We start from the raw sequence: 71397 nt of genomic DNA, 5'->3' as shown, positions 1-71397 counted from the left end.
TATACGGTCTTTACTAAGTTGAGGTATTTTCTTGTGTTCCTAGTTTATTGAGAAATTCTTATGATGAAAAGGTGCTTTATTTTGCCAAATGCTTTTTCTACATCTGTGGAGAAGATCATGTGATTTATACCCTTTATTCTTTTAATGTGGTATGTCATATTAATTGATTTTTGTGTGTTGAGTCATTCTTGCATCTCAAGGATAAACCCATATCTCAGATTGTGATGTATGATCTTTTTAATGTGCTATCAGATTTGGTTTGCTAGAATTTTAAGAATGTTTGCACCTATATTCACTAAGGATATTAGCCTATAGTATTCTTTCCTTGTGGTGTCTTTGTCTGGCTTTGGTTTCAGGGTAATGCTGGTCTCATAAAATGAGTTTGGAAGTGTTCCCTTCTCTTCAATATTTTGGAAGACTTTGAGAAGGATTGATATTAATTCTTCTTTAAATGTTTGTTGGGATTCACCAGTGAAACCATTTGGTCCTGGGCTTTTCTTTGTTGGGAGGATTTTAATTACTGATTCAATAACCATATTACTTATAGACCTGTTTAGACTTTCTCTGTCTTCCTGATTTAGTCTTGTGGGTTGTATGTTTCTAGGATTTATTCATTTTTCTAGGCTATCCAGTTTGTTGGTGTATAATTGTTGATAGTAGTTTCTCATGATCTTTTTTATTTCTGCAGCATTGGTTTTAATGTTTCTTCTTTACTTTCTTGTTTTGTTTATTTGTGTATTTTCTCATTTTTTCTTTGTTAGTCCAGCCAAGTGTTTGTCTATCTTATTAATGTTTTCAAAGAACTAACTCCTAGTTGTCTTTATTTTTTTCCTGTTGATTTCCCTATTTTCTATTGCATTTATTTCCATCCTAATCTTTGTTATGACCTTCTTTCAGCTAACTTTCGGCTTAGTTTTTCTTCTTTTTCTAGCTCCTTGCAGTGTAAAGTTAGGTTGTTTATTTAAGATCTTTTTCTTTTTTAATGAAGGCATTTGTTGCTATGGACTTCCATTTTAGTGCTGTTTTCACTTCACCCTCTAAATTTTGGTATGTTGTGTTTTCATTTTCATTTGTCTTGAGGTATTTTCTAATTTCCTCTTTGATTTTTTCTTTGACCTAATGATTGTTCAAAAATCTACTGTTTAATCTCTCCATATTTGTGAATTTTCTAGCTGTCCTCCTGTTATTGATTTCTAGTTTCATTTCGTTGTGGTCAGAATAGATACTTGGTATGGTTTCAATCTTCTTAAATTTCTTAAGACTTGTTTTATGACTTAATGTGTGATCTAGCCTACAGAAAGATCCGTGTGTGCTTGAGAAGAATGTGTATTCTGCTGTTAGGTAGAATGTTGTGTATATGTGGATTAGGTTTATTTAGTCTATATTCTTTTATCTGGATATTCTATCCTTTATTGAAAGTAGGGTATTGAGGTCTACTACTATAATTGCATTTCTGTTATTTCTCCCTTCAGTTCTCTCAATGTTTGCTTTATATATTTAGGTGCTCTGATGTTGTGTGCATATACATTTATAATTGTTATATCTTCCTGTGAATTGACCCCTTTATCATTATGTAATGACCTTTTTTGCCTCTTTTGACAGCTTTTGACTAAAGGTCTATTTTGTTTGCTATAAGTGTAGACAGTACTGTTATCTTTGGTTACTATGTGCATAGAATATCATTTTTCATCTCTTGATTTTCAGTCTTTGTAGGTACTTAAATCTAAAATGAGTTTCTCGTAGATGGTATGTAGTTGAGTCTTTTTTTTTTTAATCCACCCAGCCTTTCTATTGCTTTTGATTGGAGAATGCTATGATCTAACATGCCTTCCCTCTAAATTCATATGTTGAAATCCTAACTCCCAAAGGTGATGATATTAGTAGGTGGGGACTTTTGAAGGTGCTTTATTTACAAGGATAGAGCCTTCATAAATGGGGTTAGTGCCTTATTAAAGATGCCCCAGTGAGACCCCTCGCCCCTTCTGTCATGTGAGGACACTGCAAGACAATGCCAGCTATGAACAAGAAAGAGGGCCTTCATGAAAGCATGATTATACTGGTGACTTGATCTGGACTTCTAAGCCTCCAGAACTGTGAGAAATAAATTTCTGTTGTCCATAAGCTACCCAGGCTGAGATATTTCATGATAGCAGCCAGAATGGAGAAAGACAGGTAGCTTAATCCATTTACATTTAAAGTAATAATTGATATGGAAGAATTTATGATAGTCATTTTTATTTTTAATTATTTTCTGTTAGGTTTGTAGTTCTTTTGTCTGTCTTTTCCTCTCTTGCTGTCTTCTTTTGTGTTTTGCTAATTTTTTCTTGTATTGGTATGTTTTTATTCCTTTCTCTATTTTTTTGTGTTACTTTTATAGGTTTTTATAATTACTTTGAGACTTATATAAAATATCTCATAGTTATAAGTCTATTTTGAGCTGATAACAACTTAAGTTCAATCACATATAAAAACTCTACACTTTAACTTCTCTCCCTCTACACACTTTATTTTATTGTTGTCACAATTTGCAGGTAATCACATTGTATATCTTTTAACACATTTCTAGTTACAGTTATGTTTAATACTTTTTTTAACTTTTTTGTTAGAACTAAAAGTTATTCACTTACCACTATTACAGTAATATAATACTCTATATTTGTCCATATATTTACCTTTATCAATGAATTTCATACTTTCTTATACCATCATATTGTTATTTAGCATCCTTTCAACTTGAAGAACTCCCTTTACTGTTTCTTGTAAGGAAGGTCTAGTGGTGATGGATTCCTTCAGCTTTTCTTTTGTCTGGAAAAGTCTTTTTCTCGCCTTCATTTTTAAAGGATAATTTTGCCAGATATAGTATTCTTAGTTGGCAGGGTTTTTTTTCAGCACTTTGAATGTATCATCCCACTCCCTTCTGTTTGCAAGGTTTCTGCTTAAAAATCCACTCATAGTCTTATGGGGTTTCCTTTGTATATGACAACTCACTTTTCTCTTCTGCTTTTAAAAATCTCTCCTTGTCTTTGACTTTTGACAATCTGATTATAATGTATCTCAGTGTAGATTTCTTTGAGTTCATCTTATTTGGGATTCTATTGGGCTTCTTGAATCTTGATGGCCATTTCCCTCCTCAGATTTGGGAAATTTTCAACCATTATTTCTTTGGATAATCTTTCTGGTCTTTTCTCTCTCCCTTCTCCTTCTGGGATTCCCATAATGTGTATATTGATCTTCTTGATAGTGTCTTATAAATCCTTTAAGTTTTCTTCACTCTTTTGCATTTTTTTGATCCTCTGGCTGAATTATTTCCAATGACCTGTCTTCAAGTTTACTGATTCTTTCTTCTACTTGATCTAGTCTGTTGTTTAACCTCTCTAGTAAATTTTTCAGTTATAATTATTGAGTTCTTCAGCTTCGTGATTTCTTTTTTTTTTTTTTAGGAAGATTAGCCCTGAGCTAACTACTGCCAATCCTCCTCTTTTTGCCAAGGAAGACTGGCCCTGAGCTAACATCCGTGCCCATCTTCCTCTACATTTTATGTGTGGGACGCCTACCACAGCATGGCTTGTCAAGTGGTGCCATGTCCACAGCCGGGATCTGAACCGGCAAACCCCAGGCTGCCAAAGTGGAACGTGAGCACTTCACCACTGCACCACTGTGCCAGCCCCAGCTTCTTGATTTCTGTTTGGTACTTTTTTATATTTTCTATCTCTGTTGAAATTTTCACTTTGTTCACACATTGTTCTCTTGACCATAGTGAGCATCTTTATGACAGTTAGTTTGAATTATATCTCACTTAAATATTATAACTCTATTTAATTAGGGTCAGTTTCTGGAGATTTATCTTGTTCCTTTGTTTAGAACATCTCTGCCTGACTCTTCATTTCCTTGACTCTTTGTATTGGTGTCTGTACATTAGACAAAGCAGGCACCTCTCCAAGTCTTCAGGGACTGACCTCGTACAGGAGTATACTCCCAGCTATCAGCCCAAGTAGAATCTCTGGGGGCCTCTGCCCACTCTTTCCTTCCCCAGGGAGAAGCAGGCAGCTGTGTTTTTTTGTCCACTTACTCTGTGCTGAGCCAGGGAGCAGGAGGAGGTGCAGGGGGACTATGGTGTCTAACAGTTCAAACCATCATCTCCACTATTCTTCAATGTCTAGACTGTGCTAGACCCATCAGAGTTCCAAGACTGGCAAGATAGATGCCAGAGAAGTTGGGGTATTGGATGCATGGATCAACTCTTTCCCTCTCCTGAAGAAACCTGAGAGCTGGGATTTTTCAACTGCTTATTCTGTGCTAAGTTGGGGAAAGAATCTATGGCATCTACCAGCCCAAGTCACCATCTTTGTTCTACCCCAGACAGCTAGATTTTACTGGACCCATCAGAACTCCAAGACTGGCATGACAGATGTTAGTTCTTTGAGCAGCCCTGGAAAAGTTGAAAGAGTAGACACATGGATCAATTCTTTGTCTCCCAGTAGGTAGCTGAGAGCTGGGATTTTTCAACCTATTCACTCTGTGCAGAGCAGGGAGGAGCATCTCTGGCACCTACCAGCCCAGGCTGCCATCTCTTTTACCCTCATGTGGCTATACTGTGCTAGACCCATCAGAGTTCCAAGACTGGCAAGACAGAATCAGCTTCTAGATAGCTTCCTCAGAAAATTTGGGGTATTGGACATGCAAACTAATCCCTCCTGGGAGCTAAGGGGTCTCTTCCAGATCATATGGCTGTACTGGGGGCAGAGACTCCTTAACAGCTTCAGTCAGTCTTGTTTTGTGTTTTCCTGAGGTTCAGGAGATTTTCAACTGGTTTCTGGATTTCTCAGAAAAGGAATTTGTCTGTGAATTGTTGCTGAATTGGTGTGTGTGGGGGGAGAAGGAGGGTCCAGGGCTTCCTATTCCACCATCTTGCTTACATCACCTTCTCCCCCATGCATCTTACTCTGAATACATTCTAGTTCATTGGTATTTGTCCTGTAGGACTCAATGTGAGATACAACATACTGTCTAATGGTCTCAGAAAGCAACAAATTGTGACTGCTCATGACCCAAACCTTGTTGCATCTATGGGGAGTCTAAGCCTATATTTGTTTTCCTCATGTTTGCTTCTCATGGCTTGTTAAAACCTTCAGGTATTTTTAACATAAATTGATGACAAGTCACATCTTCCCCAATCCTGTCCTTGTAAGCATATTTTATAATCTCAATGAAAAGTATATTTTATCACTTTTTAAATGTCATCTTGTTGAATTCAATAGTTGAGGTAATTTTCTCATTTATTTTATTAGCTCTTTCTTGGAGATTTGAGTCACCCGAAAATTTTATGAGAATGCTTCATCTAAGTGTTTGAATAAAATATTTTAACCAATGAGGATTAGCAACAGATTCATCAGGAGGAAAGAGGGCAAAAGGGGCAGAGTGAGGGAAGGTCTGAGAAGGCAAAACTAGGGAGGAGTGCTTGGCATTAAAATCCACTTCAGAGCTAACTGTATCACCCACTGTGGCACATGCATTCCCATTAGTCTAGCCTGCTGTATTAGAGATGCTAAAGCAGATTCAGGAAGCCAATAAGCTCATTACATGTGCTATCTATGGTCCGTCACTAGGCCCTACTTGCTTTATTCCCTTATTATTCAAAATGCCCAGATAAGTTATCAGGTGCTACATAATGATTAGCTAATATATAAGCCAATATAAATCCAAGTAACAGGGCCAAGAGGACAGACAGCCAAGAAAGGTCTTTAAAAGTTTACAGTGAATCAGAGGAAGTCTCCTGGATGAAGTGCTGTTTAGAGGATTTCCCAGGTCAGGCCTTACAAACTCCTCCTGACCCCAGAGCTTTGAGTCCGTGTTAGGCAGGTACTAACACGTGCTTTGGCATAGGAAGACCTGAGACCAGGTCAGTCTGAGACAGAGCTATGACAAAGAAGGAAAATATTGTCTTAAGCATCCACACTTTTCCTTTCCAGTCTCTCTTTTTCTATCTACTCCCTCCCCACTACTGGCCAAAACAAAGTTTGCCTTTGTCCTTTCAAGGAAATGTCTGCATTTCAAAAATAAAATTTGGAGAGGACTATGTTGACACAAAAACATTAGTCTCAAATAGTAACCTTAAAGGCAGCAAGACAAGCTCCTGAACAAGACATCTGGGGGTATGGTTCCCAGAGTACTTCTCAAATCATATTATAAAGTAGCAGTCTAGTCTACCGACAAGAGGCTCTTCTTTGCCAGCCAAACAACTGGACAGATTCTCAAGCTGTGAGAGATTTTCCCCAAGTGTAAGAGAAAAAGAGGCCCACATCAACCTGGTCTCTGAGGAATACTATAGATGAGGGGGAACCTGAAGTTTCTCTGGACTCCTGGGAATTACTAGTTTCTGGAACCCCTGCATTTTCCCAGTATCTATAAGAAGAAGCATTGGTTTGAAGGAGAAGCACATAGACCTAACCTCTAGAACGTCAGTTGTGGATGTAGACCTGGAATAGACATTGTGGTTGCACTCACGGGTGTGTGCATGAGAGGAGAAGCAATCTCAGTACAGATAATCTTCCTCTGACCCAGCTCAGTGCAAACCCAGCTCAAGATCTGCTCCACACAAGTTCTGCCCTTACTTCTGCCCTAGCAGCCCTGGATGTATGGTATTAATTTCCCATTTTTATAAATGGATTTATTTTAAATGCTTTCACATACATACATTATTTCCACTAGTACTAACAGTATCTATGGGTTGTAGGCAAAGCAGGTATTATTATCCATAATTAAAAGGTGTGAAAACCAAGAGTTAGCTAGGTTGAAGTCACAAGTAAGATAAATGTAAAACCAGCACTGAAACTCAATTTTTAATACCGGAATATCCCTCTGTCCACTACAGGTAAGAAGCTTGGGAGTCTTGTTGCAAAGGCAAAGCTAGGGATGGACAATGTTTGCGAACTGACCAGACTTTCAACTGCATAGAAGAGAGAAGACCCAACCCTAATGCTAGAAAATGTGTTGAGAATAAAAAACTCCTGTGCAGTCATCTTTCAGTTACTGATAAGACTTCCTTGGGAATCACCAAATCACATGTTTGAAATCAGCCTAAAAAGCATTTTTCAGTGATAGTCTTCTGTCTTTGAGCAAACTAGATACCTTGGACAAAATCAAATAATTCAATTTTAGTTTTGCAAAGAGGAAAAATAAACCTGTGCTTCAAAAATATTTACAGTGTTCTTTTCTCCCCTTTGCACTCAGTGACCTGGAAGATGAAAAGAAGGCTCTGAGCCAAACCAAAATATGCCTATGGTTTTCACAACCTGAACTGAGTCTCTAAATGTTGCAGTTAGAAAGCTTCAAAGTCACGATTCAGGTCTGTGCCTGCCTGGTGCACACATACCTTACAGTTTTAAACAATGACGTGATTTATTTCCTTCACATTAAAAACAAACAGATAAACTTGCAAAGGCTAAATAAGATCTTGACTGGATAAACTAGGTATTTAGATATTCAACCTCTAGAATTAGCCTTAAATATACCACCAAGCTTTTCCAGTAACTATATTTATATGCCCCTAGGTTTCCAAGATCTTTTTTGAGAGACCATCTCATAGTATAGTTAGTTTATCTACCAAAGAAGATTTCCTGGCTCTATTAATCCTGGTACACATAAATCTGGGCTTTCAAAGAGACTTGACAAAATGCCTTCTTTCTGGCTTCAACTACCAAATGAAACACCAATAAGTCAAGAGATGGGTGGATGCACTAAAATGAAAGCTTCTGACATTCTCATTTGGTGGTGACACTGCTTTGTTTCCACAATTCATCATTGGCTAATGGTTTACTAGGCATGTGACTCTTTGGTAAGGATGGGTTGAAAAGCTTACTCCTCCTATGAGGGCATGAAACGACATCACCTTCACCCAAACCATACCTCTCTAAGCTTAATTGGGGCTTACTTTTAGTATCCCTCTCCGTGTCTTCTTGTGTCCCAGTCACTAGAACCAAAGAGGGCCCAAACTGGAAGAGTAGACGCCTTCCTGTGTTTGATCTCTCTTCATGCTCTAATCTTACGTAAGCTACCCCTCCCCTTCAGAAAGCTCAGGTGTATGTGTCCCTTAAATCGGAACGGCTATCTTTATCCTGGCTCCTTTTATGGCTCTATTTTACTGCCAAGAGATGGGCTCTGGAGATCAGGGGCACCAAGTCAAGAGGAGAATAAACATGAAAGGGAAAGGGATTTAAAACTAAGCTATATGTGGGGCTGGCCCCGTGGCCGAGTGGTTAAGTTCGCGCGCTCCGCTGCAGGCGGCCCAGTGTTTCATTGGTTCGAATCCTGGGCGCGGACATGGCACTGCTCATCAGACCACGCTGAGGCAGCATCCCACATGCCACAACTAGAAGAACCCACAACGAAGAATACACAGCTATGTACCGGGGGGCTTTGGGGAGAAAAAGGAAAAAATAAAACCTTAAAAAAAAAAAACAAAAAAAAAAACTAAGCTATATGACCAGTGGTCAAAGAAATGAATACTATTTGCTTTGAAGCAGGGAAAATATGTATAACATCTAGGTACAAACATGCAAAGGTGTAACATGTGGGAACTTGTATGTTATCCTAAGGGTAGGACTATAAACAAAGGGTAGAAAAAGACAGGGACAAAATTTTTTTCAATGAATGCAAAATCTATGAGACAAATTCGAATTTGAAAAGGGCGATGGAGTAAGTTTCTCATCACGGGATATGTTTAAGCATGGTAGCGACACTTGATAGCGACAAAAAAAAGGGGATCCCTGGAGTAGATTGTTAGTTAGAACAGATGAACCTTCAAACCTTAATATTCTATGATTGTTATATATGCTCAAAGGGAAGAGATATATGAAGCCAATACTTACATCCATAAAACCAGCTGTTAGCCCCCATTCTGTTTAGAATTTAGGCCCTTTGATGCTTCGTTAATAGCACAAACAGTATACATTTGAGATCAGTATATTTGGAGCTTGGATTTTATTTTTTGGATGAGTGGTTTAATTTTTTAGGTCTCATTGTAACCATAGCCCTAGGTTGTGAATTAAATGTGGTCAAATGCAGGTAACAAGTAAGAGCTTGACAAGGAAGGAAAGAAAGAATTTCTATTACTCTCTAAACATCTCGTGTCTCATAATTGTAAATATCATTAAACTAATACAAACATGTATTACACATTTTATTTTGCTATGGTCCACGTGATATAGTAGAAACGAATCTGGGTTTAAAAACAGTAGACAGTAGATGTGGATCTTTATGCCTAGTCCTAACACATACTAGTTATATGTTACTTAACAAAGCCACTTAGCCTGTGTGACCCACAGTTTCCTCCCCTGCAAGGTAAGGCTAATAATGTCCGTTCTATCTACTTTATGTCGTATTATTAGGATCAAATTGGATAATGAGGATTTTTAAATTGCTGAGTGCATATTTAGTACATGAGGGGGAAAAACATGCATAAAAAGAAGTCTTGACCTAGGTTAGATATTTTTACCTACACTATTACATACTTCTAGATATAGAACTTGTAAAAATATACACTAGTCAACCACTTTTTAGCAGAGTATAAATCACTTCCTTTTTAAAAAAATTTCTAACACTAGTCTTTAAAATAGGAGTTTCCTATATGCTATACAGAAAAATATAAAAATATACTAATCTATGTATCTCTGTGCTTCTAATAATTCAATATGTCTGACCTAAATCTGAGAATGGAAGCCTCTTCATCATGATCAACTCGAGGTGAAATCCTGAAATACATTTGTCTATCTTCAGTGTCTCATTTTGCTTTTGTTTTCCCTTCCATCCACCACCACCAGTTACTTGTAGGTAAAGGGTAACCCTGTGTCGGCCCCTTTAACGCACACCCCAATCAAAAATCTCCCCTTGGGAACTAATCTGCAGTCAGTCACATGTACCTTGATACATGAAAGTCAATGTATCATCCTTTCTATAGGCAATTGCCTTTTCAGCTTTACCCTAGCTGTAGCCTGAGAGCCAGCCCCTATTTAATTTTGGGAAGATCGGGCACAAGTGAGCAGGTAGAGAAGAGTATGTGCTTAATTGCCCACCTCTTCTGCCCCAGCTGGCTCTGGAACCTCACAATTCAAACCACTGAGAGAATTACAGTAAGCTGTTCTGCTAGGCCAGTAAGTGAACAATGCGAACGTTGAACTTTTGGTATAAGTAGATGTTTTCCTGGCCATTAGTCACAAAAATGTCAACCTTTATGTAACTACAGTCAAAATCCAGAGGCACCAGCTTGACCAAAACTTTCCTTCTCAACATTACAGTACAGTTCTGCTTTTGTACGCAGCTTACATAAATGTAGAACTGTGTGCTTATATTAAGTTGGCCGGAAAATTATGTTTTCCTTGACAGCAATTAGGGTTTTACCTGAAGATCTTTCAGCCTAAAACAACATTTAAAGGCATATTTTTAAAATTAAGGGAAAAAATACTATTAATTAAGCAATGAAACTGTATGCCAGGTCCAGAAAATGTATATTATATTTTAGTTAAAATATTCTTATTACTGTCTATAGTTGAATGATAACGTGGTGTCCATCAATTAACAGTTTTATAATTAAATATATTAATTATACAATTGAATATTATTCAAATTAAATATATACTGAAATTAAAAAGCATCTATTTGCAAAATATACAGATATTTCTTCTATAAGAAAACTATAATAATCCTCACAGCATTTATGACTGCTTAAAAAAAGGAAAAGTGAACAATAATAAAAAGTTGAGCAGCTGCAACTTAAAGGAATTATATAATTTAATATTGAAAACAACTGTAAAGGCCCCCATCTGATACTTAAATCTCTTTCCCATCCATCCACCTTCCCAAGATCTTTGCTAAGCAGTCAACTTACTGAATACAACTAAAAATATGGATATATGAAAGGTGAGGTCCATTTGTCAGGAAACTACTGTGCAGGTAGATGATTTTGACTGGTTTGAATTGATGATTAGCCTATAGTGCTAAGAACAATGAGGAGGTCAGTTTAGGTCTAACGAACTTCCTTCTAAACAACAATTATCATAGTAATAAAAACTATAGTAGTGATTGCCATTCATTGAGCACCTTGTATGTTACAGACACTGCCCTAAACACTTTACAAACTTTGTTCATTTTGTCCTAATAATGACAATTTGAAATGAACAACGTTAACTCCATTTTCCAAAAGTATAAGCTGAGACTTAGAGAGGGTAAGTAATATGCTCAGCGTCATCAGACTAGAAAAAGTAGAATCAGGACTGAAGCCCTCTTCTGCCAGTCTCTTAAACTCTGTGCCCTTTGATCATGCAGGGACTTGAGAGAGATAATGCTACTGAGAACTCAAACACCAAGACTATAAGTCTGGCCAAGAGATGTTAAAACTGTGTCTAGAATTCATCCAGACTGGATTAGAGAATCCCAAATTCACAGGGTTAGTGAACTTGACAAATCCTGGTCAAGGTCAGAGAAGTAAGCTGAGTCAGAAAGGAGCCACCAGCTACTATAGTTTCACACAGACAAGAATCAAACGTAGAAAAATCTGCTAGATATAAAAAACAGGATTGTACCACCACTTCAGGAAAGTAAGATTCAGAGCACAAGGAGTCATAAACATAAGTCAGGAGAGTGAGGGCAAAAGGGCCAAACACTTTTCCACTCCCCTCTCCCCACAAAGGATCTGGAGAAGAAGAGAGAACAGAAACTAGGAAGGAGCCAGAAAGCTACTTTAGTTACCTTAAACCCCAGTTCATCAGTAAACTTGGAGTAATGTTAATACCATTACCAAAAAGGGTGCTGTCAATTAGAGATACACAGTACTTAGCACAATATCTGACACATAGAAAGTACTCAATATGTGTCCTTGGTGGTTTTGTTGTTTTAGAGGATCTCCTTCTGTCTTCTAATCTAGTGCAGTTTAGTGCAAATACTCCTTGACAGGGAGTCAGAAGACCTGGTTTGAATCTTTTGTTTGCTGTGTACAAACTGAGCAACATTGGGCAGGGCAAAGGGACTTTAATACCTACTCACAAATTATTGGGAAGATTAAGTAAGAATATATTAGAAAATGCTTAGCATAGTATTCAGCAAGAATAGATTCATGCACACACACACAAAAATGTATTCAACAAAAATTTATTGAGGGCCTATCCAGGTGACAGGCACTATTACAAGCATAGGTGACAGAGCAGTGAACAAAAGCTATGTTTCTGCCCTCCTGAGGCTTAAATTGTGAAAATGCTACCTAAGTATTTGTTTGATCTGAACTGCATATTGAATCAGGCTGGTAATATGATTTCCTAAGGATGACAGCCCTACAAGCCTTGACTTAGAAAACGGATGGGTAGACCAGACTGAAAGTGAAAGTAAAAAGGATAAGAAAATAAGATTGTTCATCACTGTTCAGGACAGAGAGGATTCAGCACAGAGTCATCCTAGCCCTTAGGAACACAAAGTACACAACCTATCAATAGGTGGTGGACCAGCAGAATCATTTTTGTAAGTGAAAAAAAAAACCCTTTAAGAAGAGCATTAACAACATACTGAATTGAAATCCACTGAGGTGAGAAGACAAAGATAGCAAAGCCTTAAAACACTATCTATTTCTTCCAGAGCATATCCATTTAAACAAAGATATCGTTAGATCTTAACACAATTAGCTGCTACATATATAGGGAATTTAGAAATCTCTTGGACATACTTCAAAAGGCTCATGTAAAACAGAAGTCCTTCTCCCCACTCAGCCTCACGGAACTTAAGTTTTAACAATAAAATGATGTCAAAATCTAGAGCAAATTAAGTCTGTTAAAATGAGGAGTATAATTGTTACATTGGTGCGATCCATAGCTGTAACTCCAAAATGCGTAAATGAAAGTAATAGGAACTGGAGGAAAATTAAAGTTTAAGAGCCTAGGAAAGTTTCAGGAAGACTTGAGAAAAAATTAAGTAAACACATGGCATAAGAAGCCAAAGAATATGGAAACCATGAAATACCCAATATGTCAAGTGACTTGGAAGGTGAGAGATGAAAAGGCAGAAGTGATGACAATCAAATCAAATCAATAAATTTTTTAAAGATATGTATAGAAAATTTGAGGAGTACCTCTACCAAATGGTGAGGAAAATTAGAGAATTAAGCAAAACAAATAAGATGATTAGCATGAAGAAATTTAATGAATTTAAATGAAGTAGGTTTCCAGATGAAACCTACTAATGAAGCAGATTTCCAGAAGTTCAAAGAGAAAATGGACTCAACAACAGTTAGAGACTCTTAAAATGGCAGCTGAATTGAGAGGGTTGGAGCATGCTATATCTAGATTTTAGGAAAACAAACTTTCATTATGCCTCTAACCTACTAATCATAGTTGTTTTAAGTCCCTATCTAACAGCTCCAACATCTGGACCACTCTATGCTTGTTTCTGTAGATCGCTTTATCTCTTGACAATGGATTGTTTTTCTTGGTCCTGTGGGTGTGTCATAATTTGTAGTTGAGTGCCAGATGCTGTGTGTAGAAAAACAGTAAAGACTGAGGTCAGTTGTATTCGTGCCCTGAATAGACACACATCTTCTCCTGTCAGGCCATTAGTATTGGGAGTTAAGTCAACCTAGTTGATAGTTGAGCTGGATTTGGGTTTTATTTTGTTCTAGTTGCCTTTAGTACACTACAGACTGCAAACTCCTCCAGTGGTGGGCTGCTCTAAGCTTGTGCCTGGTGTGGGGTCTGAGGTACCTGAGGGATTTCCTCAGTGTTTCTGTTCTACTCTCTGCTTTCAGCAGGTCCTTTATGCCTGCACTTCCAGGGCTAGGCGATCAGCTGTCTGGGCCATCTTGCTCCTCCCCCTGCAGTAGTTGGCTGTTGCTTGCTACTTGCTACTAAGCTCTTTGTGGGGTGAGGGAACGGGTTCTTTATTCTCCTGGTACAACCTCAAATGTATGAAGGACTCTTGGCCTGGCCTCTGGGATTGGGCTATGTTAGCACTCTTCTCCTCTCCTCTAACTTCCCCCATCATCCCTCTACCAGGGCAGCCAAACTCTGCCTTGGAATCTGTGAGGGGTCTTGCATGGCCAGAGTTTCCTGCCCCTTCCCAATGGTAGTAGACCTCTGCTTTGTATCATTGCAAGCTCCTGAGCCAGACAGCTTTCCCTGTCCAGTCCTCTTTCTCCTCTACTTTGACAAAGATGAAGAAACTCCTGTTTCCTATCTCCCTTCAGAGGGTCTGTCACCTTTCGAAATTCAGTTGATCTGGTTGTCATGTGACCTTGGTTCTTTCATGAACTCCAGAAAATTGATGATTTTGTAGATTATCTGGCTTTCTTCTCATTTTTGGGGTCGGGGTGACATTCTCTTAAGGTTTCTACATCCTAAGTGGAAAAATTCAGATAGGGCTGGCAAATTCAAATGTCTGATAAGTCCAGGTATATAGATAGCATATGTTATTAAACTAGTCTAAGAGTCAAAGTTGTAAATTGTGGCTAAAGGGGGAATGCACAACCCACCTAAGGGCATTTCAATAATTTTTTTAAAATATTATGCACGCTAAACTAAAAATATCTTTTGATTTCAACTGACAAGTTGTGATCCCTGTTTAAGATGTCAGCAGAATTAGATGCGTTCAAACCAGGTGGAGCAGCTGGTTGATGCATAACTAAACAGGACTTTTAAAATGCACTGTTTCAACTTAAAAGGAAATTCCTATTGTCATGCCCAGGAATCTTTACTTAGTCCTGTGCTATTTTCAATATTTCAATTAATGTTTTGATGAAGATATAAAAAGAATAGTATTCTAATTTTTGCATGAAACTAAACCAAGAGTGACTGCTATAATAATTCATATCAGAACCAGGATTCATGAAGTCATTGACAGATTAAAATAAAGAGGCTGAGTATGCATAAATGTAAGGTCCTAAAAGTAAGCTTGCTAAATCTACTTCAGATTTACAGGTGCATAGGATTGTTGATGTCTGACTTAATAATAGAAGTTCATGTGGGACTGATGTATGATTTCTAGTAGATGCAGTTTTGGTGAGTCAAAAGAGGACATAATTGCCCAGAAAAGCTGCTTCACCTTAGGTTGCATCAGTGAAGAAGAACAAAAGAAGACTTTAGTCCCGCTGATTAGACACATGTGTGGTGTCCTGTTGCCACAATTCACCAGGGTCATTGACTTACTGGAATTGAGAAGGAGGAAGATGGCCAGGATGATAGAGAGTCTGAGGAACAATTGAGTCGGAATGTTGAGTGTGAAAGGGAGAACTGGAAAGAACAGAGCAGCATCTTCAAATATTAGAAAAGAATCAGTGGGCATTGGGGTGGGATTTAGGCACCACAGATCAGAGATTATTCGAAAAGATAGTGAATGAATTGGGATTAGATGAAACTGATGTAATGTGTTATTTGATATGTTATTACCTTCGGGGTAAAGTAGACTAAAATATTTTCCCCTCTGGTCAGTGAAAAAAAGCACAGAAAAAACTAATGATTAGAGAAAGGTGATTTATGTGTGTATCATTCATTGTAGCTAATTTAAGGAGATTTTTAACGTGTCTCAGAGCAAGGAGAGAGCAAAAGGTCTGTTAGCACAAGGCCAGGGTTATGAATTTTATAGAAGACCAATAGTATGTTTATGACTCAAATATTAATTTTTCAAGTAGAAAACAAGTTTGTCAAAGAAAATTAATCTTTAAATTGGTGAAATGGATTTGACTTCAGATAGTCATAGAACCTAGGAGAAAAATGGCTGTAGTATGGATTGTTCTCTATCCTTACCACCATCCATGAAAAGAGAGCTCATTCTTCCCACCTCTCGAGGAACAGCAATGGACAGTGAACCCAGAATTCACTTCCTTTCTCAGGGAATACCTAGGTGGAGGAGAAAGGCCACTGATTTTTAGCAGAGGACAGAAGCTACACATTTTTCAAGACACAGTCAGGTTTGAGGCTACTGGAAGTTAATTATAGTCCTAGGGAGTGGTTTGTGATCCCAGAGAGGCAGGAGATGGGATAAAAGCCTTTATCTTTTAGGTTAAGAAAGCTTTAAGAGGCAGTCTTTGGAGCCACAGGAAGCATTTACTCACTACGATCATCAGGAGAAAAGTAAAGTGCATCCTCCCTGAATTCCACCCTCTGCCCTGAGCCATAGAGACAGGTCATGTAGGGAATAAAAGGCAGCGACTGAGCCCACAGGGTGCTGATATAAACCTGGTAAAAAGCCCTCCAGTTCATTGTACCTTAATGAACAAAATGGAAATATGTAAAGAAAAGATTATTGGGGGCTGGCTCAGTGGCATAGTGGTTGAGTTTGGGCACTCCGCTTCAGTGGCCAGGGTTCGTGGGTTTGGTTCCCAGGTGCAGATCTATGCGCCACTCATCAAGCCATGCTGTGGCAGCATCCCACATACAAAATAGAGGAAGATAGGCACGTATGTTAGCTCAGTGACAATCTTCCTCAAGCAAAAAGAGGAAGATTGGCAGCAGATGTTAGCCCAGGGTAAATCTTCCTCACCAAGAAAGAAAGAGAAGATTATTAAATGTAAAACCATTATACCAAACAGAAGAATCTTAATTTCACAGCAGTCTGGGAGCTAACATAAGTGTGGAACTGAATTCACAGCTACTAATCCATGGAACACAGAGAGATGCTGTTGTTGGTGGGAAACCTTGGTCTACTCAGCCAGCTCAAAGTACATGAGAAACAACCAGGGCTTCACCCAACACACATGCCAAGATGGGGAAAGTACAAAACACGAAGGAACGCAGTTCAATAGAAAACTCTATATCATGGAGAATACTTGCCCCCAAAATACTATATTATCACACACATACACACACACACACACACACACACACACACACACACACACTTTTTAAGCCCCCAAAATAGAAATGTCAGAAACCTCACTAGACTGAAACCACAGGGCTGCTCATGGCTGTCCTCTCCTTCTTCCTCTCCCATTTCTGCCGTCCTCAGTTTCCCACAGATGAACCCACTCATTCCACTTATGCAAAGCTCAGTCCCACTTGTTTCCAGACGGCTGTGCATGTGGCCTCCTATGGGCACCTCAGAGGGACCCAGGGCCCACAGTGCTAGTGTTGAATGTGGGTCATCTCATTTGCTACCCTCCTCATCCAGGAACTTGCTCTCAGGACTTAACTGGGATCCCGACCTTATCTGGACCCCACCCTAGAAATATAACTAACTTCCCGTATGCTTAATCCCAGTGATGTCTTCAAAACTTTACGGCTTCCATTCCCTAATAAAAATTGATGGTCTTGGGACCATGCTTCAGTTCTAATCCCCATGCTCTAGCCAACTAATCTGACTGGTATTCTTTTTTTTAATATCCCTTTTGAGAAGTGGAGTTTTTTGCCTAAATCTCCTCCTAACAGTTAACCTCCTATTACCTGTGAGCTGACCTTCAAAACTGCATAGATCTAAGTTCCTTGAGAGCTAAGACCATAGCTGGCTGGTTCCTGCTGAATCCCCAGGGTGTCACACAGAGCTCAGAAAATATGTTATAAACAAATGTATGATGGATGGCTACTCCTTTCCTGCTATTCTCAGTCACTCTGTTCCACCCAAGTGTTGGGCTGGTTCCAGCCCCTCTCCGCTCTCTGGAGGAGGTGGAACTGAAATTTCCAACCCTCTAATCATAGTAGGTTTCCCTGGCAACCATCCGTAGGGGCTTCCAAAAGTCATCTCATTAACATAAATGCAGGATTGGTTGAAAGGGGCTTGTTAAGAATAGTAAAAGACACTTATTTCACCTTTATGGCTCTGGAGCTATTTCACGAACTGGGAACAAAAGATGCCCCTATAGCTCTTATCACTTAGGAAATTACAAAGGTTTTAGCAGCTGTGTGCCAGGGACCATGGACAAGACCAAATATATACTTATTATAAGTCACAATATCACAGGAACGCAGAGCAGAAGTTGCTCTGTCAAGATTGCTGAGGATGCCCAGTGGTGCAGTGGTTAAGTCTGCATGTTTCACTTCAGCAGTCTGGGGTTTGCCAGTTCGGATCCTGGGTGTGGACCTACGCACTGCTTATCAAGCCATGTTGCGGCAGGCGTCCCACATATAAAATAGAGGAAGATAGGCACAGATGTTAGCTCAGGGCCGATCTTTCTCAGCAAAAAGAGGAGGATGGGCAGCCACGGATGTTAGCTCAGGGCTGAGCTTCCTCAAAAAAAAATAAAGAGGGCCGGCCCTGCAGCCGAGTGGTTGAGTTCCCACACTCTGCTGCGGCGGCCCAGGGTTTGGATCCTGGGTGCAGACATGGCACCGCTGGTCAAGCCACGTTGAGGCGGCATCCCATATGCCACAACCAGAAGGACCTGCAACTAAGATATACAACTATGTACCAGGGGGGATTTGGGGAGATAAAGCAGAAAAAAAATAAAATAAAATAAATGAATAAATAAATAAATGAAAGAAAAAGAATTTTGAGGAGGATGTTCACAGTGGGTAGAAGATGACGAAAACAAAGCTCTTTCCCAACACCAAGGTCTTGTGCTTTAAAAAAACAAAAGTGGAAATGAGAAAGGTCAGATAACATTTTTCATAATGAGGCAATTAATCTAACAACTATTCTTACAAAATATATTGAAGCAATGGATGCAAGTGCCTCCTAATGAGAAGGGTACAGCGTCACTTCTGTGGCATCTCTTCCGAAACTGCATAACCCGAACCTAATCATCAGGAAATAATACAAGCCCCAACTGAGAGACATTCTATAAAATAATGGGCCTATAATTTCCAAAAATGTCAAGGTCAAAAAGCAAAATAAACACAGTACTGAGGAAATGTTCCAGTTTAAAGAGACTAAAGAGACTTGACAACTAAATGCAAATTGTGATCCTGAAAACAGCTATAAAGGACATTACAGGAACAGTGAGTGAAATCTGTATATGGACTACCAATTAGATAATAAAATTATATAAATGTTAAATTTCTTGATATTGGTTATTGCACTGTGGTTATGTAAAGGAATGTCCTTGTTTTTTAGGAAATAAATTCTGAGGTATTTAAGGGTGAAAGGTGTTAAATTAATTCAACAAGGAGGCCATTAGACTGATGTGGTTCTAACCCCTTTGCAGCCTAAGCAAAGCAAAACCTAAGTCTTTTAAGTCCTGAAGGTGAAGAAACCAAAACCTAAGGACAACCAGTCGCAAACAGCCAACGAAGCTTTCGCAAACGAGGCAAATGCGTAAGCTACAGCCAAGCACATAATGTCCTTGCTTTGGTTCGCTCTTCTCTGTGAAAGTCTTGCCCCTGGCTCCTTTCAAGGGAGAGCTCCTCCACTTCCAGTTTGACACTGTCCAATTCAAATCGACTTCTGCTCAAATAAACTCTTAAAAGTTTTACTATGCCTCAGTTTATCTTTTAGCAAGGGGCATGATGTGTGCAACTTACTCTTAAGTGGTTTGGAAAAAAAGAGAGAGAATAATAGAGCAAATGGGGCAAAATATAAGCAATCGATGAACATGGATGGGGCGTAGGGGAGTTCCTTGGACATATGTGTGTTCCGTGTACAGAAACTTACATCATTTCCATAGGTTTAAAATTTTCTCTAAATAATAAAGTTATAAAAATATGAAACAATTCAGAGAATTTGCTCACTTCTGTAAAGTATTGAGGATAAAAGAGAACTGAAAATTTTAAATGTTAAAACCATTCTGACTACCAAGTTTTGGGGTCTCCATCCAACTGCTCTTCTTCGGTTAACAAGGACTTCCGGCAGTAAAATACCTCCATTAAATTGACCGAGGTCGGAAGGAGTTCAACAAGATCCAAACAGGAAATACTAAGAGCCGTTTCCAAAGCTGGAGGCCAGTAGCAAAGATACGATTCCCCCGAGGCGAGGTCCTCTGGTGACTGCTTCAACCCATGCTCTGAAAGCAGCTTTATAAAATGAGTCTAGGATTTATTCTAGAAAATTGGCAAAACTTTTTCTTAAACACCTGTTTATTTAAAAATTAATAAAAATTAACTTTCCCTTTGTTGAACATCCTATGAGTTGCTGGTGTCCAAATATCTGAGAAGACTGTAAAGAAAGCCCAAAGGTTTTAAGCACCTGCTAAGTATCAGTGGCGTTAGGAGACCTGGGACACTGAGGAACAGAGAAGTAAAACACCTCGCCCAAGGTCAAACACTGAGGAAGTGATAGAACTAGGAATTGAACTGAGGTGTCTTTCTCCAGAGCACATGTCAGGTTCACTAATCGATCTGCTCCCTAAACAGTATAATTCATGGATTCCCTCTGTGCTATAGAGTATCTCGGTTTCATTGTCAACACATCCCTGAAAGAGTGGTGTCATCCTCTCCACTTTTCCATAGGAAGAAAACAATATTGAGAATTAACATAACTTGTTGAAATTCACAAAAGGTGGGAAGTCGTGAAGGAAAATACCAACACAATTCCGTGTAATTTCAAAATCCATATCCCTTTTACCCATCAAGACAATGCAATTAGATTGCATTTTGAAGAAATGGGTATCATCAAGAAAATGATAACTGAGGGAACATCAAGCTCTAACTTAACTAATATTAAGCTATCACTTGGGAACCTTAAAAAATTAGCCCTAAAGGCAAAAGATGGGTTTTTTTTTTTTTTACTGACTGTAAACATTGTCAGAAAACTTTTTCTTTTATTTTAATTCAAAAACGTTCACACACACCAATCCTCTGGCCTTTCCCTACCCCAGTTTATTGCTGGTGTTCTCTCTCTTCTCTCCTTCCCTTCCTTCCTCTCTCTTTCTGTCTTTTCTCTCTGTCTCCATCTCTGTCTCTAACTCTTTGTCTCTGCCTTCCTCCCTTCTTTCCCTTTCTTCCTCTCTCTCCTTCGGCTTTAAATTACAAGGGCGTTGTTTAAAGAGGTTACAAAGTTTCCTGCTGCCCCCTAATGGTCTTATCCTGGAAGCGGCAGTCACATTAGGAAAATTAGTAAAACCCTTACAGACAACAATAATAAAAGACACTTATACTCCTTTAGAGTTTGTGGAGACAGCGGAGCCACAGGGGTGAAAGGAAAGTGCCTGTGATCACTCACAAGTTATTTAACCTCACGGGGCCTCCACAAACGCACCCATAAAGTGAGATTAAAATATCTCCTTCTGGAAGTTGTCGTGTGGCTTGAGATAACATAATAAGGGTCTTAATAAAAGGTAATTATTGTTACCTTCCTACTTTTGGCAACTTTATAGGGTTGAGGACACTGAGGATCGGCACAGCTTGCTCTTTTTTTTTTAAGTTAACTCAGCCAGCAAGCTATAGAACTGGACCCATAATCCAAGTTTTCAGACTCTAATTCTAGTTCTCTTCATGACAACTCAATATCCCAAATTAACGGCTGATAATGAGGAATCTTAAGAATTTTAAAAGTCTTCAAGGGGTATTTTCATATACTACTCATGTTTTCCATTAAGACCAAAAAATACGCATTTCATTGATCAGTGGTCACATCTCTAGAATCATGTCTTAAACTTACGAGAAGAGAAGCATGCAAAGATTTAAGTCCAAAACACGTTCACAAATCACTACGTATAATAGTACGAAGTTGAAAACAAACTAAACATAAGACATTGATTCAATAAACTTTGGTACAAATAATGGTAATTGTTTTCATTTATTGAACAGTTTCTCAGTGCCCAGTGCTATTTTAAGCATATGAATGTATCAAGGCATTAATGAGGAAGGCACTACCATTATCTCCACTTAACACATGAGGAAACTGAAGAACAGAGAGGTTAAGTACCTTACCCAAGGTTAAACATCAAGGAAGTGATAAAGCTAGGAATTAAACTGAGGTGTCTTTCTCAAGAATGCAAGATTCACTAATCAATCTGTTTCTGAGACAGTATAGTCCATGTATTCACCCCAAATTTCATTGCTGATAGCACTTGTGGTAAAATATTGTGCAACCATAAAAAAATGGTTTTTCAATAAGTACTAAATTGTATTGGGACACGTTTACAGGAAAACATTAAGGAGAAAACAGTATGGCACAAGTCCATGGCCTAGTGGTTAAGTTCAGCACATTCCACTTCGGCAGCCCGGGTTCACAGGTTTGGATCCAGGCATGGACCTACACCACTCATCAGCCATGCTGTGACGGTAACCCACATATAAAGTTAGGGAAGATTGGCACAGATGCTAGCTCAGGGCAAATCTTCCTCAGCAAAAAATGAGGAAGATTGGCAAGAAATGTTAGCTTAGGGCTAATCTTCCTCAGCAAAAAAAAAAAAAGTATGAAAAATTGTATACTATATTATTTCAGTCCTGGAATGTGTGTGTGTGTGTGTGTGTAGAAAACCAAAATTTAGAGCCAGTCCTAATGGTCTAGCAGTCACATTCCAGCAGGTTCTGCTTCAGGGGCCCGGGTTTAGTCCCTGGGTGGTAGAACCACACTAGTCATCCATCAGTAGCCATGCTGCGGCGGTGGCTCACACAGAAGAACAAGAAGGACTTACAACTAAAACACAACTATGTATGTGGCTTTGGGGAGGAAACAAAGGAAGAAGACTGGCAACAGATATTAGCTCAGAGCAAATCTTTCCCAGAAAAAAAAAATCTACATCTAATGAGTACTTTTCTCCAGGTGACGGATTATGGGTAATTTTGTTTCCTCCTTTGCACATTTCTAGATTTCTGAACTTTTATAATGAGACACAACTGCAGCGATGATCAGAAAATCTAGATTAAAAAATATTTAGGGTGCTGAAAAAAAAATACCAGAATTTCCAAGAACAGGATTTAGTTTCCCTTCATAGTTAAATAATAAATCAGGAAGTCTAAATGGGAAAGATTTGCAAGAAAAACAATTATTCCAAGAATTGGAAATGGAGGATGTTCAGACTAGAAAGGGAACTGCCTAAGAGAGAATGTTGAAGAGAACCCCTGCACTGGATTAATTTAGCGTGCTGGAACCTACTTTTGATTGATGTCAGCTGTCTAGAAGCTATCTTGAAAAAGTAGTCAATGAATCTAATTCATAATAGACTGAATAATGTGGATAGAGGATCTGAAGCCCTCAGAAGAGAAAACAGTAAAGAGCTATGACCCCGACAGGTATAATTTTTGGATTGGAGAGTTTCAAAGCACCATGGAAAAGCAGCAGAGAGAGCCTTCTCTTTGACAGTAACGCTAAAAGGTGTGCTGCTTCATGACAACCCATGCTGGGCAGGGCCTGTCAGCAGCATCAGATAAGTCAGACATAGGCCCAACTGGAGGGAGCATCTTTCCCGTGACCTGCATGAGGCAATCATATCACTTGCAATGGAAGCCTGCAGTTCAAGATAATGCCACTTGGCCTTAAACACTGTACAGCGCATGCCTTCTTCTGCCTTCCTGACAAAGTGAAGGCTGGGCTGCTGAGCCTGACCTTCAACAGACCTTTGGAGTTCTTCCACATACAGACTAGAGAGGGGATTTTTTTTTTATTGGAAACTAACTCAAGTTCACTTTAGAACCTCTTATTTGGTGTATACGTCTGGCTATTTCACAGAGCTTTCAGTTTTGCAAATAAGTTGGAGTTGATTTCTTCGCTCGGAAAAAGTGCCGGTTGGTGGTGGTCCACAGGAGTCTTAAGATAGACATAAACAAGGGAAGTTTTTGCTGAGACTCACCCAAAGAAAACCCCAAAGGAGAAATCTGAGAACTTCATTTCAGGATGAAGCTGCAAGAGCGAAGAAGTACTTTTAACACAAGCAAAGGCTGTCCATTGACCAACAGATGCAGGAGGATTCTTCTCCCAACTTCTGCGGCCCCTGCCATGGGAATCTGGCTCCTTAGAGGGCAGCTTCTCCTGCTGCTGTTGTCTGGCCTGCAGAGACCCACGGGGAGTTCTGAGGTAGGGTGCAACCGAGGAGGTGTCTCTTTATGGTCAGTGCTTCAATCAAGCATTCTGCTGGTGACAACCTTTAAATGACCTTCAGTCACTTGGGATCTAATTTCATTCAGGCATTTTAACAAATAGTGCTAGTGAAGAGTGTTGAAAACAACTATTAAAACTTGTGGAATTCTTTAAGTCTACAAATTTGGTATTATGGGAGCTAGACTTATGGCATTATTTTCTTGATTTTCCGTAAAACTTAAGTAAAACATTACCTCTGTAGGACAAATAATGCAAAATAATTGAGGTCTATTTGGCTTTAGACAGTACCATATGGATCGACTCTAAAGAAGTATTGTAACCGAAAGTTCTATATAATGAAAAATAACCTAATGTTAAGAGATTGAGTACAGATTTGAGATCTAGTAACATAGTAAAGTTTTAGAGTTTTCTATATTTGACAGACATAATGTTATTGATTTTGTTTTGTTTTCGCTTAAATAGATTCTGTAGACCTATTCATAAACCTGCTGTAAAGAGTTATTGGTTAAAATCATTTAAGCAGTCTTAAAAAATCGTTCCAGTTGGCACATAACTGGATGACTTCTCATCCTAAATAAGATGGTAAAAAATATCAAATGGTATGTTTTTGAGTTCCAGCTGCAACGCCCTTGACGTGGACTGGATAGAATGTTATCTCTTAAAATATCTTTCAATGAATATTGTTTGTTAGAAAAGCATCATTTCTTTGCCAAGAAGGAAATATCTTGGAATTTAGAAAACTGAAAATATGGCTCTACATGATAGACTGACAATACTTAATGAACTTGTATTCAAACGTCTAACTTCAGTTTGACACCCACTAGACATCAATAAGTAATATTCAATTGGCTACCCGTGAGAAAATATTTTTTTTCCAACTCTTGGTTACTAAGAGGAAGGACTTTCCTAGGCATACTCCTGACCACTGTCCAATCCTTTTCCTCACACAGCTCCCCTGGAGGCGGGCAAATTTACTTGGTGGTAACATCAGGAAGAATAAGCTGACTCTTCTTTCTCCTGGGAGTTAGCCTGATGGCAAAGGGCATGAGTTCTGCATTCCTCCATGGCAAAGATCTTACCTGGGGAGGCCACAATCCAATAGTGCCTGCAGCTGAGCAGACAAGGCTGCCTCGTTCTGGGGTTTACTCTTAACAAGCCCACTTACCATCAGACCTAAAGATGTGTGCTCCAACATGGCCTCGTTCAGTAGTAAAAATGATATTTTAGCCTTCATATTTGCTCTTTTTTTTTCTAATTGTTTTCAAAACCTGGGCAGAAGAGAGGGTTGTTATTTACTGGGCACCCTCTTGGAGAACCCAACATTACTCATCACTTAAGTCTTTTCTTAAATAAAGTTCAAAGACTTAATACAGGGTTTAGGTATCCATAAAAGAGATATTCCTTAAAACACCCGTGAGAGAATGTGAAGGGGGTCAGTAGAGGAAACAGAAAGTATAATTAAATTTTAAGGTTATTAATTTTTTTCTTCAAAGTACCAATATGCAAAAATACAGTTTTCAGTGATACAAAAAGGGTCACTTCCTCCCTGGGGAGATGAGTTTTTTGAACATTCAGTGATATTTACCTAATTGAATTCAATCTCTAACACAGGTCACTGACGCAGAAAGGACTACAGCAGTGTAATGACTATGACTGAACCTTACTTCAGCAAATATTGGTTTCGAGGAAAAGACTTGGCCTTATAGAATATAGCAAATCTGCCACCACATTCACCATCTGATCTGAAAAATTAAAATCAAAATTTTTCTTTGCTTACAGGTTGCAATTAAAATCGACTTTGATTTGGCACCAGGTTCCTTTGATGATCAGTACCAAGGCTGCAGCCAAGAGGTCATGGAGGCACTAAATCAAGGAGATTATTTCACAAAAGAACTAAAAGCCAGTAGGAATTATTTCAATGTCTGGCAGAAAGCCCACTTAACCTTGCTGAATCAAGAAAAAGCTCTCCCCAAGAACATGAATATCACACACGCTGTGGCTGTTTTGCTTTATTCATCAAACGACAACATTCGCTCGGACTTTGCTAGAGCCATGGCCAGTGCTGCTATGTCTCCAGAGCAGTATGAACATTCATTCTGTTTCAAATATCTACACTACTACCTGACCACTGCAATCCAGCTGCTGAGGGAAGACATTGTCAGGAAGAATGACTCTCTGTGTTATGAGGTGCATCATGAGGTGAAGAATGTCTCCTGGAAAGCCTACACAGGCGCCATTATTCGATTTGGCCAATTCCTCTCCACCTCCCTTCTAAGAGAAGAGGCACAGAAGTTTGGGAACGAAACTCTGTTTACCATATTTACCTGCCTGGGTGCACCTCTACAAGACTTCTCTCTCAAGAAGGTCCTGGTCCCTCCCTATGAGTTGTTTAAAGTTGTAAATATGAGCTACCACCCAAGAGGAAATTGGTTGCAGTTGCGGTCAACTGGGAACCAGAGCACATATAACTGTCAGCTACTAAAAGGTATTATTATTGATCTAAGCTGAATCCGCTCTTATCAGGATCACAGAGCACTATTCTTTTATAAAAGCTATTTTTCTGACTGGGCTTGGTGGAAAAAGGCCAAAAACAAGAAAATTGGCTTTTAGTAATGGTAGAACTGAAAGAGTAGAGAAAAGTTGCCTTATTTCTCTATTTCCCCTCTCTTCTTTCTCCTCAACTATCTCTAGGAAAATGTGTTTCTGCAACGGCACTAATGTGTGGGGCATTCTAGACAGAGAGCGCAAACCTCTACTGAAAAAGATAGCGCATGAAATCTAGCATTTTTACCTTCTCCCTCAACGTTTTTCTTTTGTCATGGTCATTTCATGAAGAAGGAGTGCTAAAAGTAGAGGAGGAGGCAAGACTTATTTATGCATGTTTATCTATTAACCTTCTTCTATAATCCAGGAACTAGGACAGAGGCCCCGTGTGATATAAAACAAATAAAGCAAAATAACTATCCTGGGAGGATCTTTAGTCTAATGAGAAATGGAAATATGAACAGGTGTTTATACACAAAAGTACTAGGTAATACACCAGATATTTAGGCAATATGGCTGCCCAGTGCAGGAAGCTACTCATTCTCTTTGGGGAAAGTGGGGAAGGCTTTACAACAGAGGATCACATGGGACTTGAAGTAGGAATGGGGGTTTTCAGTGAAAGAAGAGAGGAAAAGTTACGCCAAGCAGAAAACAGTATATGCTGGATCACAGAGATTTCAAACAGCCTGGGATTTTCAGGGGATCTCCATCAGTACGGATGGCTGGAATGTAGGATGTGTAAGACTAGGAAGAGCTAGGAGTTAAAAGAGAGGAGGAGATTGACTGGGCCAGGAGAGTTCTGATGGGGCCAAACTGTAAAATCTCCTATATTCCAAGCTAAGGACTTTTGAACTTCATGCTGTAGGTAAGGAGAAGTCATTAGAAGTTTTTAAGCAATGGAGCATCAATTAGATCAGTACTTTAGTGAGAGCTCTGATGATATTGTGAAAAATGAACTGAAGTGGAAGCAATTAGAGATATCACAATACAAAATAAAAATTGTTAAGCTCTTTTTTTAGAAAAACATGTGGCTGGGGTCAGCCCCGGTGGCCTAGTGGTTAAGTTTGGCATGCTCCACTTCAGCAGGCTGGGTTCAGTTCCTGGGCGGGACATACACCACTCATCAGTGGCCGTGCTATGGCCGTGGCTCACATACAAAAAAAAGGAAGATTGGCAACAGACGTTAGCCATTTCCAGAATAATACTAACAGATGTTAGCTCGAGGTGACTCTTCCTCAGCAAACAAGAGGAAGATTGGCAACAGATGTTAGCTCAAGGCAAATCTTCTTAAGAGGAACAAAAGAGTGTGACTGATTCCATTTCATCCTGATTGTTGGCAGCCACAGTCGTTTCACAGAGCAGTGGTTCTGTAGCAAATACTGTGTCCTGTTTGATTCAGAAGGAAAAAGATGGTCCTTATCCACACGTGCATTCGTCCATACTCACAGTTACCTGCAACTCAGCTGCAGTGTCTACCTTTGAAATACCTCTGACGCTTTCTCTACTCTGTCATTATTGGTGCTGTTCATAATTCAGGCTGTCTGCAATTCTCAAACATTTCAGGGTCGTATTGTTGCAAAGGTCCTCAAACTGGCATCCACACTGAGTTCTAGGGCCTGCTCCCTCTGCCATATCTGCAAACACAGGCCTGGGGAGAGGCGACTATCAACACCTTTATCTCCTCCTTCCTCTCCTCAGCAGCCAGGCAGGCAGCAATGTGAGCAAAACGAGTGTCTGCTCCACAGACCCAAGAGATTAGTGTTTGCGGAGGAGAATGAAAGACCAGAGTAGAATATGAAGAAAACTAAGAATTTGATAACAAGTGAGAACATTCACAGCTAGGTTCCAGGATTCTTTGGAACCAAGACTGACTGGGACACTGTTGCTTCATTCTCCTCATGAAGTTGAGATGGACAATTTTTCTACTAGATTAATGAACCCTGTAAAATCTGTTAGGTGAAAAGTTGTAAAACATTTATGTCAAGGAGTAGGAAAGTGAGGGAGAGGAGTATATGACAGAAACTCTTATCCACATTCTGCCACTCTATACATCTCAAAGAAAAATATCTCAAGACCCTCCCCGCAAAACTAAAGATCTTTGGTTTCCTGTGGCAAAACTACTAAACTGCAGCTTTAACTGGGTTTTGAGTTAAGGCTTAGCTGGGGTAGCCATGCATATTACATTGTGTTGCTCTGTAAGCCGTTTGTGGGCAGGACCATGACTACATAGTATTTAAGAGCTTGGCATGGAATCCAGACAGTTTGACTCCAGATCCACTCTGTCTGGTTTCATATCCAACTCGTACCACTTTTTAGCTGTGTACTCAGTCAAGTTGCTTAAACTCTAAGTTTCTTTATCTATATAGTAAGCATCAGAATAGAGACTCACAGGGCTCTTGTGAAGATAAAATGAAATAAAATAAAATAATAAGTTATTTCTACATTCCCTAGCATTTAACAAATGGTAAATAAGTGTTAATTATTATTAACTTTAGTCCCCTGGCACATAGAGATGCTCAACCTGTATTTACTGAATAAGTGCATGAATAAATGAAGCATTCTCTTTCACATCTCTTGAGTGATCTGGCCTTGGGTCAGGTGACCATATAACTCATTTGACTAAAAGCAGTTCCAATATCTGCTAGAAAGAAAAAATATGCTAGAAGGTTCAACCCCTAGTCAAGAGCAAGGAGCTGCAGCCACAACGTAAATGCCCTGGAATATGGTCACTTTCAATGTGAATTACTATATCTAAATTTTTCCTAGAAATTCACCAATTAGCAGCTTGGTTGGCTTTGGGAAAAGGGATTGTAAATGGCAGAATAAAAATACCACTGCTCTCAGAGGGTGGCATTTTGGTCAGAGACATTGATGATAGGCCAAGAGCTGGAACTGAAGTGTCTTCCCAGCCAGCATAGGTATAAAGCTATCTGGGAGGGTGTAAGAGGGAAAGGAATGAGCTCGAGCTGCAGGGATGTCATTTTTCCTTTGACTCTGGGCTCTGACTGAAGGTTGCAGAGAAAGCTGCTCCATCCTCTGGTTTCACCTTACCTGAGCCTAATCTGCCATTTGCTGATGGTTAGCACAGTCACTTTAGTGAAGGATAAAAAGACTATGTAGACTTGGAATGGACAAAACCAATATCCACCTAACTCTACTGATTAAAAAGAAAAAGTTTGATAGGCTTCAGAATGCTTTCATCTATTAGCTGCAGTGTTTTTTTGCAATGAGTAAGCTATGTCTGAAACTTTAAGCCATGTCTGTTAACTGATAAATAATACTCTATTTATCCCAACATCCTGAAGCAGTATTGGTTTAATCCATACACGAACAATGGGAGGAGGGAAGTGGAGCGTTTTTCTTATCTAGGAGTCTTTCACTAGTTTGGACTAAGATCAATGTACTGTAGGGGAAGAAAAATAGTTTTCTCTCTACCCTTCTAGGTCTTTGCCTGAGATCCTCCTGTAATAAAAGGATTAACAAGAGAAAAAAAAATTTAGTTTCATATGTATGGGAGCCCCGTAAAAATATGAGATTCAAAGGCAGCCAGGCACTTGAGGCTTATACACCATCCTGAGCTAAGGAAAGGGATAAAGGTCTGGGGCTTCAAAAGGGAGGAAGACAATTCACAGGGAGAGGAGAAGAGAAAATGTTTGGTGAGCAAATGTTTTCCCTGCCATACAGAGAAGTCTCTCGGGTGAGAAAGTCATCTCCGGTATAGCTCTCTTCCTGGTGCAGGACCTCTTTCCACACTCTTTTAGGCAGTTAATTGGGAAGAAGAAAGCTTTTCCTGAGTCTCTGGGTCTTGATTGCTTTCTGCTCAAAATAATCTTTATGCCAAAGAGGCATATTTTGGAGTGGCATCTTCTGCTCCCCTTCGGCACTCTCCTCAGACCTGATTTTCTAGATAACTGCTAGTGTCCGCTTTACTTCTCCCAACCAATCTCCTGGACTGTACCACTCACCTCAGCCTAGGAGCTCACGGATGGTGTTCTGGAGTACCGATATCGAATTCCTCATGAAACTGGAGTCATCTCAGGAGACTGTTTCTTATCCTTTCCGTTTTTTCACTAGCAGAAGCTGCAGGCTATTCTGTGTCCCCGAAAGTCCCTATGAGCAGACAACTTATGTTTCCTCTCCTGTTCCCTCTTAATCTGACAGATGTGGTATTTGAAAGATAACATGAAGACCTTTAGAACTGGCCAGCTAGGACACTAATTCTCCCAGTGAAGAGACAGTAGATTAAAGAGCATTCTAGTCCTTCAATTTATTTCAAAATTCGTTCTGTTAACTTGTCACTGAAGTTCTCAAGTTCAAAGATTTCCCAGGAATCTGTTGCCTTCAGACAGTCAAACGGTCAAATTAGCAGCGTAATACATATAAGGAAGTGAATTTGCAAAAGAAAAATTGTTTAAGACTTTCTAAACTAACACCTTTTCCTTCTAGTTCTTCTCTCATCCCTCATATGACCCATACTGGTTACCATAGAAACAGATGTTTTCATGCCCTTGGAAGACTCAAAATACATTATGTTAATTATTTGCCCTTAAATGTCGCCTGTTTCAGCAAAACAATCTGTGCCAAAAATCTGTAGACACACAAATACATGCTCTGTTCTGAATCATTGGAGTCACAAAGAAGAGGGATTTATTTGTTAAAATGTTTCACATAATCAAAATTCTTAAGCATGTTTCTAGAAAAACATAGTCCATTGTTTGTAGTAAGCCTGGTTTTACATGTTAACCTTGCCAGTAACTAGCAGTGAGAACATGGGCAAATGGCTTAATCTCTCTATGCCTCAGTTTCTTCTTTTTATTTTATTTTATTTTATTTTTTTGAGGAAGATTAACCCTGAGCTAACTGCTGCCAATCCTCTTCCTTCTGCTGAGGGAGACTGGCCCTGAGCTAACACCCGTGCCCATCTTCCTCTGCTTTATATGTGGGACGCCTACCACAGCATGGCTTGCCAAGCAGTGCCATGTCCACACCCGGGATCTGAACCAGCGAACCCCGGGCCACGAAGCAGAACGTGCGAACTTAACCGCTGTGCCACCGGGCCGGCCCCTGTGCCTCAGTTTCCTTACATGTAAGATAGGAATAATTTTTTTTTAATAAAACCTACCTTATAAGATTCTGGTGAGAATAAAATGAATTACTGAATGTAAAAGCTCTTAGAACAGTATCTAACACATAAGATAAGTACTCAAACTTTTTATCTACTATTAATATTACCATTATTATTTTTTATTTTATTAACTTCCTGTTTCCTGTTTTCTTTTGCTCTGGGCTTCAATTATCTCAAATTAGTTTTCCCTATTTGTGGGTCACATTCACCTTGAAGTAGAGTGTCTCTCAGACGAATAGATGAAAGAATGAGTAACTGAATGAATCTGGGAGACCACATTGCACAGTGGAGAGTGAACAGACTTTGGAGTCTGTAAGAGCTGGGTATACATTAGTAGCTGCACGGCCTTGTGTAAATGACAATTGCTGAGCCTGTTTCTTCATTTATAAAATGGGGGCAAGACTTGCCTAGAGGGAATATTGTGATAGTACTTGGTGTCCAGTCTCTCAAACACAGTTGGAAAACCCTGGGAAAGTACCTTGCACATGGAAGTTGGATAATGTTTAATGGCACAAGCATGTGCTTCAGTGATATTGATAACAAGAATAGAAATGAAAGAAGAGACAAGAAGTAACGCTTACCATTTTTTGAGGGCCAACTTTTTCTTCGATAACATTCTAAATGATTAACATTCTAAAAGATTTATAGAAAGAAGCTAGAGACAGACTTTGCCTCCAAATACTATGTTGACTAGATATACTGCATGTCATTTTTACCTTTTTCTGCTTTTTTTCAAGAGATTGAATATTTTTTTCTGAACAACCTGATATAACTCACATATTCAGACTTCATGAAATAAAAAGTATAATAATTATGTATTTCTCCCCAGACTATATACCCTAGAGCTGAAGTGATCAAAATTAGGTTATACTACACTATTAAAATGATATTTGTGAAGCAATTTAGTTTACAAAAGGCTTTCACATACATTATCTGTTTAATTCTTACAACCACCCTGTACATTGGGTTGTTGACTCCACTATACTGATGTGAATCTGAGGTTTAGAGAGGCTAAATGGTTTGTGTAAGATCATTCAAATACTTTATAAGTGACAAAAGTAGGATCCTTTCCCAGGTTTTCTGACAAAAAGTCCAGGATAATTCTCTGTAGATTGCTTTCAGGAGATGTATTTGTTCATTCAAAAATATTATGGAGAAGCTACCATAAGTTTCAATCTTCTGCGATGGTGACTACTTACATTACAATTCCCTTTTCACACACATAAATATACAAATATACACACACAAATGCATATATAACAAGACAATAGTTAAAGTTAGGCAGTGTAACTCTGGTGTTTTTTATTCTAACCCATTTTATTCCATTATTAAAGAGGGATGGTTATGACCTATTAAACTGATGTCACAAACCATTAAAGGATCACAACCTCCAATTTGAAAAATACTGTACTAGGGTACAGAGGGAATAAAAAGCATTGAGTGGATAGTCTAGAAGAAAAGAAAAGACAAATACAAAAGTAAAATTAGTATGAGGTATCCTCAAATGAAAGACTTTGTAGATTGTAATTAATTTAATTCACAGATGTTTTTCATTTCTTCTTCTAAGTAAAAATATTGGCTGTGTAAAAAATAATAATATTTAGAGGTAGAAATGATAACAACCATAGGAGTGGTAGAGAAAAAGTAACAAGAGAGGAAAGAAAAGCTACTTTAACCTGAGAAAATAACATTAAAATAAGCTATTTTTAATATCCTGGTAATTAGGGTGGGGGCTTAAGAGGTGGTTTTGAAGGATGAGTACAATTACAACATAATAACGCCTACATGTTTGTCTCTTCTTTGAGCATCATCGCAATAGCCATGAAGCAAAGTGAAGAGCAGTGGTAGTGATCACAGTATTTCCAAAAACCTCGAGATGCTCTCATTTTACAGAGGGGAAAACTGAGGCCCAATGAAAGCAACTAACATGGTCAAAGTCAAACAGCTAGGGGCAGAGCTTCAACACCAAAGCGAATCACCCCCAAAACCCATAATCTTTCTCTGTTATATTGTTTCACCATCAGTTAATACTTTCTAATACTCCATTAGAATCTCATCCCGTTAAGAAGAGAGAAAGAGTGGGGTCGGAGGTCCTTGTGATCTCCAGCCTCTGTGAAGAGAAAACAAAACAAAAAACATTTGAGAATCACTCTAACAGATGACCTGCTAAAGTGGTATTAACGGTTCCTAGGTCTGTGTGAGAATTCAGATAATGCAATTTTAACACAAACTTTGACAAAAGCTCAGAAATATGTATGCACTATTAATTTTCCTTGTCTTCTCTTATTGGTGAAAATTGGGGTTTTGAAAATTACTGTTGGTATATATAGAATTCAAAATAGAAATTCCAAGAAACTCAAAGAATTTTATATATTATGTGAAAAGAATGGAAAAATATTTCTTCATCATTTGGTCATCCTATCAAACAATATGATCAAATATTGAGACAATCACAGAGATGAATGTCTTCCTACCCCAAACATCTTTTCTACCCTAAATAATCAGTGAAATGGGCCGGCCCCATAGCCAAGTGATTAAGTTCCTGCACTCCCCTTAGGCCACCCAGCATTTCACCAGTTCAGATCCTGGGGTTGGACACGGCACCGCTCATCAAGCTATGCTGAGTCGGCGTTCCACATGCCACAACAAGAAGGACCTACAACTAGAATATACAACTATGTACTGGGGGCCTTTGGGGAGAAGGAGAAGAAGAAGAAGAAGAAATCAGTGAAGGCTAGTTGAAAAGGAGATTCCATTCTTTAGTTAGAGCATTTTTAAAAGGTCTCCGTCTTCCCTCTCATTCTATATCCTCATTCCATTGTTCTTAATTAGTAGCTAGTAGTTACACCTGAAAATAATTTTATATTCCAGTTTTGCTTCCATCAGCCACACCTAACTGGCTGCTAACCTTTCCCACACCTCCTTTGAAGCATGTGTATATGTAGGCAGCACACACATACACGCACACACACACACATACCAAGCAGGATTGTGTGAATACTTTTTGCCCATCTTGTAATAAAATAATTCTATAAATGGGCTACTATATATGGAGAGACAATGCAGTGGTTAAAAATATAGTTAAGCCAGACTGCCTGAATTTGAACACTGCCTACACGACATACTAGATGTGCAATGTTTGGTAAGTTTCTTCACATGTCTGTGTCACAGTTTTATCCACTGAACAACGAAGACAATGAGAGCAAATACCTGGTAGTTTTGTTGTGAGGATTAAATGAGTAAATTTAGAGCAAGTGCTTAAAAAGATCCTGGGACAGAATATGTACTTAATTAATGTGAGTTTTCATAATGGTGATGCAGGTGATGATAATTAATAAGGAGATAATGGTGATCGCAATAATGCTGATGATGATAGAGATGGAAAATCAGGAGATTTCTACCATCAACTAGCTGGGCAGCCTGAGGTCAGTCTCTTAACCTCTTGGTGCCTAATTTCTCATCTGCAAAATAAGCAAGCTGAATTTGTTAGACAAATTTAAGAGAAAACTTTCTTTAAAATAGCTAACTTCAAATATCTTTATCAGGAATTATCTAAGTCAAAAAAGTGAATCAAAGGAGAAATGAGGTAGTAAAAAAAATCTCTGCTACCTAAAACATCTCTTTTTTTTATTTGTTTTTACAGATTCCAGCATAAAGTGCATCCCCGCTCCTGTAGTTATTGCTTCTCTCTCCTTTTTGACCAGCATCTTCATCTCTTCCAAATACAGAGCATAAAAGTGGTTTGCTTTCTCTGTACCCTTTTACTTTATCTCAGTCAAGTCACCCTCAGTACCATTGGGAATCCCTCTGCCCAGCTATCAGTTGACCCAGAGCCAGCTCAGTTCATTGTCTATGAGTGGGCCTGTAACGCAGTAATTTCTTCTCCACGAACACGGAGATTCATGCTGGAATAAAAAATGACCCAATCAGAGCCTGTGAGATACAATCATGGTAGTTTTTTGGAATTTGGATGGGAAGTGGGGTAGGTGCCCTTTTTGTGAGTGGAGATTAATGAGAGTAGAGTGAGTACGAGCCCACAGCTGCCAGCAGCTGTCTTGCCACCGGGAGGGGAGACTCTACCTCCTTGACAATGAAGTTAACACAATGAAGGAAGAGTTGAGAAATAAAAAGAAACTGAGTCCTGATGAGAGTAAATGAACCCTAGAACCAACTGTGCCTGAAACTGGATATCCTGGGCTTTTTCATTACATAAATTAATAAATCATATTTTTGCTTAAATAATTTAAATTCAGTTTCTATCTCAAGCAATCGAAGGAGTTATGATGAACATAAGGACTTTCCTTTATTTTTTATTTAGTGGTCCTAAATAGGAACTAATCAAAGAAGCTTGAGTTAGAAAGCAAAGAACAAACTCTTCATCAAATGGAAAAGCTTTGAGCTTCAGGGACATAACCAAGGTATGAATTTTCTTCACAGATTTTTATCAGCATTCAAGACCAAACCAGTGACATCTCAGATGGGAGAAAACATGGAAACTTGAGAAATAAAAGGGAAAGTTAATGAAAGATGTCAGTGAAATCTCATTTACTGCCAGTAACGGGGTGCTGCACACATTGTTAAAATATTACAAAAGTTAAAATTTAAATTCACACGTTAATTTACAGAGGACTTCATGGCAAACTGGATTTTAAGCCTTCATTGTAAATTTAAGTACATTTATTAGGAAAGTATGTGGATGTGTATAGAGATAAAAGAAAAGATACAGGAGAAAAAAAACATCTGATGGCCAAGAAAAGATCAAAGATCTATTGGCTTCCCATTATGTTCAAACAATTAGGCAAAAAGAACTATAATCACCAAACTTCACAACAGGGAACGTTCTCCAACTCTTCTCTGAGGTTGCATACATCATAGGTGGGGCAATGGGGGGTTGTCTTACATGAGCTCAAGGTCCTAGGATTGGGCTAACTGGAGTGAAGCTGAGGGCTAGCTCTATACCTTTGAATTCTGGAAATCCATGCTACTTACCCCTCTGAAATTTGGATAAGAATAAACAAAAGTGGAAATTGGCTCATTTAACCCCACTTGGACTCCCAGAAGGCCCTGGTCATGATAGAAGAGATTCAACGGGGAATTAACTATATAAAATCACCTGGTAGAGAATTCAGGCATCTAGTGCTATCATTCTTTACATGGGGATTTTGAGAATAACAGGGCCAAGTGCACCTCTGTCACCTAGCTTGCATTGGCCTCTACATCTAATAAAGCAAGCATAAAATTTTCATACACACGAACAATTTCTGTGATTCATTGCACAGGGACTTTGGCAGGCTAGTGGCTACCTAGTAGAGAGTCCTGAGGGCATGGCTCCAGGAACGAGTTGAGCAGCAAGCCTTGGTGAGGCAGTGGTGAAACGAGTTAGGAAATCATCCTCACGTCTTGCATATATTTTTTCTGTGCCATGTCAATGCATTTATTGAGCCATATTATGTACAAAGCACTCTGGGGATTAAAAGTCGAATAAACTAGGCCAGATCTTTCATAAGTTTATGATCTCTTGGGAAAAATTAAGAAAAGAACACAAACGAGTCACAAAAGAAATACCAAAAGAAAGGAGAAAACCAAGTCTTCCACGCGTGAGAGTTCAGAAGAGAGATTTCTTCTAACTGAGCAAGAGAAGTGAGGAAGGCTTCAAGAAGGAGGCAGCATTTGAGCGAGGCCTTGGAACATCGTGGTGGGAGCCAGGGGTGAGAGGAAGGACAGGTACGTATCAAGTGCTTAGCACTAAAAATGAGTACCAATAAATGCTTTAGAGAAAACTGAGATTCCTCTGGTCTGTAGGTGGATCCAGCTTTCTATCAGAGTTGAGGCTTAGGGGAGGGGCTACAGATGGATGGAAAAGAAAGAACTCAGTGGAAAATAGAGGTGGGATATAGGAATGATCAGCATAAATAAGGGTCAGAAAACAGAGAGGTCTGGCGGAGTGAAGGAGTAATGTGGACTGGAGAGGAAAGTTGAAGCCACTCAGTTAAGCTAAAAAGCCAGCTAAAGCATTTGATCTCCACGAGAAATCACAGTTTTCTGAGTAAGACAATTCTCGTAAATTGCTGACTCTTAAAGCGTGCTCCCAGTATCAGCAGCATCAGAATCCCTGAAGTTAGAAATGTGAATTCCAGGGCCTGAACCCAAATCTATGGAATTAGAAACCCAGAAATCTATATTTAATAAGCCCTCCAGGCTTGCGATTTATGTGATTATGATCTTAAGGGAATAAACAAGTTTTTAAGAAGATAATTTAGCTCTTCCTCTCCTGCTGCTGCTTTACAGAACAAATGTCTGGAGATAGAAGTTATTCTCTTGAATTATAGAGATTTGTGGTTTTAGTGAAGGCTGAATGTATGTGATTTGCATTCCTTCAACCTCTCCCCGTAGTCCAAAGTATTGGTGTAAGAAGTCTGTGAAGTGGAGCGTTGATTTAAATCGATTCAAAGTCTAAGTTCATGAAACTTTCAGAGACCAGTTTCAAAAAATTCACTGTCATTTCTGCCCCTCTGTTGGTGTGGGGTATCTTCTGAAGATAAAATAGCCCTCAATTGTGCATAAATTCATGTGATTTGTTAAAAAAAGACTACACTATAAGGTTGCATAGTATTTATCTCCTATAGTAAATTTATTAAAGCAATGCATGCATCTCTCCTTTTTGTGTATAAAAAAATATTGTGGCCCCACTTATCATTTTATTTTTATCTTTGTAATTCAATGTTCTAATATACCTATCTGATTATCTTGAAGTTCTCTATTTACTCTTACTTTACTTTTTTTTTTTTTTTTGGGTGAAGATTAGCCCTGAGCTAACATCTGTTGCCAATCTGCCTCTACTTTGTATGTGGGATGCTGCCACAGCATGGCTTGATGAATGATGTGTAGGTCTGTGCCCAGGATCCAAACCTGTGAACCCTGGGCTGCCAAAGCAGAGAGCATGAACTTAACCACTGAGCCCCTGGGCAGGCCTTTCTCTATTTACTTCTACTTAAAAAAAAATAAATCTAGTGAAAGAAAATTTCTGTAGAATTTTATGTGCTTGGGTAATCAGGATTCTCAGCCTGAGTTGTCTGATGATCTGAATCAAGTTGACTTACACTGAACAAACTAGCTCTTGATTTGGTAAAATTCAACAAGCATTTATTGAGGTAGATGCTTTCAGAGACACCAAGATGTACCAAGCATTGGTGGCCGATAAACGGGGGGTGGGGGGGGGTGGTATTACAAGTATTACAGGACTTTTTTCTTTTTATTTTTTTGTAGTAAATGACCATGTGTTTTGTTTTGTTTTGCTTCACGGCAATTCACTTTTTTCTCCCCAATTTGCTTCCTTCAAACAGTTCAACCATACTGTGCCCATGGCGTCAGAGGAGGAGTGGAACCAGGCATAAGATAGAAACAAGGGCGTCTTCCCCACTTTGTTCTTTAAAACCTGAAGGAATTGAGAGAAAATGAGAAAACCTAAACCAAAGTATTTGAGAGAAATATTAAATAAGAGTAAAAGATTTGAGAAGAATGCAGCTTTTCTCCAACATTTCCACAAGCTAGAAAGCAGCAGCAGACTAGAAGTCATCAGAGTAGGCAGATTGGTGGCACCTAGCGGGGGGGAAAATGTCTATGAGAGACGCTGTGGGTGATGACCAGCATCACAAGCTCTAGTAGCATCTGAGGACCACCCATCTTTGTTGAACCAGGCACCACCCATCTCTAACATCAAAGGGCTACACTAGCTGCCATTCTCATTGGCATCTGGTGAGGACTTCCCTGCAACTGCCGCCCATCTTCCTTGCAGTCATTTCACAGACAGGCTCTGTCCCAGGCCTTCTCTTGGTCCTTGCCCATTCATTTCCCTGTGAATTCCCCAGCTGTGGAGACATCCTAGGACACAATGCTAAAACCAAGAGAAGACAGGTGAAACCCTGGACACGTAGAGGTCCAGAAAAAGGAGCAAAATGAGAGCCACAGCTCCCTTCTCCCCTTTATGTATGTGTATTTTTGAGAGGAGGCTAGCAAATAGATCAGCTCAGGATGAAACAACTTTTAATGGATCCCTATTGCAAATGAGCCAGGTTTCAGCTGAGAGAAAATGCAGAGTTAAGGTATTGAAATTTATTCTTTTTCCAGGCCCTCTCAGCCCTGGAAATGGTCAAAATGCCCTTGGCCCCCACCACAGGACATTCTGAAGGTCATACAATTTGGGAGCAAGGAAGGGATTCCTTATTTAAGATTACAATGGTAATTACAATGACAACCTTGGCTTTAGAGCTGAGCTCTTGGCTGAAGCCAACAAAAATGCAACTTCAAAGCAGCCTTGATTAAGGAGGTTATCTGGCAACGTTGGTGGAAGTGATTGCATCTCAGGCAATCACTAAAAAGTACATAAATAGAGTACTTTCTTCCTCCCTCTCCATCAAACGCTCACATTCAATTTCTTTCCTTTTACTTTCTCATGCTTCAGACTTTTTTTTTTAACATGTGTAGGCAAATAGGTTCTTTTTAAAGGAGAAAATGGGATTAAAATTTTAAATGAGATAATGTTTAAATAAGGAAAACACTTAGGTATTTTGAGAAGGAAAATTCCAATAAAGAACTAAAGTTATTAATGCTTACTGACAACAAAGTTCCTATTAGGTATCATGTGAAACAGGCCAATCTGGAGAGCACACACTCATTCACAATGCATGAGAGCCAAAGACTTTATGGGAGGCAAATGGACTACTTATCTACCTTTTCTTCTCCAATACAAGCACATTTCAGAAATCCTACTTCTACTAGTGTTATGGTCTTTGCTTTGTGAAAGGTTAAAGCACCTCCATTTTTCAACCTCTAATATCTCCTAATCATAAAATCTCAGCAGGAGACAAACGAGAACAAATCATCTGCTCTGGTCTTAGTCACATAAGCAGGAAAATTCTATTACTCCTCATTCATTGTTCTCATTTACTTCTGGAAAAATCATATCAAAAGTATTTAGTGATGGTGTATGATAGGCAAGGCACTGAAGTATATAGAAATTGGTCTGTGAGTGACAAAAATGCAGAGGTTATTTTATGTTTCCTGGGCTTGAACGGTCCTTTCTGCCAGATTATCTAATGATGATGTTTACATTTACCTTGACTTCGCACTGTAGTAGCCAGAAATAGAATTACTAAGATTGGAAATTAGGATCATTTTAATTATGATTTAAGATGAAACATAATGTTTGGAAACATCCTCAAACGTAATGCTACCTTGATTTTTTTGAACAATATATTCTTTCTGGTATCTGCCACTTCAAGCAGATGGCTTGAAAGAAGGAAAGCTAGTTTCTTTGATTATTTATTTTTATTTGAATAAAGCAAAACTTGAGGCAAATGGTTTGCCAGGTGACTACTCTTAGCACTTATGTCCCAACAGACCACATGTCTGGCATCAAAGGTCTTAGAAAGTACTATAAAAACACAGGATTTGAACTGATTTTCTGACAGAAACGAGCACTTCTGTTGCAGTCCCTCTAGTTATCGGCTTTTTTAGACACAGAAATCTTGCCTTCCATTGTCTTTATGGCTTTTTGGAGGATCTCTAAGATTGGTCCCATAGCGCTGACAATTTTCTCCAACTGATCTGCAGCTAACTCAATGGTATTCTCAGCATTCTCAGTTTTTAATGCATCCTGCACCTTTTTCAAGGTATCCACTGTAGTGGTTTTGGGTAGACCTGAACTTGGGCTTTTCTCAGATGTACTGGCATCTGATTGCGGTTTGGTGTCTTTTCTGTAGAAGTCACTTAATCGAAGATTCATGATGGGATATTTCATCAAGAATGAAAGAGAAGATTCCAAATTCCCCAGGATGCTACTACCACTCAGCGCAGAGACCATGATGGGTATAGGGACATTTTTGAACATTTCTTTAGCAGACTGCTGCAACTCCTTTACAGTGGTACTCTTCTCAACCACAGAGCACACGGCTGCTGCAATCTTTGAACATAAAGGTTCCTTTTGCATTTTTTCCTGCTTGGCATCCACTGCAGACTGCATCTCCTTAAAAATGTTGAGCATTTGTTCAAAGACATCCTTAACATGACCATCTTCTTTCACAGCCATCAAGATGATCTGGGCATCCATACTGCTATTAAACAATTCAGTAAGTGTGTTTGTGGAGGAAGCAAGATCTTGTATTTGAAAGAAGAATGTTTTGGCAGCTTGAAACAGCCTCTCTTTATCCTTTTCTGACTCTGAAGACATTTCTCCAACAAAATTGTTTCAGCACTGCAAAACAAAGCAGTAATCCAAATGAAAACCAAAAGCATATTTATCAACCATCAAGAGACTGAAAGTATACTCTACATGCCAGGATAACTCCTGTCAAGGACTGCAAAGCTACACAAGCTGTAAAGCAGAAATGAGCCTATGCTTTAACAAAAATAATTAAGACAGAGTAGAATAGGGGTGTTTCATTGAATTTAAACCACATATCAAATATTTTTAGCTAGATCCTGAAGTGGATATGCTGATATATGCATATCCTCAATAACTATCGAATCTACTGGAGAAGATTGGATAAAGCATTAAAAATTACATAGAGGGGCTCTGGTTCCAGTTTAGAGAGAGCAAGAGCACTCCACCCAATCTTTCTTACTGATTACAACTGAAAATCCTGGACAGAATAGATAAAGCAACTACGAGATAACTGAAAGGCGGATAACAGCAGACCAGGCCGGTAGAGAGTGCAGCCTTCCAAAGAGGACCAAGGCCATCTGATGCAAACTCCCAAAATGTCTGTCCAGTCTAAAAATGTTTCTGCACTTTGATTACAACTCATTCTCTTCTGCTACAGAGAGGAGTGTAAACATCGCTAACCAATGTGCACGGTCTTTTTTTGGTCTCTCTAGAATTCTGCTCTATCAGTCATTTGCCCTTTCTCTTGTGCCGTGAACTGAACTGTGCCCTCCCAAAATTCATATGTTGAAGCCCTAAGCCCCAATATGACTGTATTTAAAGCCTACAGGGAGGTAATGAAGGTGAAATGAAATCATGAGGGCAGGGCCCTGATATGATACGATTAAGGTCCTTTTAAGAAGAGGCACCAGACAGCTCCCTCGCTCACTCTCTCCACCATGTGAGGACACAGTGAGAAGGTGACTGCCTACAAATCAGGAAAAGGGCCCTCACCAAAAACTGAATGGCCAGACACAAAAAGACAAATACCACGTGATTTTACTCATATGTGGAAGAAAAACAAACATATGTATGAAGACAGATTAGTGACTACCAGAGGGGAAGGGGGTTAGGGGTTGGGCGAAAGAGGCAAAGGGGCACATATATATATGGTGATGGATACAAATTAGACTATTGGTGGTAAGCACGATGCAGTCTACACAGAAACTGATAAATAATGGAAACCTGAAATTATACAATGTTATCAACCATTATGACCTCAACAAAATAATTGGAAAAAAACCTGAATGGGCTGGCACCTTGATCTCAGGTTTCTCAGACCTCCAAAACTGTGAGAAAATAAATTTCTGTTGTTTAAGCCCCCAGTCTGTGGTGTTTTGTTCTGGTTGCCACGCTGACTAACATCTTGCATCCTCCATGTCTGCCTCTTAATTTTTCCTTCTCCTTTAACTACATACATACACACTTTCCTAGTCAGGGGAAAAAAAAAAACTTTTACCTTGATTTCCCTTCAAATCATGATTCCATCTCATTCCTTCAATTCTCAAATTTTCAAGAGACATTCTTTACATCATTGTAATTTATTCTGTCCTCCACCATTTTCCTATAGGGCACCAATAATTTCTAATTATCCTAACCATGTTGAGTTCTCTGCATTATTTAAAATTGCTGAATACCTTGTCTTGCTTCAAAATTTCCCTTTCTTGAGGCTTCCATGATGTTGTACAACTCTGGTCCTTCTGTATTCTCTAAGCACTTATTTCACAGGCTTCTCTTCCTCCTCTTACAACCAATGGCTCTCCAGTCTCCTAAACTCTGCAAGGTTGTGTCTTTGGTCTTCATTATAGTCTACATTTCCTCTCTTCGAGATCTCATCTGTCCCTGTATCTACAAATGCCACCTGCAGGCAGATGACTCCTAAATCTCCTACTGTACCCTCAGCAATTCTCCTGATCTCCAGATCTACATTTCCAACTATCTATTGGTCATCTCCACATGGTGACTGCACCAGTATATTCCACACAACATATCCAAAACTGCACTTATCTCCTCAAAAAACACTTTCTCCTCTTAACTTTTGCCTCATTGTTGAGGCTCAAAATCCATTTTTATCTTCACTTTCCAATGTCAAACCAATCCCTAAGACTTGTTCATTCCCTCTGAACTTACTTCTGTCTCTCCTCTCCCTTCCATTCCCATAACTACTACTCCAGTTACCTCTCATCCAGACAGTTTTATAGTCTCACATTTGATCTCAATACTTTTGGTCCAGGGGTCACAAACTGGAAATCCACAGGCAAAATCCAACCAGCAGATGTGTTTTGTCTGACCTACCATGATGTATTTTCAAAATCTGTGTTAGCTGCCAAATTTAAAGATTAGAAATCTGGATTCCTATTGATTATTGAAAAAAATGAGATTAACTGGTGGCACTAAGCCCATATTCTGAATTGGAAAAATTTCCTAGAGCTGAAGTTGTCCCCTTTAAACTGAACACTTGCCCTTTATACCCTATTGTCTTAGACTAAACGTTTCAATTACTTACATAACTTGTCCAGCTACTGTAGGCACTGGAGGCGGTAACCCATGCTTTACTGTCCATACCTACTAATCCAATTAATAGAAAGTGACCTTCCTGAAAGTCAAACCTAATATTATCCTATAATAAAAGCCTTCAATGGTTCAGGATCACCTAGAGAATAAAACACAATTTCCTAGCATGGCGTTTAAAGCCATCTACAAACTGCTCTCCATTTCCCACTACTTGCCTTCCCTTCACTGCTGTCACATACACCCTTACCACCAGCATAGTCGATTAATTTTAATTTTGTTCCCTGAAAACGCTCTACAATTTTTTGTTCGGCTTCTTTGTTCATCATATTTGCTCCATCTGCACTATCTCCTCCATACCCCACCCCCTACACATCTACTGAAATCTTACTCCTCCATCCTTACCTATTTCAGATTCACTGGCCACACAGACTTTTTCCTTTTTTCCCCATGCACCCACATGGTGGGGCCCTAAGATACATCAAGTACAAAATGACCCACTGGGACAAAAGTACAATAACACCCCACTTAGTCATTCTGTAGGACCACAGGGCAGCAGCTGTAGATTTTACAAGTCTCCTATCTGGTGTTTTCGTTCTGTATCATCTACCTACCCAATAACAACAGGAATTGGTCTTGTTAATATAAGAAGAATATTTAGTACGTTTTTGCCACATAGGCACTATGCGAAGTATTTTACCTGTATTATCTCATTTAATCCTTATGACAATCCATAAATCACAAACTAGTACATTACACCAATGAAAAAATTTAGAGAGATTAAGTGACTTTCTCAGGGTTACATGGCTAGTAAGTGGTAGTTTCAGTACACAAAATCAGGACTGTCGGATTCTAAGGCCTATGGACTTTCTACTAAATTACCCTGGAGCTGAGCAATTTCCTGCTTTTGAGGTGTCCTCACTGCAGAAGAATCATTAGGGATTAGGACAGGATCTAGAGGAAGAAACATGAAAGATTCTGATCTACGCTTTAAGAGAAAAGAGTCAATATGGTCTTCAAGGTTTTTATACTGTCAAGACAATTCACTAAGATAACAAGAGAGATAGTGATAAAGAGAAGAATGCCTAGCCAGGAAAGAAGAACACAGGTACAAAAAACACATTTGGCTGGAAATTTCTGGATTTATATCTCTTGACAACCTAAACAATCAGCAACAGATGGAGGTACAAATGCAACAGAAGCTAAAGGAAAGCTATTATCTGGAAGAGTGACAAGATGGAATTCCAAAATTTGAGAGTCGCAATCAAAGAGCCATCTTCTCTACTGAATTGAATCAGCTCAGTTGTATAGTACTTTCAACAACAAAAAGCCCATTAAAGAAGAGAAAATTGAATGTTTTACCACTTTATTAGTCTTTCAAATTACATTACTTAATATATACTAATTTTCTATTAATATAGGAAATAGAAGAATTCTGAAAACTAAGCCATGCAGAAATAGTCTAAAAACCGGACAGGCAGAGGGACCCAGCAGAGACTAGCAAAGCCTGTAAGTCATCACATTCCATCAGAAACATCCAGATGAAACCAGACGAAAAAGCACTTCAACAATATTCCTAAACAGCTGCTGGGACTGCTGAACTCAGAAACACAGCAAGGTAAGCAATATGGATATTCCTATTAGTATTGCTATAATATTCTGTTTCTTCATATTAAAGGATATTCGAAATAACAAGTCAGTCTTGAATCCCACCCATAAATAAAGTAACGAAACAACTTTGTTTTAAGAGGATCCCATGGCATGTTCCTTCTGATTATTTCTCTGAAGACAGCACAGAAAGAAGAAAAGTAACAGTTTATATAACTGATTAAGTCAGAGGGGAAGCTGAAGCAGTAAAGACATCAATTGTAGAAAGGATTAAGGATGAAAGGACACCTGTGTAAATGTGCATTGTTTACATGGATTGTAACATTTCCTTCTATGTCTTTAACATTAACATAAGCACTCAGTACCTGTGAAAGAATGAATGTGCAATCTAATACTAGTCAATGGAGAGTGCTTATGCTCTTTCATAAGCTATATTACATTTAAATATCATTGGGCACTTGTTGTGTGGCTCCAAACAGACTGCTATCTTCTTGAAGGCAAGAAATATCATCTACTTTATATTTTTAATGCCTCAAGGCACACAGAAATTTCTCAAGTAAGCATTTGCTAAATGCTGATGAATGACTTTGATAATCTGCTTTGTGGTCAGAAACATTCTTTAGAAAAATTTACATGAAAAAGAGCGTCATCACAGGGTGATCAACTTGTTTTGTTTTATTTTTTAATGGAAAGCAATGGTTTTGATTTAATTTAAAGAAGGAGGCTCAGAACTAGTTAGTATCTGTTATTTTCTCCTGAGAAGCTTCGGACTTTACCTATACCCTATTCCCACACTCCCAAATAAGTGAACCTTGCATGATGGCTGGACCCAGTACAGACAATGAGAAGTCACAGCAGGGAGAAAAGGAAAACCTTAGAGAGCACTAATGACTAAACATCAGAGGCTTAGACAGGGTCATGGTTTTTTTCTTTCATTCTTTTTTTAATTGTTATTATGGGAAAAGTTCAAATATACACAGAGGTGGAGACAATAATAGAAATGAACTCCCACACACCCATAATCCAGCTTCAAAAATTATCAAAACAAAGTCTATCTTATTTCCTCTAAAACCTACTCCACTCTCCCTTCCAGATTATTTGGAGGCAAATCTCAGAGACTGTTATTTCATCCTTAACGTTGTCAGTATGTATTTCTACAAAGACAAGAACTCTTCTTTTTCAAATTCGGTCTTATGCTCCCCAAATTAACAATAAGTAATAGAATCATCTTTGACTTTGAAACACACCCAGTGTCCTGGTGTAAAAATTTATTTTTGGTGACAGTATAAAAGTTTTTGGAATACAATTTACAATACATATCAAAAGTAATAAAAACTTTAATTCCTATTGATTATATAGTTCTTCTGTAAATTTATCCTGAAGAAATAATCCAGACAGTTGAAGAGGAAACAAAAAGCTATGTGTATTAAAATGCTCATTAGACTATTATGATAGTGAAACAATTGAGGATTTATTAAATTATGGTAAGGATATCTTATGGAATAATTTATATAACTAATAAAATGATTATAAAACTAGAAATATGAGAAAGTGTTTAAATTAATATAAGATGAAAATGTTATTTACACTATTACAACTTTGTAAAACTACTTATGCATTTAAACAAACTTTAAAAAAGAATAACCAAAAACACAAGATAGCAGGTTTATGGGTGTTTTTCCTCCTCTATTTTAACATGTTTATATATTAGTGCTATTGATTTTACATTTTAAAATAGTTTGTTTTATCAATATTTTACTTTGAATTTCTTCATGTTATAATTCTACCATCTATCTAAGCACATAATCACATTACTTTCCCCATAAAGCTTCCTCTAATTGCCTCAATATTAATTTCTCTTTTTAAATTCCAATAGCACTTGACAGTCAATGCACTACTGTTATTCACAAAAGTATCCTGAGTTTTTATTTGAATATGTGATAATCAGCACACTTCCACTTTGTAAGGTGGTTCCTTTCCTGAAAAACAAAAATGGCTGTACAGTATCACTACATAAACATTAACTTTCAGATACTATCAACACATTTCCACCATTTCTTATACACGCTTTTATCTTGAACGTTTGCTTCTCAATTCAACAAACTGATGAGGTCAGGTTCAATAAGAATCCATCGGAAGCCAGTCTCTGTTCCCACTCCAATTTCCTAAGCCATGCTGATCACTGGTACCAGCACTCCTAGATTTGTTTAGTTCCTCTTTTATGAAAGAACAAGTCAAAATATGTGTGACTTCTAGACTTTGTTTTAGCAACAGAACTCTCTTATCAACAAAATTTTACCCACTCACGGCCCAAATATAGCCCCACGAGAAAGCACAGCTGCCTCAGTAAAGGCTGGGGCGAAGCAAGCGCGCCAGAGGCCAGGAGCTCCACCTGCTGGTTACCAACTGCACACCAGGCTGCCCCAGGTTCTATATAACCAATTTCACCAACCACTAGAGTAAAATACTCAGAGGACAGCCCAAACTCTGCTGTACAGAAGTGGATGGTAACTTCTCAAAGTGATTTTTTCCACTGACAAGGAGCACTATTACGTGCTAACAAATATTGTAAAAATTCGTATTTACCATACAAAAGGTGCAGGTAATCAGAGCTGGATTAAGTACACTCTAAGCCACCTGCTGATGCTAATCTCTAAAAGTCATTTTTAAAATGACTTTTAAAAGATTGAATTTTAAATTCAATACTTAAAAGGTCATCCTTGAAAATTTAATAAGATAAGGAAACGTATAAGGCCCAGAACTCCTCTGAGGTATGTACTAGAAAACGTTGGTGAAACACCACTGAAGGCCTGCCTAAGTAACAACTATAATATAAAGGGGACTTCAATTAATTGCAGGGCTTTTGTCTTGCTGAGTGAAGTAAGCAATTTGAGAGTCAGAACTAAATTATCACGGGCAATAGTGGAAACTCTGGACATTATCAACTACAGTTTTCCATGTGGTGTATACCTCTCCTCTAAAAATCAAGCACATATTTAAGAGTATCAATTTGAAACAGTACAAATTGTTAACCTTCCCTAGATGATCAAATGTCTCCATAAAGCTCCAGTGTAAATACACATTAAAGTGTGGGTTCTTTAAAATTTGAATTTGCACAAGCCAAGCAGTATCTCTAATTTTGTATGATATTTATTTTCAACTTGACATTGTAGTCTTAAATCGATCTTAACTTCCTTACTAGATTAGAAATTCTATGAAAGCAGGGACCACGTCTTTTTTCATTTTTGTATGCCCTACAGAGGCCAGCACACCACCTCATACATAGTAAAGTACTACTCCATTAGATGAATTGCTACTGAATTATTAAATTGCTTCCTTGCTCTTCAAATTTCACCTGTCCAAAACGAAACTCATTGGTTTCACCTTCAAACCTCACCTCTCCTCCGCCTAATTCTCTAGCATTTATCTCACTGTTGGGATGGAAATAATCTTGAATTGCATTCAGCACTAGAGCAGGCATGGTGGCAGGCCAGCTGAAGATCTGTTTGCATAAGAAACCCTCCCAATCCCCTTCCTCAAAGGAAAAAGAGCTAGGAAGGTAAGCCTGACTCAGAAAAATAAAAGTCTTTTTTTTACTAGATGCGAAAAATAGTTCTGAGCACATCTTGATGTCTCTTACTCAAACTTGTTATTGGCACAAAATTACGGATATCTGGATCCTAGGAAGAAGCGTATAAAAGTGCATGTGCAAGGGCTTTAGTACATAAAGGAGAGAAAATATTACTTTTGTAGATGAAAAAGTTCCGTGTCTTCGATTTTCGGTAAGATTGAGCTTTTCTCATCAGTTTGCTACTATTTCTTCTTTTACTGTCTGTTAAGAGTTGTTTGCTCATTAAGCTAGTAGATTATTCCTGTTTTCCTTATGAACAACGGTCTTTATAGAAATTAAGATCTTTTCATTTTTCCTGCATTTTCCCCACTTTGCTTTCAGTTCTTTTTACATAGTCATCTTTGTTAGTCAAAATTTTGTGTGACTTTTTTCCATTGGTTTTAAGCTTATAAAGTCCTCCTCCAGACATTTGAAAATTATCCATTTTCTTCTAGCTAATTTATCATTTGACTTTTTTACATATATTACACTAACATTTTTTATTAACTTTTAACCCCCTGAAACCAGCCCGATATGCCAGGACCATTTATGGAATAATAACTTCAATTAATATCAATTTGAGATTCTACATTTATCATATAGTAAATCAAATGTACAGAAGGGTCTGCTTTGGGGACTATTTTGCTCCGCGACTCTATCTACTCTTTCACCTGTACAATACTGGTTAATATTGTATTTTTTTTGGTGTTTTAATATTTGGGGAGAAAAAGTCCCATCATTACTTCTACTGAAAAAATAAGTAGTTTCATCTACTCAGCCTTTCAGGCAGATTTTATGATTAATTTGTAAAGTTGTATTAAAACAATAAATTAATTGGGAAGGAACTGACCACTTGGAAGCATTCAACCTCCCATCCAGGAGGAAGGTCCATCTCTCCATTTGTTTATCTTGAGGTAATAGAAACACAAGCCTTTTCTGGAAGCTATGCCTTCATACAATGGCATATGATAGCTGCTAGAGATATTTTCCACTTTTTCAGGGTAAGAAAGAGTCCTCTCACCTAAATATCTGAGTTAGGATGTAGTTGGTGATCTTCTGAATTCAAAGTCAGAAACTAGAGTTTTCACTTCATGTAAAGATCTGAAAATTAGGAATGAAAAAAAAAAAGAAAGAAAAAAGCTTAATGGAAAATTCCTAGCAGAAAAAAGAAATCAAAGTCCAAATTTGCAGTCTGCAACCCAATGGTGAGTTTACAGAATATTTAACAGACCCTCAACAAACAATTTCTTTAAATGATATTGACATTTTCTAAATACCGTTTTGTGGAAATGTGTGTCTGGCGTGTGTGTGTGTGTATACTGGATCTGAATCAAGGATAAAAATGAATTTCTGACCATGATAAAGTTTATCCTACCAGAGGTACCAACGCATTTTTCTAAATTTAACAACATAAATGATTATGTTCCTAATATATTTTTTAAACAATTTTCCCTTTCCATTTCCAAATTATATCCTTATGACTTAGAGGATAAGTTATTTTCATGCTTACTTTCTTGGAGAAAAACATCTCCATTCCTTCATCTCATGCTTCTGAGGTCCCCCATATCTAGGCTAAAAAACATGGTCCTAGAATAGAGTCCCAATTAATCAGGATGTTGTCTTCTCAAAGAGAGGATGTATGAGATGCCACACAGATAAAGAGTACTCCATTTTTCTTTCTTTTCTTGTAAGAGTTTAAACAAAAAACAGAAGTGCCAGGCACACAGTAAGCCTACTCAAAGTATGCATATTTGGTAACATTGTTCTTACTTGGCTCAAACTTTGACCCAAATAAACTCAGAACATGCTTGTTCTTTTTCCCTCTGCACGGTACTCTGAGCCAGAAGTACAGATACAAGAAGCCTCCTACCACACTTATTTTATATATTCTATGGTGTACTCTTGCTTATTCCTTAATGCTTTTGTGAAATGGACTTTTCTTTTTCAGGCTAACTCTAACTTATCTTAATAATGGCCAAGTGCAAGACAGACCATTCTAAAGAACTTCATTTATAAGCTTTGCAAATGGAGAATCAGAGAGGGGGGTGATAAGTGCACTGTCCCCTGCACCATGCCCATTCTCTCCCCAAGTAAAATTTTAATCTAAGAATCAATCTAATTAAACAATCCTCTTATCACAAAGATTTTTTGTAGATTCTAATGTTACAGGTGTTTTCCCTTTGGATGTCCCTTAGGTTTAGAAAACAAATAATTTGCCTGTAAAGATAAAGTGATTTGAATATTATAAATTAAGGTAACAGACTATATAAACAAAATCAGATATTAATAGCCCTGGAAACTGAGAGATCTTAATATTCTTCTGGCCCGACTAATTTAACTTCAAATATTAGAGAAATCAACCTGGTGGTCTATTCAATGTAGTAACTAGGGGTTGGGGAAATTAAGGGGCGCTGGTTATCAAGAGCTAACCGTTTCAAACCGAGGTCTGTTTCAAATATGTTATTACATATTACTTGGAAATAACCACATTTATTAACAACCAGATGCTTGATAAACACAAGTATTTCCCCTCTAGGATTTCCCCCACCACAAAACCTAATGCCTTAATTAATGCATCAATAGGTTGTATTCTATAACCCACATTTCCATACACTGACTCCAAGTTTCAGAAAAATAACTGTTTGGAAGATTCTGTTGAGTTTTCCAAGGAACTCCTTAGACAGCATATTGCTACTTCGCTACTCAAGAAGTAAAAGATCTGGTCAAAACTATGAAGACAGCAGATATTTTTCAAGATTTTTAGTGGAGGTTTACTATTTTATTTTTCAGAGATCATATCTGAATTATGGCTCAGAGTGACTTCCTCTACCCAGATAACCCAAGGAGGCGGCAAGAAGTAAACCGTCTTCACCAGCAGCTCCTTGACTGCTTATCGGACAGCTTCCACGCCACCAATAAACTAACGGAGGTCTTAAATACACACTTGGGTTGCAGTCTGGCCTCCATTGAGATGAAAAAAGATGGGACCATCAAAGAAAACTGCGATATCATCATCCAAGCCATGATGAAAATCCAAAAGGAGTTGCAAAAGGTCGATGAAGCACTAAAAGAGAAACTAGAGCCAACTCTCTACAGAAAACTTCAGGATATTAAGGAACGGGAAACAGAGAAAATTGCAATAGTACAAAAGGTTATTTCAGTCATCCTGGGAGAAGCTACTTCTGCAGCCAGTGCAGTGGCTGTAAAACTCGTGGGCTCAAATGTCACAACTGGCATAATTAACAAGTTGGTCACTGTATTAGCTCAAATTGGTGCTTCTCTCCTTGGCAGTATAGGAGTTGCTGTTCTTGGCCTTGGCATAGATATGATCATCCGTGCCATCCTGGGAGCAGTGGAGAAAACGCAGCTGCAAGCAGCCATCAAAAGTTACGAGAAGCACCTGGTGGAATTCAAGTCAGCCTCAGAAAAATATCATCAAGCCATTACTGAGGTCACCAACACAGTGAAACATCAAATGAAATAAACAGCCACTTTATGTGCCACTGGAATATTTTTCTTCTTCTCTCTCAATAATAGTTTTGCTTCTTTGATTAGGTTCATTTTCCTTAAGTTTCCAACATAGGCATAAATACAGTAAACAACTGGGAAATAGAAATTAGAGATGCTAAAACTAGACGACTCCAGTTTCCCATTAACAATGAATGCCTGGATCAGTGTGTGCTGGACCCTGTGGTGTAAAAGATTCTATGTCGGGACGTCTTCTCACTCTGCTCTACCAGATGAAAATTAGCGTAAATGCTATTGTAGAGCAGCAGGTGTAGGGGGTACCTTTTCCTTTTCTAATTCCCAGTCAAAATTCTTAAAATTTACATTGAATGCAAAGACTTTCATTTCTACCACCAGGTTTGGACATCATTTTGTTGAAAGGGGACATACTTAGTAAATTCTTCCTGGACACAAATCCTGGGTCTTCAGATGGAACAGAATTACTACTGTAATTTTTACTATCAGTTTAAATCAAATTTTCTGTAAACTGGAAGAGACTGAAATAAGGTTTGTAACAATTTACTTCAATGATGAAAGGAGGCAATGGTTCTGTAAACCACTATTACACACCATAATCTGAATGGATTTGTAAAAGATAAAAATTAAAACTAGGTTCTGTTTCTACAGTTGCAATCAACCCTGACTAACCGTGGTGTGATTAAATATCCCTTAAGTGAAAGTTTGAACACTCTGGAACATTTGAAAAACCAACAAGCAAATCCTAGCTATAAATGCATAAAATGCATTTAGGATGCGGGAGAGGAAGTAGCTAGTCTTTTAAGAATTTGTCATTTAGAGGTGGGTCAAAATTGATCACCTTATGGGTTTTCAGAAAAAAGAAATTTCATTTTCAATACTAGCAGAAAGGAGGAAGTTGCCCCTGCTATACAAAGCTTTAGGTGGCCCATTTCACTAATTGTCTAATTTGAGAAAAATTCAGAGGCTATGGAGGCCTAATGGTTCAGCTAAACTTCTGAAGATGCAAATGTCTGTTTTCTAAATCCTTCACCCACTTTTAACTCCCCACTGACACTCTTAGGTTCTACTCACAAAATTTTTAATGAGCTGTTGATGTAAGAATGTGTGTTATAGTTGATTCTCGCATCCAAGTTCAAGAAATGTCTTGAAATTTTAAAGGCTCAGCCTATCTCAAAAATTAAAAAGCTAGATAAAATATTTTAATTTCTCAAATGTTCTCTTCATTTTGTCTCCTGTCATTGCTTTTGTAAAATAGTTGCAAAACATCACAATGTAGTTCACCTTCAAAATTAAATCTTATTTTCTTTTTTGATTATACCCGACTTATAAGCCTTAAACTACAAGATCTTATTATTGCTCTTTCTGGAACTCAAAATGCAGCCTAAAACCAAAACAAGAATTTTGTAAGACCAAGATTAGTTTACGTAAGCGATCAATATCATATGGTTAAGCACACATTTAAATATTCTACTAAAAATTAATTTTTATCTGTCAATATTTTGAAATTTTTATAATTGATAGATAAGAATTGGGCTGTACCTAACATATTTTCCTGTAAGGAATACTCAGATTAAGATCAGAAATAACCAAGCAGGTCCTTCAGGAGTAGAATTTTTAAATATTTAAACTTACCTTTGAAGGGAAAAGTTAGGGGAGGAGTCTTAGAGACTAAGAGTGGACAGAAGAGAAGGAAAGAACGAAGACCAAAGCTAAGGGAATAATACTGTATGTATAATGACATCGTAAAGGACTTGGGCTGGTGCAAAGACCAGAAGGGAAAGGAGCCAACATAAGTCAGCCTGGCCATTGTAAATTTAAAACTGACTACACATGTATCCCCACACTTAATCTTCAAAACTAACCCTGTAGATTAGTAATCTGGGACTCTAATACGGACACTGATTTGCGCAGGTGTACAAATGTTCTGTTTGTCCGTAAACAACTATATACTGAGCTTCCAGGTGGACCCAGCGCTAACAAAGCGCATCACAGTAGCTAGTGTTAGTTGGGGATTCGTACTCAAATAGACGCCCCCAAAAGATCGCACTCGCTTACATCATAGAAAAAATAAAACTCAAAAACTAAAACAACTCCAAGACACAGAAACAGCGCAAAACGTCTCCCTATCCTGAAGCAGCCGGTCTCGGGTGGCGCAATAAACAGACCTCCCGGAAATTAGGTCAGAATGCCTCAGGCCCGAGAGGCAAGGCAGTCATCTCATCAGCCAATCATATATCAGAGCCGCTTCGTTTTTCTTATTCCTATTGAGCTAGGGGAGTGTCAATCAACGTGCACTCTTCGTACGGCGTAATGAGGGCGGGCTTTTAGCCGACAACCAACCAATTCAGCATTGTGTTGGAGCGGAAGAGACTCTGGCCCTGGAGTTCTTGGTTACTCTCTATGGTTGCAGGGCGGAGAAACGCTACGAGATCCGTGGCCCGTAGGAATAGGAAGTGACGTAGGGATGGCGGAGGAGCGCGAGGTTTCAAGATGGCGGTGGCTCAATGGCTGACCGGGAGGCAGAGGTGAAGGCCCCTACGAAGTCACAGAGGCCGAGAATCGTCCCCTCCCCGCTTCTCGCAGTCCCAGGAGTCCAGCAGAAGTGTGAGTGTGCGGGGCTGTTCTCCGCCGCTTCATCTTTCCCGCCCCTTTCCAGGGCCCGCGCGGCTGCCTCGGGGACACCAGGCCCCTCTGCCCTGCTCTTCCTCTCCGCAGTTGGGGTCTCCCGGGTCGCAGACTGGGGGAGGAGGGGGGTCCCCGAGCCGGGGGCGGCGCGGCGTCCAGCGGCTTAGCGTCTGACTTTAGCCGGGTCGGTTAGCCCCGCCTCCTGTCTGTGCACGTTGACCGGTTGCCTTGGTGTTGCTGTCTGTCCCTCGAGTCACGGTCAACCGTCGCTATGGTTTCGGCAGTTACGGCTGCTGTTGCCGCCTCTGGTGGACATGGGCTCCGTCCCGCCGGAACCTCTTTGGCTGTTGAGAGTTCTCCCATGGTTTAGTGGCCCGATTTCCCTATCGCTTCTGCTTTTAGACAAAAAAGTAGTTTGTGCAGACTGAGGCTCCACTGTCTTCTGTAAAAATTCTCTGCAATCCATATCTGTTCTCTGTTATAGTTGTGAGAGGGGAGAATCAAAACATGAGCCTGAGGGTAATTGAGAGAGGAAAGCAAAAACGACACAGGCCATCAAAGATAGAAGAGCTGCTATTTCTACTAATTTTGCTTGTTTCCGCCTCCCTTCTCCACTACTCCATTTTTCCTAGAAGGGAACCTTCGACAGGGTAAATTAGTTGCCACGGGAACAGCTTTGAAGCATTTAGCAGAAATCAAGGAAATTGAACAATTGCTGAAAGAGGCATTATCTAATAAATTTGCGTGGCAAAATCTTGTAAAGGGAAAGTATAATTGTATGATCTTTTACCTCATGATCTTCCTTTTCCTACCCTTTAAAAGTGTCTGCTTTGAAAGGGAAGAAAATTTGTCAACCTTTATCATTGCAAAGAGAGTCAAAAGTTCAATCTCATTCATTTGGAATAAGAGGAAGAAATGGTATAATGTCTTAGGTTAATACAAATTTTGACTTACAAAATATTTTCCCTCAAACACAATTATTCCTTTCAGTTACCTTGAAAAATACAAATCAAGAGGCAAGTAGGTACTAGTAAGAAAAATATTTATCTTAATATTGACATTTTTGGAAGGTCTTATATAATATTCGTTTCGAATGTTTGCATTTTTAGTTATGTTTTAAGGTGCTGCTTGAGAGTCAAGAGTCTTGAGAGTCAAGAATTATATGAGAATTAAATCTAAATCTGAATTAAATAGGCTTAAATAATGTTTTTACTGTCTTAGAGGTGTTGGGAAAACATGCTAAGAAAAACCGTGCGGAGAGGCAAGGGTGAGCTGCTTGTCATTGATGGTAGATCATCACCCCACTTCCTTTTTATTCCTGTTTCACTCTACATACAAATAGAGGGAGGATGTGGGAGGAGGACTGCTGGCCTCTCTTGTTCATGGTTTTGTCACATTGTTGAAGCACTTTCTGATGATTTGTTTCAATTGTTGAGTCAATACTGTAATCCATAGAAGAAAATTAAATTGATGACCTAATGATAGTCAGAGTAGTTTTCAGACCCATTACTTTTGTAAATAATAACAAATCTAGGTTTTCATGGTCAGAGAGGTTGAGGCCATCTTTCCTGGACACTAAAGTCAAAACTAGAGAAAGAACAAGGTCTTAATAATGAAATGAATGTTTCTTTTCAAATATTGGTGGGAAGGAATTTTATAAATATAAAAAGGAAGAGGGCCAGCTCCAGTGGCCAAATGGTTACGTTTGGCCTACCCAACTCTGGTGGCATGGATTGTGTTGCTAGGCCTGGACCTATAGCACTTGTCTATTAGTGGCCATGCTGTGGCTGCGGCTCACATATAAGCTAAAGGAACATTGGCAATAGATTTTAGCTCAGGGCGAATCTTCCTCAGCAAAAAAAAATAAATTTTGTAAATTTAGGGAAAATAAGCTATTACGTTGTTTTCACAGGTTTTTATTTTTAACGAACAAGTAAACCATACAGATTGTCAACATGGGACGGAGATCTACATCATCCACCAAGAGTGGAAAATTTATGAACCCCACAGACCAAGCCCGTAAGTGTCTGTTAATGTGGAATGGTGGAGAAAGAGGAGTGGTAAAAATTGCATACCTTAAGGAGTCTGTTTCATTATGTCTTAATTACAAGATCAGCAATGCTAGGAGGAGTCAGTTGCATAAAGTTATCTGGTGTTCTTGTGGGCACATGATTAAAACTTTAAAATGTAAAAAAGATTAGTACCCGTATTTCTAAGTTGATTGACTTGGCTTAAAGCTTTTTGTATTTGGAATTGTGAACATATTGTTTTGCGAGCTCTTGTTTAATATTTTATGGCACCCTTTTCCTTCAGATTCGTAGTTATTTTTTAAGAAACTTAAAAATGTCTTGAGCATTTCTAGTTGATGTAATTAGAAGGATGCTATTGGCATTTAGTGGGTAGAGGCCAGGGATGCTGCTAAACATCCTACAGTGCACACAGGGAGGCCTTGCACAGTAAAGAATTATCTGTATTAAATTGTAGAAAATGTTAATGTTTAAGATTTGAAAGTTTTCTATTCTCTCTTTCCCTGTCTTCAGGAAAAGAAGCCCGGAAGAGAGAATTAAAGAAGGTATGATTTCAGAAGCATCCTATTAGATCAGAGTGTAGTTTGGCACATCTTATTAGTTGAGATTAGTGGATTTCAAAATAACATTTCCAGTTATTTGCCAGAGAAGATACTTATGCTTCTTAGAACACACCATAAAATTTACTAAGCCAAAATACTATACTTGGAAACTGAACTGAAAGAACTTTGCAGATAAGCTCATGATGGGTTATTATAACATTGTTTATTTGATTACCTTTCCCGGTAAGTTAAATACTTTTGAAAATAATTTTTTTTGCTATTTATTATACTGCTTTGTTAAATGCTACTGAATTAGTGAGTGGAAGTAAATGTGATGCTAAATAGCTTTGTATGTCCATTTTCCTCGTTGTGTAGCTGTTGAGTTTGTGGCAGAGAGCTTCCCCAGGAAAAGAAAGGATTTACTTTTTGGTGTCATGCCGTAGCACTTTGAGAAAACTTAATTTTTTAATAGTTTTCAGTTGTGTGGTGTTGTTTCATTATTTAGCATTAAATCCTATAAAACTTTAATATATAATTTTAGACTTTACCTGCAACTTTGTTAATAAAAAAACTTAAAATATTTTTTTAAGTGCTAAAGATGTCACAAGGTTAAAAGAAATACTTGCCTAAGAAAACACTTTTAATAAAGATATTTATCTTTTTGTCTAAAGTTGAAACTTTTTTTTTTTTTTTAGATTTTTTTTTTATTTTTTCCTTTTTCTCCCCAAAGCCCCCTGGTACATAGTTGTATATTCTTTGTTGTGGGTCCTTCTAGTTGTGGCATGTGGGACGCTGCCTCAGCGTGGTTTGATGAGCAGTGTCATGTCCGTGCCCAGGATTCGAACCAACGAAACACTGGGCCGCCTGCAGCGGAGCGTGCGAACTTAACCGCTCGGCCACGGGGCCAGCCCCCTAAAGTTGAAACATTTTTGAGAGCGAAAAATTACATAGGTCTGTTTCTGGTGGTTGAAACAAGTGATCAGAAACCAAGGAGAAGTTCAACTACAGTTTAAATTTTTGAAGCTAATTGAAATGGAAACTCACGAATGTTCAGCTTCTTGAAATGCTGCTCTTTATTTTTCTAAGAACAAAAAACAGCGCATGATGGTACGAGCTGCAGTTTTAAAGATGAAGGATCCCAAACAGATTATCCGGGACATGGAGAAATTGGATGAAATGGGTAAGAATGTATAAAAAGGTTGGATTTTACAGCAGGGATAACAGTCTGATACACAGAGGGAGGCAAGCAAATAATGAGTGAAGCAGCACAGACGGAAGAAACACGGAAAAGCGTGATGGCATTGTGATGCTTGGATTTAGTTTTAGTGTCAGGAAGACAGAGGGGGCAGCGACTATTGGAAACTGGAGATCTCATCTAGAATAAGGGGAAAGCCGTTCTTTAGCTTGAGCTAATTGCAGTTATAAGGTAATGATAGCCAAATATGGCCAGCGCATTTTTCGAGAGAAGAGTGAAATCTGGTCTTTGAAGTCACCTTGGAGTTGTTTGTCTTGTTTTGTTTTTTAATATTGGCAACTAAATATTAAGCCACTAAGAATATAAGTCAGTTTCCCATTTTTTTCCAATGAGAAGATCCAAAGACGATTGACCACTTAGTAAGGATATAGAAGAAATCAAATACCTTAAAACCAGATTTTGTAAAATACCGTATTAGGATTTTCCTCTGTTTTTCACATGTTAATAGAATAGTTTTGTCTCTTTATGTGCATCTGCAACGTCACTGCTTTGTCATAGCTGCAATCACGTGAGATAACTGCATGTTATCCTTCCTTGCATCTAAGTTGCTTGAGAATCATCTGTGTGATGCTGTCCCTGGAAATTTTATCCCAACCCACAAACATCCATTCTCTTAACATTAGGATATGAGATTTTTAGTTTTCTGCTTTTTTAGTGGAAGCTTTCAAACATGCAAAAATAAAATAGTTAACTCCTCTGTGCTTTTCAGCTGTCAAGTTTTTGCCAAATCTGTCTTCTGCTCCCTGGCACATTTTTTTTAAATTGTATATTAAAGTTATCTTTACAAATTTTGTTTAGAAAAGTACCCACACAGGTTCATTGGTTTGCCCAAAAACAGAGACAGTAAGTGAAAGAAATACAGTGGATCTCCTCAGTGATTCATTAATGGGGTTCAAACAAATCCAGTTATGTGGGGTTATGATGTTACAAGTTTTCTGAAATAATGTGGCACAGCCTTTGTAGCTCCCCTGGGCGAAAGTTCTGGGTCAGGCTGCATGATCCCACATCTTTCCCAGTTCAGCTGTAACTGGCTCCACTTGTTGCCTCTGGTCTGAATATCACTAGGGAAAATTATTATCCCTGGGGTGTCAGGATATTACCTATTGAATGACCCCTAATTAATTTATGTGGTTTTTCAAGGGGATGATAGTAATCACTGAGGCATATTGAGCTCTTTGCTATGCACCAATTTTTTTACATGATATCAGTTAGTCCTCACAGCATCTTTGGGGGTAGGAGTATTGTCCCTATTTTACAGGTGAGGAAATGCAGGCACAGAGAGATTACATACTTTTTTCAAGGTCGTGCTGTTAGGAAATGACAGAGCTGGGATTAATACTCAGGCATTCAACACTTTTATTAATCACACTGGGAATAGCATGATGTAAGACTATACCTTTTTCTGGTTTTGAATAAATCACCAAGGTTAATAGTTAATAGGATTTAGAGAAGTAGATAATTAAACTTGCTATTATTTAAGGAAAAGGAAGACGGGAACACTGTTCATCACAGCTTTAATTACCATTTATAAAACTCAGTACAAGTTAAGCAGAAAAAAGTATACATTGACTCCCATAATTAGGAAATCCCGGAGGGAAGCCAGCCCTGAAAACCTATGTAACATTATCAAGACTGTTCATCTCTCTGGTCTTCTGTCTGTTAGCTTCATTCAGCATACTGCTAATGAACTTCTTAGAATTGGAGGTGGAATTAGTGGTGCTTGAGAGACAGGGCCACAGAGAGCTCTAGGTTTATTTCACATCAGCTTGTGAGAGCTTCCGTCTTCCCACACCTACGTTTAAAATCTCAGAGAAGGATCTGGTCCCAATTGGGATCATGTGCCAGTGGATCTCTGAGTCAGTCACTGGCAAGGATGGAGGGGAGCAGGTATGACTGACCAGGTAGGCCTGGGAGTCTTGTGCTAATCCCCTTTAGGGAAAAAGACCTGAAATTAAGCCCCATGTGGAACACATGGGAAGAGAAAAGGTTATATGGTAGCTGGACAAAGAACACCAGTCCATTATAAAAATAATAATTAAGTGGTGAGCCAGACACCAGTGGATATTTTCTTTGTGATCCCATTTAATCATCAGAGCTTTGTCGTGAAGTTGTTAATGTCCCCGTTTTCCAGATGATGAAGCTGAAGATCAGAGAATTCAAGTAAAGTGCCCAAGATCTCAGAATTAAATGACAGAGCCAGTGTATTTATAAACCCAGGTCGGTCTGTCTGAAGCGTCACTATATCAGGTTGTTAGCATAGAGGAGCGAAAATTGATTATTATTACATTGATGATGAATATCAATTAGTTGTCTTAGGAAAGAAAGTAAAATTAATGGCCATCTTGAAAAGGTAGAATTGTAATAAAGATCTATTGCAGTTCTTTTGAATAAAATTGAAAAGAGTATAGCTGGTGTCTAGATCCCTTTTAAGTTGTACCATATAAGGAGATTTTTAGTAATGCTAGAACCTATTGATACCTAAATGAAGTGACCTTTTTGTGTTTAATTCCATACTCTGCTCTTTCCTCTCAGAGTTTAACCCAGTTCAACAGCCACAGTTAAATGAGAAGGTGCTAAAAGACAAGCGTAAAAAGCTACGTGAAACCTTTGAACGTATTCTACGGCTCTATGAAAAAGAGAATCCAGATATTTACAAAGAATTGAGAAAGCTAGAAGTAGAATATGAACAGAAAAGGGCTCAACTTAGCCAATATTTTGATGCTGTAAAGGTAATCAAGTTTCTTTTGAGAGAGAAACTAAAATGTTATGTTTAGATTTGCTTTTAAAATTGTGAATGGGAGAGTTGATGATGTTGAACCTCCTCCTCTTGGCAATTTCTTATCAAATTAAACATATACCTACCATTGTGAGCCAGCAAGTCTAATCCTGTGTATTTATACAAGAGAAATTAATCTATCTGCCAAAACAGTAGTAGCCAAAAACTGGAAACAGCTCAGGTGTCCATTAATAGCGTAATGGGTAAACGAACTAGTGTGTTTATTAAATTGAATACTACTTGGCAATGAGCAGGACTGATCTACTGATTTTCAAAACAACATGGGGTTAAAAAAATTTTTTAATGGCTAAATCTCAAAAACATGCCACACTTCTTTCATAGTTATGAGTCCATTTGTGTGAAATTCTAGAAAAGGCAAAACTAATCTATGGAGGAAAAATTTGTAATAGTGGTTGCCTTGGGATAGTGTTAGGGATTGACTGTGAAGGGGTACAGGTGTATGTATTTGTCAAACTCATGAATTTATACATTTCGTTGTAAATTTTGCCTCAAAATAAAAATGGAAAAAAACTGAATGGTATGATTTTAGTACAATTTTACTAGTTAGGATGGGTCCCATTTTACAGATAGGAAAACTGAGGTGATTTGCTTAGTCATACAGCTAATATGTGGCAGAAATTCAACAAAGGCAGACTAACTTTAGAGGCCAAGCTTTAACACTGGGTGTATACGATTTTTTAAGTTAATTGATAAGTAGTATTTATCATCCAGAATATTAAATAGGGTGGCTTTGGTACTGGATGCTTTAACAGTTAGACTTCTCTAAACAGCAGCTGTTTCAAACCATAACCAAAAAGAATTAGTTGATAATAAGGGGAGAACAGTAGCTGAGTTTTGGTTCTTTTAGAGGAGAGAAGATTTTTTTCGATTCATTGACATTCTTGGGAAGTATTGACAAGCCTTTCTATTCTTGTTTTTTCGTGATATTTAGTTCAATGGAAAGCAAGCCAGGTTATGAAACAGCTGACATTGAATTTTTAGTGTTGGGTTTGTGGATTGTTCATCATACTATTGAAAGATGCTCTCTGTTTCAGAATGCTCAGCACGTGGAAGTGGAGAGCATCCCTTTACCAGATATGCCGCATGCTCCTTCCAACATCTTAATCCAGGACATTCCACTTCCTGGTGCCCAGCCACCCTCCATCCTTAAGAAGACCTCAGCCTATGGGTAAGGAAGCAGTAGCATAATCAAATAGCACTTATTAAAATCACCTCTTGACAGTACAGTGCCAAAATTAATGCAGTTGGAAATAAAAGACAATGTGAATGTAGGGGGTCCTTCATTTGATTAAATATGAAATAAATCCCTTGAAAATTGTTTAGAAGAGGAAGTAAATAACTCATCACTTAACATGATTGCTGTAAAATTTTGTTTTCAGACCTCCAACTCGGGCAGTTTCTATACTTCCTCTTCTTGGACATGGTGTTCCACGTTTGCCCCCTGGCAGAAAACCTCCTGGTCCTCCCCCTGGTCCGCCTCCTCCTCAGGTCTTGCAAATGTATGGCCGTAAAGTGGGCTTTGCCCTAGATCTTCCTGCTCGTAGGCGAGATGAAGACATGTTGTACAGTCCTGAACTTGGTAAGGAGTGACTGTTCTTTTGCTCTTACAACCTTTCCACTGTCCTTTTTTATGTTGGCCCTGTTAAATGTCTTGTCCAATACCCTCAGAACTTGGGAAATAAATGAGGATACCATGTACATACCAAGAGATGGATAAATCATAGGATCTACCAAGTAAAAACATCATCCATAAGGACGTGTGGAAAGGTTTATTGTGCGTTAAATTTGGCTCTTCTCAGATATGTCACCCTCTTAACTACCAGTTCCTTAAGACTTGGACACCTGTTTCCCTTTCATCTTTATTGCCATCAGACTAGAGCATCATTGTATGCAGTCACTGTGTGTGTGTGCAAGTTTCTAAGTGGAATTTGTTTTCAAATTTGAACTGTTTAAACTATTGCCAAATGAAAATGTTGTGAGACTGTATGAATAGCTGAGATCAGATCCAGAAATTTTAAAAACAAATTATTGTGAGTTAGCATAATTTTCTGTGTTTCGGAGTACTGTGTAGTGCAGTTTATTCCTTACTCCCTCTCCCTTTTCAGCTCAACGGGGTCACGACGATGATGTTTCCAGCACCAGTGAAGATGACGGCTATCCTGAGGACATGGATCAAGATAAGCATGATGACAGTACCGATGACAGCGACACTGACAGATCAGATGGAGAGAGTGAAGGGGATGACTTTGTGCACCGTGATGATAATGAGAGAGACACCACTGAAGAAAAAAAGTCAGGTATGTGCAGTGGAAAGTTCCATGGTATCAGTCAATAAACAGCACATAAGCTGAATCTCCTGATTTATTAATGCATTTATGTAAGTAATTGCGAGCTACTTGAAAGGAGAGATCGTAGCTCTGTTCATCTTTATGTCTCAAAAATCTCCAAGTTCTTGACACACAGTATGCAGTGGTTTGTAAAGAAAAAAATTCAGCAGTGTATGTAATAAAAATGTCTATGTAATAAAGTCCACTTTTGGGGAAAAAGATAATAGCTCTTCAACAGCATAAAGATGTACTATCATGGGTATGTATAGGAAAGAAAGGAGAATAATCACGTAACTATATTGAGAAAAACATACACTGTTGATTTTCAGTAAGTCTAAATATCTACATTTGAAACACTTTAAATTTTGTGTGTTCATGGTACCTAACCTGCACCAGAACCATAATTATAATTCAGGTACACCTGTGAGTGAGAGTCATGATTTAATGGAATCATTATGTCCATAATGTATGTTATGTGTTTATTTGATTGTTATAAATTCAGTCTGAGTTACATGTACTTTTAAAAAGTAGTTATAACATTCATCAAGAAATTTTTAAGCACGGTAACAGGAAGTGAGCAATATAAAATGTATAATTGGGCATACCCTGGTAGTCTTGGAGCTTCTTTTGGAGTTGTTTTTGTAGCCTACAACACAGTATTTCTGTATTAATTATACTGCTAATATTAGTATTTGTAATGATGACAAATTTTTCTTCTGCTGTATTTCTTGAGAATCATGGTTGCAAACCAAAAAGCTAATTTAAAAAGGTGGCTAGAGAGAGCTGGTAATGAAAAATTACAGAGCAATCGTATGTAGGAGCTAGTACTAGAAAGTAGAAAGCCCTTAGAACTACAGCAACTCCATGTTCCTCTGGGTCTGTGTGGTCTTTACCTCATTTTCCGCCAAATGTTTTTTCTTAGATATACTCGTCAGTGCACGCATGCTGAAAATGGCTGTCCTAACTGATGCAGTTTTTACTGTGTGCAACGCGTTAGTTTCCAGACACTAATGATGCAGAGTAAACAAAGCTAAAGCCCTGCCCACATGGAACTTCTATCCTGTAAATATTTACCAACTAAGAACGCTCCTGACACTGCACCGTTTTGCTTTATGTTTAATACTGTCTGGTGGATAGCCTTTGTCGGGTTAGGAAGTTCTCTTCTAGTCCTACTTTGCTAAGAGTTTTTATCATAAATACTTCTTAAGCATCTGTTTGGATGTTATGGTTTTTCTTTAAGTTGTTTGTTGTAATAAATTACATTGATGGCTTTTCTTTTCTGTTTTTTGATGAGAAAGGTTGGCCCTGGGCTAACATCTGTTGCCAATCTTCCTCTTTTTGCTTGAGGAAGATTGTGGCTGGGCTAACATCTGTGCCAGTCCTCTCTTTTGTATGTGGCATGCTGCCACAGCATGGCTTGATGAGCAGTGTGTAGGTCCACGCCCAGGATCTGAACCTGAGAACCCCGGGCCACTGAAGTGGAGCACAGAAACTTAACCACTATGCCACCAGGCCGGCCCCACTTGATGGCTTTTCTGATGTTAAATCATCTGTATTCCTGGGACCAACTTTATGTGTTTATGATGTATTTTTCTTGTAAAACACTATTGGATTCAGTGTGCTTAGATTTTATGTTGGCCAGTAGGTTAGTTTTGGTATCAGGGTTCTGCTAGCTTCATGAGTTCTGGAGAGCGTTCCATCTTTTCCTATGCCCTCTCACAGGAAATTTCTGTAACTTAATATTTGGCTGAATTTTCTTGTAAGATTATATCAGCCAGGTGCCTTTTATGAAGTAGATCTTTGACTACCATTTCATGTTTGTATGTTCTGGTTTTATCACTTCTTTGGCCAATTTTAGTAATTTTTATTTTTCTAGAAAATTGTTATTTTTGTCTGAGTGTTCCATTTTATTGACATAAACATGTTAATAATGTTCTTTAAGTTTTTTACATTTATAACTTAAATCACTGCAGCTTGTATTTACCAGCAATTGGCACTTCATTTACTATCTTTAAATGGCTCTCTCTTTCGGTGCTTATCTTCTGGCAAGAAATAGGCAGTAATCATATCTAGTACTTTATAGTATTTGTTAAATAGTATGCATTTACTGAATGTTGTTGATTCCCAGTCCACTCTACTCTCTCCCTCCTCTGGCCCCATAGGTCTGAGCGTACGATTTGCAGATATGCCTGGGAAATCAAGGAAGAAGAAGAAGAATATGAAGGAGCTAACTCCTCTTCAAGCCATGATGCTTCGGATGGCAGGTAAGGCAGGAAAGGAATATTTAATCACCTTTTGGTATTTCCTCATGCCAGTTGCTTTACATACATTTTCACATTTAGTATCCCAGCAACCCTCAAGTAAGTAATAAATCCTTGTTTCATAAATGTTAAGGTTTAGAGACGTTACGGTAAGCTGCCCAAAGTTACACAGCTAGTAAGTGGTTGAACTGGCATTTAAATCCAGGCCTGTCTTGTTCTAAGGCCTGGGCTTCTTCCACTGTGCTGCACTAGCATACTTGAGTAGAGTACTATTTGATGCTTTCACATCTGAAGTCTTTTTTTTGAAGAAGACTATTTGGTTAATTTTTTAAGAAAGCATTCATTGAGTATGTGTCTTCAGGCATCGTTCTTTTACAGGCTATAAAAAGTTAAGCACTCCATTTACCTGGTTTAAAATTTCTTTCAGGTCAGGAAATCCCTGAGGAGGGCCGCGAAGTAGAGGAATTTTCAGAGGACGATGATGAAGATGATTCTGATGATTCTGAAGCAGAAAAGCAATCACAAAAACAGCATAAAGAGGAATCTCTCTCTGATGGCACATCTACTGCTTCTTCACAGCAGCAAGCTCCCCCACAGTCTGTTCCCCCATCTCAGATACAAGCACCTCCCATGCCAGGACCACCTCCTCTCGGACCACCACCCGCTCCACCTTTACGGCCACCTGGCCCACCCACAGGCCTTCCTCCTGGACCACCTCCAGGTAAGTACTTACATGTTATGAATAAATAATTAAGTCTAAATGTGGTTAGAGTGAAGCCATTCCAGAAAATGTTCATCATTAGTGTTGATGTTTTCTTGTTTCCTCCTAGTGCAGTTCCCTAACAAATCAAGGCTTTGCAAAGGATAAATACAACTTGTTTATTCCTACAGCGTTGTTTACAACTCACAGTATTTCTAACAGCCATCTTTTTCTCCAAAGGTCTTCCTTTTTCAGGGTTCTTTAGTTCTGATTCTAACTGACAAACTGGAGTATGTCACAAAGAATTTCTTTAGTGCTGCCTTTTAATATGACAGGTTGACTCACTTCTAAATTGATTGCCAGTGGGTCTAGGGCATAGTGAATACTATTGTATGTCTTTCTTTGGTTGGGAATTATTGGATGTCAGTGTAATATTTATAGTTAAAGACAAGTGATCGGAGTTAATCAAGTCTTCAGCTTAAAAATATAAAAAGTTTATTTATAATTTGAAACAATGTATAGAATTTCTTAGCTATTTATGATTTTATTCCTTCATCCTACAGTCAGCCAATTAAGTTTTCTTCAATTGAGTTCATCCTTTTCCTATTGGTACAAAGCAAAATTACCTATCTTATGTCGTTCTTAGTGGTCTTTGTCTTTATCTTAATGAATTTCAGGAGATCATTAAAGCACTTTGCTTTATATTCCATTTTCATTTCATATTGGAACCATTTAAGAATTCCTTCCATCTTTGTATATTTCCAGCCCAGCAGAGCTGTGATTGAATTTCTTTTTCGTCAGTGCTGAGAAATAAAGAGAAATGATCCATAACAAATTCAATATCCTATCTCTGGTGCTCACATATTTGTCAAATGAATTCTGTTTCCACACGTTTCGATCTGATTTTGAAGTTATGTGATTTCAGATTAAAGTGATAAGTCGAACCACATCTGAGTAACCTTTATACCACAATTACTACTTCCTATATATTTCTTTGACATTAATGTATCATTTTTCTCTTTTCAGGAGCTCCTCCATTCCTGAGACCACCTGGAATGCCAGGACTCCGAGGGCCTTTACCCCGACTTTTACCTCCAGGTCCACCACCAGGCCGACCCCCTGGCCCTCCCCCAGGTCCACCTCCGGGTCTGCCTCCTGGCCCTCCTCCTCGGGGGCCCCCACCAAGGCTACCTCCCCCTGCACCTCCAGGTGAAGCTTTTGATTTCTATAAGAAAAACTTTCCTATGTTTTCCGTTTGCTCTAAGACATATTTTCACATTTCAATATCCTGAAATCAAGGCCTGTCTTAAAATAGTCTTTTTAAATTGCTGCTGGCCTGGGTTGAAGTTGAGTTCTTCCAGAAGTTATTTGCATTTGATTTTGCCTGTCACCTGAGGGAATTTTCCCTGCTAGAGACCACGTTGGATTAAATTCTCCATTTGAGATTTTTTTCATTTTAGGGTTACACTTAAAATTTTACAGTTATTCCATACATCTGCATGAGTACCAACTTAAAGTTTAAAATCACAAGGGAAATTTTTTCCCCTTCTCTACCCAATATCAAGGTTAGATATACAAATTTCCTTGTGGTCTTATTGTGTATGGCAAGTGTATTTCTCGTTTACTACATTGCCTGTCCCAGTTTAATGTGAAGATCTTTTAAGCTTCCCAGCTTGGACTATTTTTTTTCCTCTTAGTGATGTATGGAATAATTATGAGTCCATATAAGCAATAGCATCTTAGGGTTGATGAAATTTGGTACTTGATATTCCATCTTGAAAGTGGTATTTGAAGAAAATAAAATCTGCAATTCTTGGTAAATGATGATGGTATGTCTGAACTGTTAATGGGACGTGAATTCTTTTCCAGTAATGGGGACATATTCTAATAGTTACATTCTCTTATTCCAGGGTTAAAATTATGTTTCTTGCCCACTGAATTATGTTTTTAGGGGGAGGAGTGGTGTGAAAATCAGTAAATAATGCATGAGAATCAAGCCCCTAACCTTGGCCCTGATAGCATCTGCACTGTACAGCTGTAATAGAATCTTGGGCTACCATATTTGAAATTTGACCATTTTGAAATCATATTTGAAACCAGTGGTGTTTTCAATTTTCCTTTATATTTTAAAGTAGTATATTATTTAGAGAGGAAGAAAACATTAAGTACAGCGTACAGACTGAAGGTGAATACCATTTTATAATAAAATATTCCAAACTATCAGAATATATTTCTGGGTTTCAAATAGCAAACAGCATGATTTCAGCTTGTTTTCTGTAAATTGTCCATTTTTAAAGAATTGTCAACCTGTTTTTTAACATCCTTAGTAGTACTTAAATTTTAATAGTTCTTGTAGTGTTCATCTGCCTGTCTTCTCCTTCATTTAGGTATCCCTCCACCTCGTCCTGGCATGATGCGCCCACCTTTGGTGCCTCCACTTGGACCTGCCCCACCTGGGCTTTTCCCGCCAGCTCCCTTGCCGAACCCCGGGGTTTTAAGTGCTCCACCCAATTTGATTCAGCGACCCAAGGCGGATGATACAAGCGCGGCCACCATTGAGAAGAAAGCCACAGCAACCATCAGTGCCAAGCCACAGATCACTAATCCCAAGGCAGAGATTACTCGATTCGTGCCCACTGCACTGAGGGTACGTCGGGAGAATAAAGGGGCGACTGCTACTCCCCAAAGAAAGTCAGAGGATGATTCTGCTGTACCTCTTGCCAAAGCAGCCCCCAAGTCTGGTCCATCTGTTCCCGTCTCAGTACAAACTAAGGATGATGTTTATGAAGCTTTCATGAAAGAGATGGAAGGGCTACTGTGACAGCCTTCGATGGCAGAACGGGCTTCTGTTCACATCAGCGGTTCATGGAGAAAGAGGCTCATGTTATACTTAGGTGAAAGAGCTGCTTTCGCTGTCAGGGTATTTTCTAATTTCTGTTTAAGGAATATCCTAAAGTTTAGCCTTGTTCAGCATTTACTGCATATGAGAGAGGGTATTTCATTCAGAATAGATTGGTCATTGAAGCAGTGCTGCTAACATCCGGTCCCTTTCACACCGCCATTCTCATCCCGTTCCTTCCTCTTCTCCCGCTCTTTGGAAACTTGCGATCAGGGGCTTCTTTGTTACTTATTTGTTTTGATTCTCTTCTTGTGTGCTGTGGGCACTAGAGTAGAGATTTCTGAAAACCAGTTTATTTCACCCCATCTTGCCTTTCGTGTTTGAGTTATTTTTAATATTTTCTTGTAAATATTTTGTAATATTGTAGTGAAATGAATCTCAATGTCATTTCCTATTACAAAGCAAGATACGTGGGAAGAAAATGTACAATTCTTTGATTAAAATTATTTCCCACTGACCTAAACTTTGAGTGTTTCATGGAATAAATAAATAAATGTTCTACACCAGAATCCTCTGTGTTACTGATAATGTATAAACATGACATCTGTTTTATGGTCAGAAAAGAAGCAAGTATTCAAAACTTGGGTTTTAAGGAAATAACATTTCTGGTACAGAATGAGAATTTTATTGAAAATGTGGTTAGCTGTACACCTGAAACTTAGGCAATAAAAGAAAAGGAAAGAATGTGCTTAAAACTATGTTTTGAGTTTTAAGAGACAAAAAAGAAATAATTATTTTCCTTCAGGAATATCATTGGCTTTAGAGAAATTGAGAGGTATTATTTATTGCTAAGAAGATGCTATGTATTATCCTCGAAGATTACTTACTTCCCCTGGAGCTTTATGAAGTGATTTTAATTGAATAACAAAAGATTATTTTAAACCATTTGTAAACTACTAGAGAATCGGAAAAGATTACTTTTTTTTGAATTTTCAACTTTATAAGCTTTTATTTTTAAAAGCACATAAAATGAATAAGAATGCTTAACACTATTAATTT

General features: G+C 38.5%; 4 protein-coding genes across 6 annotated transcripts; 3 read left to right on the top strand and 1 right to left on the bottom strand.

Moving 5' to 3' along the window:
• Positions 1–23198: 23198 nt before the first annotated feature.
• On the top strand, positions 23199–43075 carry ART4 (ADP-ribosyltransferase 4). Of its 2 annotated transcripts, XR_011439704.1 has the most exons (5): positions 23271–23856; positions 25660–26365; positions 35193–35286; positions 35987–37273; positions 41311–43075. XR_011439704.1 is itself a non-coding variant. In XM_014740635.3 (3 exons), the coding sequence occupies exons 1-3, from the start codon at positions 23677–23679 to the stop codon at positions 35282–35284; spliced, it is 978 nt and encodes a 325-aa protein (XP_014596121.1). In that variant the 5' UTR covers positions 23199–23676; the 3' UTR covers positions 35285–36075. The 2 variants fall into 2 exon arrangements, 1 of the variants encoding a protein (XP_014596121.1); XM_014740635.3 differs by lacking the exon at positions 41311–43075 and having other exon boundaries at positions 23199–23856; positions 35193–36075.
• SMCO3 (single-pass membrane protein with coiled-coil domains 3) lies at positions 37136–54188 on the top strand. The gene is made up of 3 exons (XM_001501745.5): positions 37136–37273; positions 45683–45879; positions 52270–54188. Exon 3 carries the CDS (start codon positions 52286–52288, stop codon positions 52961–52963), a length of 678 nt encoding a protein of 225 aa, XP_001501795.1. The 5' UTR covers positions 37136–37273; positions 45683–45879; positions 52270–52285; the 3' UTR covers positions 52964–54188.
• C6H12orf60 (chromosome 6 C12orf60 homolog) lies at positions 40858–41777 on the bottom strand. Its single transcript, XM_023643169.2, has one exon. The coding sequence runs from the start codon at positions 41775–41777 to the stop codon at positions 41046–41048; it is 732 nt and encodes a 243-aa protein (XP_023498937.1). The 3' UTR covers positions 40858–41045.
• A 1225-nt stretch (positions 54189–55413) lies between the features above and the next one.
• Positions 55414–70907, top strand: WBP11 (WW domain binding protein 11). Of its 2 annotated transcripts, XM_001501733.5 has the most exons (12): positions 55414–55569; positions 57503–57609; positions 58131–58162; positions 59246–59339; positions 61947–62143; positions 63246–63379; positions 63591–63790; positions 64317–64508; positions 66701–66802; positions 67227–67520; positions 68526–68708; positions 69887–70907. In XM_001501733.5, exons 2-12 carry the CDS (start codon positions 57546–57548, stop codon positions 70318–70320), a joined length of 1926 nt encoding a protein of 641 aa, XP_001501783.1. In that variant the 5' UTR covers positions 55414–55569; positions 57503–57545; the 3' UTR covers positions 70321–70907. The 2 variants fall into 2 exon arrangements, with proteins under 2 accessions (XP_001501783.1, XP_070126074.1); XM_070269973.1 differs by lacking the exon at positions 58131–58162 and having other exon boundaries at positions 55432–55569.
• The last annotated feature ends 490 nt before the right edge of the window (positions 70908–71397 follow it).

Source organism: Equus caballus, chromosome 6 (assembly GCF_041296265.1).
Source record: "Equus caballus isolate H_3958 breed thoroughbred chromosome 6, TB-T2T, whole genome shotgun sequence".
Taxonomy (NCBI): Eukaryota; Metazoa; Chordata; class Mammalia; order Perissodactyla; family Equidae; genus Equus; species Equus caballus.
Note: the sequence above shows the minus strand (reverse complement) of the source record. Positions and strands in the feature narration are given on the sequence as shown.

Bases quoted from the DNA above. Each gene is read 5' to 3' on its own strand.
- WBP11 (XM_001501733.5), top strand. From the start codon at position 57,546: ATGGGACGGAGATCTACATCATCCACCAAGAGTGGAAAATTTATGAAC. The intron at 66,803-67,226 runs GTAAGGCAGGAA...AATTTCTTTCAG, and splicing joins CATGATGCTTCGGATGGCAG to GTCAGGAAATCCCTGAGGAG. The intron at 68,709-69,886 runs GTGAAGCTTTTG...TCCTTCATTTAG, and splicing joins ACCTCCCCCTGCACCTCCAG to GTATCCCTCCACCTCGTCCT.
- C6H12orf60 (XM_023643169.2), bottom strand. From the start codon at position 41,777: ATGTCTTCAGAGTCAGAAAAGGATAAAGAGAGGCTGTTTCAAGCTGCC.
- SMCO3 (XM_001501745.5), top strand. From the start codon at position 52,286: ATGGCTCAGAGTGACTTCCTCTACCCAGATAACCCAAGGAGGCGGCAA.
- ART4 (XM_014740635.3), top strand. From the start codon at position 23,677: ATGAAGCTGCAAGAGCGAAGAAGTACTTTTAACACAAGCAAAGGCTGT. The intron at 23,857-25,659 runs GTAGGGTGCAAC...CTTTGCTTACAG, and splicing joins GACCCACGGGGAGTTCTGAG to GTTGCAATTAAAATCGACTT. The intron at 26,366-35,192 runs GTATTATTATTG...TTGTTTTTACAG, and splicing joins TAACTGTCAGCTACTAAAAG to ATTCCAGCATAAAGTGCATC.